General features: G+C 37.0%; 2 protein-coding genes and 3 long non-coding RNA genes across 5 annotated transcripts; 2 read left to right on the top strand and 3 right to left on the bottom strand.

Annotated features, from left to right (window-relative positions):
* The first annotated feature begins 13,589 nt into the window (after positions 1–13,589).
* On the top strand, positions 13,590–16,810 carry LOC146735015 (uncharacterized). Its single transcript, XR_014931306.1, has 3 exons — positions 13,590–13,672; positions 13,820–14,007; positions 16,543–16,810. It is a non-coding gene; the product is annotated as an uncharacterized LOC146735015 (long non-coding RNA).
* An 8,412-nt stretch (positions 16,811–25,222) lies between these two features.
* Positions 25,223–26,128, bottom strand: LOC144357736 (uncharacterized). The gene has a single exon (XM_078011782.2). It carries the CDS (start codon positions 26,126–26,128, stop codon positions 25,223–25,225), a length of 906 nt encoding a protein of 301 aa, XP_077867908.2.
* An 837-nt stretch (positions 26,129–26,965) lies between these two features.
* Positions 26,966–34,092, bottom strand: LOC146735014 (uncharacterized). Its single transcript, XR_014931349.1, has 2 exons — positions 34,038–34,092; positions 26,966–27,005 (listed from the first exon to the last, which is right to left on the bottom strand). It is a non-coding gene; the product is annotated as an uncharacterized LOC146735014 (long non-coding RNA).
* A 2,319-nt stretch (positions 34,093–36,411) lies between these two features.
* LOC144349278 (arrestin domain-containing protein 3-like) lies at positions 36,412–59,386 on the top strand. The gene is made up of 8 exons (XM_085506727.1): positions 36,412–36,538; positions 37,012–37,102; positions 41,136–41,258; positions 44,205–44,437; positions 55,883–56,065; positions 56,849–57,049; positions 57,468–57,648; positions 59,099–59,386. Exons 2-8 carry the CDS (start codon positions 37,033–37,035, stop codon positions 59,167–59,169), a joined length of 1,062 nt encoding a protein of 353 aa, XP_085362853.1. The 5' UTR covers positions 36,412–36,538; positions 37,012–37,032; the 3' UTR covers positions 59,170–59,386.
* Positions 42,583–43,420, bottom strand: LOC144348098 (uncharacterized). The gene is made up of 2 exons (XR_013419778.1): positions 43,217–43,420; positions 42,583–42,767 (listed from the first exon to the last, which is right to left on the bottom strand). It is a non-coding gene; the product is annotated as an uncharacterized LOC144348098 (long non-coding RNA).
* Positions 59,387–63,576: the final 4,190 nt, after the last annotated feature.

Genomic DNA, 63,576 nt, shown 5'->3' with positions numbered 1-63,576 from the left:
AGGAAGGTAAATTTAGACTCAACCCACCCAATTGCAGTCGCTATGTTTATATAACTGTATGAATATCTCATCGGCTTTACGTAATCCATTGTGTCCCTCCCTCAGTGGAATTGATAACACGACGCCATGACAGTTTTCACGCAAGGTTGGGACTTCGTGGACGAAGTCTTTTTCGTCCGTTTTCCTCGAATTGTAAATATTTTTATTTTATTTTTTTACCTGACGATTTAACATCAGCAAATTACGGTGTATGGTGTATTTCTATGAGTTTCTGTTACACACATGAAGCAAATGATTCGTTTTAAAACCTTTTTTTACAAAATGGCGATTATCTCAGTTTCATTTTTTACTCATAATTTCAACTTTAAAACTATTTAACTTCCAGACGGTTCATTTGTTTTCAATGAAATTTTCAGGGGCATTATTCAGGTCTATCCTAAGTAATTGGCTTCGTATGGTTTCCCTGTCTTCACTGGAACAGAAACAATAGAGCTGCCAATTAGCGGCTCTGTTAACTGTGAACGATTTATAAAATGTGAATGTTTCAAAGAGCACTGTGTAAAACCTTTTTAGTTGAAACACTAATAAATAAGCCATTATGTTCTTAGTAAACAGAAGTTTTAAATAAGTGTTTTTAAATTAAAATCAGAGTATGCATTCAAAAGTTAAATAGTTTTAAGTGCACTTTCATCTAAAATGCATGATTTTAACCCAAAATCAACACCACTTAATATGGTATCATAGTACATTATTGTAAACCATAAAACTCAAAAGTTTAAATAAAACTCAAATGATATATAACTTGATGGATAAAAGTTATATTTTACTTGTGTAATTACCATAATTAGAGCCAATTAAAAATATAGTCTCCCAACCTGCATCTCTACCTTAACGTCACAGTATCATAGCATATCGTATTGCATTGCATTGTATTGTATTATATGTTGGTATCAACTTCATTATTATATAGAGAATATTAGTGTGAGTTGATGAGATTACGGCTGGCTGTGTTGGCGTTATTGCAAGAAGGCCGTGCAAAACAAAGCAGAATGTTAACATTTCTATTCATTTCAAGCAAGTACTGTACAATTTTGCTTTGTGTACTTCGTTGTCAAGACAGTACTTCCAGTCCGCATTATTTCATTTATTGATAATGGGCTACCGTTATTATTACGCCAATTACCTTCTCATGAGTATACATTTGAGTATTGAACGATTGATCAATACGAAGCAGAAAACCATAATCTTGTTGTTTGTAATATGTTGACGGAGTATATTGGTGAACATAAAATGGTATACCTACATTTTTAGTACACTTGTGAAACATGACAAACCCACTAAACAACCATACAAGAGGTTCCATATGCCAGCAATATGCGTAATTGTGAAGCATAAAAAAACGCTTAGATGAAACACTACCATTTGGCTGCAACATGGCAGCCAATATCTATGTATGTTTCCTCCTGAAATTGATGTTGCCATGACAAAGCGTACGGTAGATAATTATATGTAAATTGATGATTCATACGCAAACATGAAATCAGCAGTGAACTAGTTTTCATGTATTACGTGGTTCTATTTAGTTTAGTCAGATCCTATTAGTAACTCGTCCAATAGCGAAACATTGTTTTCTGATCATAGCAAGACACTCATTGTGCATTATACCACATCACCCGAAGACCCACATTCCTGTGAATTTTCATTTGTCGAATGAACTGTTTGTCAAATACAGAATACCTATTTTTGAGTACAATTTTCTTTTCAATGATTTTCACATGATTGCTTATATTGATTTTTTGACATCTTGTTTTCTGAAGAGATTTTAGGTTTGCAAATGTATATCAGACTGTGCCAAAAACTCTCTCCATGAGTTGGTTTGAAATACAGTCTAGTATTCCCATGGGATTTGGGAGATACATTACCAAGGATATTATTACAAGATAAATGAATTGCTTCATTGAACACATACAACAATGCACATTTCCACTGAGATCAGTGAGTTTTGAATTTGTATCACCTGCGATCAGTCAGGTAGAAACAGTCGAAATATGTTATCAGATTTTCTCAATTTTGTCATACAGGACATCTGTTGTTCATACTCAGGGAAGACTTTATACTTTTATACTGATGAATAAGGTTTGATAAAGTTTGGAATAGAATTAGTAAAGTTATTTTGCACACAATGACAATTATTAACGACGACGACAACAACGACGACGATGACAACAACGCCGGACAGAAATGTTTCCCTTAAAATTACCTTTCCCTCCCATCTTTGATGTTACGGGCAAGGTAAAAAAATGACTTGTGGTTTTCGCAAATAACAGCAAAATAAAAACTCTTCAAATTAACAAAACTGTACATAATGAATATTTCATACAAAGCGACAACGAGTCTTTTATAGATTCAACAAAAAATATGCTGGGATAAACTATCAATAACAAGTCACTGTTAATGACACAGTCGCCGTCCAAAATTTTGTGATCTGACATATCAATTTGATGCTGATGAAGCCATTGATATTAGATTGAAACCATTAATAGGAGATGGATTTGTAAAAAAATATGATTTAGTGCTTTTACACGAGAATTGGACATTGGGCAGTCATATTGGATCAAATTACAAAAATAATGTTCATGTTGATGTATTTATTGGTATACTGTCTTTGTACAAAATTTAAACAGAAATGTTCATTGCATTCATAGAAAAGTAGGCATTGCTATCATGAAAAACAAAATGGCCACCAGTCATTTATATTAGATTGAATCACAGAAAAAATTAGACATGCAGCTATAGCCCAATATGTACGATCATCATACCTACTTTGATCCAAATTGGCCTAGTCATCTCCGAGAAACAGCTCCGGACATGTAAAAATGACGATTTATAGTGCTTTTACATAAAAATGGGGCGTCAGCCAGCCATATTGAATTGCATCACAAAATTAATGTTGGTACAAATGTATCCCTTGGTATACTATCTTTGTACAAAATCTGAAGAGAAACGTTCATTGCATTCAAGAGAAAGTAGCATGGGTACCATGAAAAAACATAAATGGCCGCCAGTCGGCCATATTTGTTCGAAATTGCCTAGTCATCTCTGAGAAACAGCTCCGGACATGTGAAAATGACGATTTAATACTTTTGCGTGAAATGTGGGCGTCAGTCAGCCATATTGAATCGAATCACAAAAATAATGATGGTGTATTTGTATCTCGTGGTATACTATCTTTGTACAAAATTTAAACAGAAACGTTCATGGCATTCAAGAGAAAGTAGCATGGCTGCCATGGAAAACAAAATGGCCGCCAGTCGGCCTTATTTGTTTGAGTCACGGAAAAAGTATGACGTGCACCTATAACCAAATATGTATGATCATCATACCAACTTTGATTCAATTCGGCCCAGTCATCTCCGAGAAACTGCTGCGGACACGTTTAGGTATCAGAAATAGCAAATTTTACATCCAAAATGGCCGCAAGTCGGCCACTTTTGCTCCGATCATGAGGTAACTTGACGCGCATATGTAAGACATTATGTATTGTCTTCATGTAAAGTTTGAATGAAATCCAAAAATGTGTGTTCGAGATATAGCTCCGGACGTACGTACGTATGGATGGACGAACGGGGAACTAAAAAACTTTCCACATACATTCTGTGGGATGCCCTGAAAACATACATCGTCTCATCAGCATGTGAAAATGGTATTTTCTCCACCCCCTTCAACATTCCAACCAGTAACAAGTGGGAATGTTCAAATATTTACATTTAATACAATAGTTCAAGTACATACATATATACCTCCATTATACAGTATGTTGGTCCCGCGTAGTCATTATCTCGGTATATATCGGGCGTGTCAGTAAATAGTAAACCCGGTTGTTGCATCAGACTCATTATCAGTAGACCCGAGTATAAATCCTGTGTTAGGCTGAACAAAAAGGATCAACCCCCTACCCTGGGTGAGTGTGCCACAGACTAAATGGGAATACCAATTCCACTGACGGAGATTCATTCACTAACAGATGTGAGGGGAACCTTTCTTAAGGTCTGCAGGTGGTTTGTGTTTGACCGGACCTGGTTGACGCTAAGAAAGACCATTGAATTGCCCCTTGATAGAGAAATAGCCGCACAGCTCTGTCATGTATTCCAAAATGTGAATATAACCAAAAATGCTTTATATGTCAGCACACTTGCAATTTGAAACTGTAGTAAACACGGTTGGCCGAATCGTCCGAATCACACGGTCCCGTGTCCTCGACCTATAGTCCTCTACACGATACCGTGCGGGATCGCATAGGCTAATTGCGTATCTTAAGCAGTGAGATCTGATTGGGCGCGCCTCGAAACAAGACGCCCAATCAGTTTGGACGTACCAAATTATAAAACAAAATTACATTTCCCGTTTTTGTCGCTTTGGAGACATCCTTCCCACACAAAACTGCGTCGATTGCCTGTACCTGAGGCTTGAGGGCACTAACAACGACAACTTTCGCAATTTTATCATCACAAATATCACGATTCATGGGCGCTGCCATTTTGTTCAAAATGAAATGCCAAAGAGGGATTTGTAACACGCAAACTGATTGGACTATGATTAGTCGCAACTGACTACTGGGGGCGCTGTTAGAATACGCATATTTGATGGTCGTTCTGCCAAGGTCTGTTTAGAGGCTTGGCCGAATTAACTTAGACCTTGGCTAGCGAAGATGGAGTGGCCTTGACAATCACGCTGCACAAGATCGCAAGGCTGGCCAAAGGCAATGGGACGAATTGACTGTGAATCCTGCTAATAGAAACAGATATTTGCTACTTGCGACTTACGATTTGTGACTCTATCATAAGGATTAAAAACAAAATACTTGTTGATATATGATTTATATTCGATAAAAGTCAAACTAAATCTTACCGTTAGGATATTTAATTGGCGGCAACATGTAAAGATCATAATGTCCTTCTTTTCTATATTTCCTCCCTATAGTTGGCATGTCTTTCAATCTTTTAGCATCTTCTGGTGTAAGCTCTGCAAAGGCCCGAGTCTTAGAATATAATGTAACGTCCAACTCCTTGCCAGGTGGTAGCAGATGTTTGAATGAGGTGAAGGCACCTGTAGTTAACAGCACTTTCCTAGCACGCATGATGTGGCCTTTGTCTGAATCAACGTCATCACATTGCCGACAGTTGATTGGTTACATTCGGTCACATTATTAATGATGTCGTCAATAATGTCACATCCTTGCTGTCGAGCAGCAGTTTGCTGTGATAATACCTGTTTCCTTCCACTGACATATCCAGCGAGTTTTACCTCAAGTATGGCCTCGTCGTGTGGGCGTATTGACAAATAATCATACCGCTCATCAAGTTTACTTTTGTCCAGAATGTCTAATTTCTTTTCAAATCTCTCTGCCATGTCTTTCATAACTGAAGTGTAGTGATGTTTATCTTTCACATTAATCGTCATATAGCCAACATCTGTGAAAAAGCATGTACCTGCAATAAACAATCAAATCAAACATGGTTTGCCTACAAAACTATGTAATTGTTGCTAAACATTAAACTGTGACTTGTTTCAAAATGTATCATGCATAGTGTGTCTACTAATAAAACAATATTATATTCAAAGTACAAACTAACTTCAACCTGTTTCCTGCATTAAATTAACATAAAATATTATACTTAAATATCAAAATATCTTTAAATAATTAGATATGTTGTACGTAATATTTTCCCATATTCAGTATATTGTTATATATTGCTAAATATATAGGCTAAATGTTGTTGACGTGGCTGTCTTTAATATGATATTATCATTGCCAGATACATCATGACATACGAAACAAAATAAATAGCAAGACATACCGGTTTGTTGTTGAATTCCCTCATATCGTTCATATTGATTCGACATTGTTTTTACTAAACGTCCTTCATCATAATGAGAAGAAAAGATTGTGCGTTCGTGGTTTTGCCGCGAGATTCTAAAATGAAATGAATCATTTCAATTCAACGTGCGTCTATTGCTATAATTGATATAACATGATTGGCCCATTTCCACCAATCAGACAGCAGGATGCAAATGTCAACGTAATTTGAAATGTCAACGTCGTCATTTAGAACGGGAATTTGTAGCAAGGAACTGCATAAAACTTTTGTAGCAAAAGTCTCACTGTAAAATCAGAATCTGCAATGTAAATAAAGATGATAAAAGTACTCCTGTGTATAGTAAATGCAATATTATGTGATGTTTACTAAACAGAAAACATACAATCATTTCATGAATAGTGTGATATATGATGAATTGGTATATGGTGAATTATCATGTGTATCAAATGAATCGATACCATACATCATATGTCGGATGATAGATATATGTAATTCGATACCCTATGTGGTGGATATCATGATATAGTAAAGGTATATCATGATATGGTGAATCGATATACATGTAATAACTCAAAATCTTGTATGGGTTGAATGTCATTCATTACCTTGTCTTTTTAACATTGCTACATCAGTGGTTAAATGTGTGACAATGAAAGCGGCAATGCATATATCAGAATATGATGATTGTACCTCATGATATGGTGAAGGAATATAATACAGTAACAGCGAATGGATAAATGACATCAAAGTATGGTGATGGGATTGATTTCATGACATGGTGAACAAATATCACGATATGATGACAATAAACCACGGAACAGATTAAGAGATAACATAATGATACTTCACGAATAAACGAGGAAGCCTGCATTAGAAATAATGGCCTTCCAACCCTAAGCTGTTGACTTCAATTGGTGAAATTGAGAACTGAATAATAGATTGGTTTTACCCAGTAATGAATTGGTTGGTTAATAGGAATGAATGATAAACCAATGACGTGAATAGAAATCATGTGCCTGAATTGCTAAACCACTATTGGGAAAGGATATAATGTATTAGTAAATTAGAATACCAATATGTGAAAAGATATGATATTGTGAAGGCAGACATCAAATTAAAACCTTTGATCTCCCATTTGTGCTCAGTACATAGGTTTATAAAAACAACTCTACAACTTACCTGAGGTTCTTTGGGTCCAATTAAGCATATTTTAGCAGATGGTGATATAATAGTTGCATGTCTAGCTGCAGCAGAACCGATAAGACCAGCTCCAACAATACACAAGTCATATACCACACTAACCATGACTGTGAATCAGAACTCATTGAAAATTGGAAAATACAATTGAATAACACTTCTGTACCTTATTATTGAAACCATTGCACATTCAAGACTAATGTGTATTTTTTGACAAATTCAAATTTATATATATATATAAAAAACAGTTTAATATATTATGCGTCATTTGCATATTTATGAGTAATTGGTTTAATTGAGGGCACTCTCCTTATAACAATACACTCGTTTAACAATGTTTTATTTCACCCATGTGTCCGTCATATGTAATTATATTTAAAGTGATAATTAACGACAAGAGGATGATTTTTATTACACAACACGATTTCCAATTTCATGATAATAAACAATGTATATTACCCGCATATATTGTATAATACAGCAAAATCGAACATTTATGGACTTAATTTGACGATCACAAATCACCTGTTTGTTACCTACGACCAAGAAGCCGCAAGAAATGACATGAATGAAACAATAAAAAGATAGACAAGGAAGGGTAAGTAGCCTATATACAATTTTGAAGATTGAACACATTACATTACACACACATTACTTAAAAATAATCAAAATAAAACCATAACATTTGTGACAATTTTAAAAATAAATATATAAACAAAAATTGCAATTTAAATTTGTAATGCAAGACATTCAATATACAAACATGGTCCTACTTTATCTCTAATTGTTACCTAAACAAACTGAACGCCACATACCTGGTCCAGTTGCACAGACCAGGTGGGACACTACTGGCAATATTTTCTATGCTGCTTTCAACTAACTCACCATTATCCACTTAATAGTATATACATGTACTATCATAGTATGTAATATTATACCATATGGTAATGGGCAAACAGCTTTTTTTTACAACAGTAATGTTAAACATGTAAAATCAAATGTCATTATTAATTTAGTTCCGCAAGTTGTGAAATTATGTAAACTTCATATCTTATTAATTGTTTTTCTGTGAAATGTCAATAATACATATGTTCTGTTTTAGTTTTTTACAACGAATCAACTCGGAGAAAAGATACGTATTCACAAAAACATGGACACGTTAAACCAAAGTAAGCCGGTAGAAGGCGTTGTATTCTTCAAAGGTCACCTGACATAACAGATCTTTGTTTGCGCCGATTTTCATACAAAATCATGGTCGGGAATGCTTTTTTGTGAATTCCGATCATAATAGCACATTTCAAACAACAAAATACTCCCATCCCCTCAAAACAATTGGATCATATCACGTTGTTGTCCTGTGCCGTCTACATATCTGGCTATATAGATTAAATAAGCATATATACTGGTGTTTGTGCTGCATGCTAAATCATAATTCGTAGATTACTTATTATGCAGTATTAGCTGACAGTGAGATTATCTACCCGCAATTTTTGTTCCGTTGTACTTTGTTAGAGACTACTATTAATACATCAGGAGCGTTACATCATTTATTATGCCAGGTGACCACTGAAGAATTCGGCGCCCTCTACAATTTGTTTTCAAAAGTTTACGTTTTTCATCAACACGCATCAATTTCTTTCTGCTCCGATTTGACGTGTTGCGGCAGAACATCGGCAATAAGAGAAACATTTAAAAGTATCAAACCCTGTGCAATCACTATACCACTTTCAAGTACACCAACCCCTATTTTTATTCATGTATTTTATTCATACTATCCTATTTATTCATTTGTGTGATGTTATTTTAATGGCCCTGTGAAAAAAACAGTCACTACTATATTGTAGATTGGCTTGCCAGCTAATAATAAACAAATATCAACATCTATCCACGTATTTCTGATGTCACAGCAGTGTGCTGTTGCAGAGGATGCTTTTATGTGAACCAGTGTTGCATTAAAAAACTTTGCACACGAAATCCGATTAACATATTTTATGGTATATATGGACATATGACCTCTTAAAAATGCATAATTATCATGGCACTATTGCAGATATCGAGATCCAACCAGATCTGCCATGTCTGGTGGGTTTGTAGTGCCGCATTATTTTCACTTGTATGGCCCAAAACAAAGACGAATTTTCTTTACTTTCTTTACAATCTAAATGCTGTTGTAACCCGCTTCCTGGCTATGATACATCTGCTACAATACATACATTATTATAAACAGGGTGGAATTATAGCAATTGTGGACTTCCAATCCAGCTGGCTGCTTTATATATTCGTAGTTACTACCCCGGGAGTTACTAATGACGACCCTGTTTTGACACAAAATTTAACAAGTACGCTATAATTATGGACGTACTGTTGGTACGTGCATGGTCAGCCTAGAGAACTGGAATAAATAAATATGATTGGAAGTACTTGGTATATCTTCTGTTGGTCCACAAAGTAAAGGGGACTCCACAGGATCTACAACACAAATGAATAGCATAGAATAACAAATGGGTAATTTGCATGAATACTATAATCACATTCTGGCCTACTTGCCCATACTTGGATGAAAGACAATGAATATTGAATACACAAACTGCTATAATTATAGACAATGGATAAATAGAGGTCACTGATACAGCTTACAAATATTAGTCAATGTAGTTGTGTCTTAATTTTTGATAAAAAACGTGTAAGGCCAGACTGTTTTTATATTTTTGTTTCTCAAGGTTTATAAGGCAGGAGGAGGAGGGCGGGGAAAAAATTTTTTTTTTTTTATTAGATTTGTGTGATTCTCAAAGAATTTGAGAGAAAAAAATGAAATAAAATCTTATTCCATGTATAACCCTGTTTCTTTTCTGCGCGAGACTTCGGTACTTTGATCATCATACTCCCACGAAAATGCAACTTGGATTTGTTATGCGACGGGCGGTAAAAAAAGGAAGATAAAAATAATATTTTTTTAGCAATTTTTTGCGGGTGCGAGAAATTACGCTGAAATAAAATTTTATTTTTATTTCATTTTCGGCTCTTGTTCATTCGGCGGGTTCGCGAAACAAGGGATAATAAAAGTCTGGCCTAAATACTATGTAGCAATAAGTGTAACTCACTGTTATGGCAGACAGCCACTCCTTCCTGTATGTCTGCAAATATCTGTTCAGCTAAAATAAAGAAAATTGGTGTCTAGTTCAGTCAGTGCCTCAGGTATGATTGACCAACTTGAACCACTGTTACACTAAAACATATACAGTTAACCACTTGAATAGTGCATACTACAGCCAATTATACTTGACAGTGCATGCTGAACTGACAGTGTGAGCATGTTAATTGCTCAAAGACAATGGCAGTCTGATTGTTCCAATCACACACCCCTGCACAAAGCAAGCATTCACACTGCTGCAACTACAGTCTATTACTCTGTGACATAACTGTAAATAGTATCATTACCAAACATACACACAGGCTTATATTTATATAAAATGATATCACCGTAAATATCATATATAATTGCATAGTGTTACAGCACATTTCAAATATTTAATAACGCACAAAAGCACTAGCTAACCATTCCATCATTAGGTGAAAAAACTTGTATTTTCCACATGTGATATGATAGAGAGAATACATAGATCTGCATATCATGTGCCTCTCCATATTGTAATTTTATAGTAAGCTCACAGAGTAGTGGTGTACATAATTACACTATCGTTTTTAATAACATATTATTATATACATACATACAATTAAATTATTATTTTACCTTCTGAGATGAAACCAGGTACATTTTCCACTGGTTCACAAAGTAAGGGGGACTCTACAGGATCTGCAGCACATATGCATCATTTGCATGAATACTACTGTAAAATACTTGATTTTCACTGGAATTAATTTTCGCTGATAAGGCTTTTTGAGTGTTTTGTATGGAATTTACTTTTCACTGTTTTTTGATGAGTTGAATGTGAAATATAGGAAAAACGGTCTATTTGCTGGATTTTATTTTTACTGAATCAGCCCTTCAGCGAAAATAAATTTTACAGTATAATCACATTCTGGCCTACTTGCCCATATTTGGATGAAAGGCAATGAATATTGAATACACAAACCGCTATAATTATAAATAATGGATAAATGTAACAATCTGCTCATCCGTCAACACAGATCCCTGACACAACTAACTAATATAAGTCAGGGATTACAAAATTTGTAATACATTTTTATTTACCTTATTTGCTCTCCAATAAAAGTGCATGTAAACAATTGCTTATATTGTTTACTGAATCATTAAAATATTACTTGTTTTAACCATACACACAATTACATAAGCACAAACGATACTGAGAGAGCTATTACGATACACTATTATCTAAAGTAGTTGCAAATGAAACTCACTGGACAGACTGCCACCTGCTACATGTACTTCAACATCATTGTTTGCAATTTGCTCAGCTATAAAGAAAAAACATTTATGAAAAATTTATTAAACATTTTCTAATGCCATAATTAAGCATATTTTTGGCATGGAATATTTCAGAATGAATGTATAGATATATCAAACCCCACACATATTTATAGTTATTTTATATTAAGCTCACAGAGAAGTACAACCTAAGAAGGTCGCGTGAGTTGCACCTTCCGCAGTATTCCAAACCCAACACGTGCCTGACAGAACGATGTAGTTTTTTCGGTACCAATCAAATTGCAGGAACATCAGATAGTGACAGCCACATTCATGGCTTAGTTTATTTGTTTGTTGACATAATGTGTGATAAGGTGCTGGCAAATTCCCACCCAATGTTTATCATCTTGTTAAAAACAGTCTGACTTTGATTGACGGTGTTACCATGACCACCAAAATGAATATTCATTGAAACTTATAATTGCAGTATTGATTTTGCCGACACAACATACACTGTCAGGCATAAGTGGGGTCACTCACGTCTATCAGGTTAAGAGAAATAGTATATAATTTTTTTTTAATAGAAAAATTATCACTATCATCAGACGTACATTACTTGGGGTTTGCAACTACATGATACCAATATCCCGTTACAATCTCGCTCTCGCATAAGCGTTCCAACTCAGAAAAATGCGAATGCGCATGCCCGAGGTAACTCGGATACTAGGATGTCCAGGTGGATCAAAACAGAAAACCAAAAATATAGATAGTTGTGTGAAAATAAATTATCATGGTTATAAGCATAGTGGTCATTTCTTAGAGCAGTGGCAACATCCCTGGACGTGCTCAGCAATGAACAAGCTTGTCATGTAGTAGTAGTAGTAGTAGTAGTGATTTTTAATAAGCAGTTTGACAAGGACAAGTAACGTAAATGAAAGCAATAAAACGTACAACGTTAAGCTTTGGAACCCTGCAAGTAGGCCAGTCTCACTGGTTCTCACCACAAGGAGTTACGATCCCCCCTACCAGTCCCAAAACAGAAATAAAACACACAACAAAGTTTAAAAACTACGTGATAATACTACCAGTTGATTTATTCGTGATGAAAAGTGGACATGATTTAAAATGACAGTAGGCGGGTTCAGTGTGTGAAAAAACAATACTTTATTTGAGATTTGACAGTCACCCGTGACACGACGTGGCGGAGCGTACTCAGGCCACCCAACGTAGCTAACTGGAAGCTTGGTGTTTATAGAAACCGACCAAAACTTGAAGTGAAAATCAACGTGATATACATAAAGTATGTCACCCCACGAAGCCGACTTAAAGCCGGTTACACCAGCACCTATGGGTCTTCTCAACTGTGACGACCTTACCCGTGAAAACAATACCAATACAACAGACTGGTCCAGGAATATTAACTTGTAGCAGACTACAAGCGTACTTCTAAGCAAACAGCAAGCTCGTCATTGTGCACAGTACATAGCGCATCGCATATAGCCCACTTATTGATAAAAACCTGTAATTTATTACTTATTTTGAAAAAGTCAAATTCGGCTTTTAACCTTGAAATGAAGCGCTGCTTAAAGATTTCAAGTGGTTCGATCACGCCGTTATCTTGGCGTTTGTTGCGCCTACTGATGTGGATCGAAATTTTAGCAGTACAGGCAATATAATTAAATAAGTTACGTGCTTGACGAGATACGAATAAACCAGATCTACCAGGAGGCAATAAAATAAACCACCACACAGGTATGTCAGCATCGGATACAACAAGATTTTTTATTATTGTTTTGATACAGTTGTACAGAGGAACAATAACAGGACAATCAAGAAATATGTGACGTAAGGAGTCGTTGTCCCCGCAAAGTGGGCACGTGTTCGATTGCGAAAAATTGGCATGAACCAGAAATCTGCCAGTAGTGTATGCTCCATGTATAATGCGCCACTGTAAGTCCCCTTCTAACTTAGTAACCGGGGAAGCATAGCAAGCTTTGAAGTTTGGTTTATCTTCGTCCGAGAGATTCAAGATTTCCCGCCACACTGTGTCACATTTATCCGGATGCCGTTTATTATGAAGCAATGTAATCATGTATTTATACACTGTCCCTTTTTCTAGTTTATATAGGGGCAAGTTTATTTCATTAGAATGATGAAGTTGGTAGTAGTCATTCCAGGGTTGGGGTGATTTAATCTCGTTACTATTCAGGTAAGTGTTGATTGTTACTTTCCATTTCTCAGGAATACTTTGATGTAATGATTTTAAATGGAGATGTAGTGTGCGTTCCGATCGGATATTAAGTTTGTTGTATATCTCCGTACTCGAAGACCATGCTTTACTCTGTTTATCGACTAGGTCATGTATCTTGGTGATCCCGGCCGCCGGGAGAAATTTCATCAAAAAAGTCTCATTAAAGGTAGGAAGACAAAGTAAAGGATTATTAAAAAGTGGTTCATTGAGGAGACTGACCGGATTAGTATCATTGATTTTACGCCTTTTTGCAAGCGAATTCCAGCAGTGTAACAGCCCAGCGTAAACTCCAGGTAAGTTTGGAAGTGGTAATGTTATATTAGTTGCAAGCAGACGCTTGGTGAGCATCAAATTGCCTACTTTACTGAAATAGTAATCTGTGAATTTGAAACTGGGATGATCATAATCACTATACAAATATCTTTGAATATATTGAACACGATTAGCATTAATACGAGATTGTAGGTGAATCAAATTGTGTCCTCCGTTCTCAAGTGGCAGATAGAGCGTCTCAGCAGTTATCCAGTGACGACCTTGCCACAAGAACTCAATAAATATTGACTGGATATAACTTATCGTTTCAGAGGGAGGAGCAAGACTGATGAGCCGGTGTAAAAGTTGTGATGAAACAAGTTGATTTACGACGAGAACACGCCCTCTATAGGACATTCCTGCGGCGAATTTAGACCAGAAGGCGATTTTGCCTTCAACTTTTTGTACTAGTTCTGGCCAGTTTTTGTCCTCGTATGATTTCGTATTACCCAGATATACGCCAAGCAATTTTAGTCCCACATTATTCCATTTAATACCTAGTGGCGACTCGTTACGATTGCGCCACCCGCCAGCCCAAAGCCCTTTGGATTTTTCGTAATTTATTCTTGCATTAGATGCTTGTTCATAGACACGAAGCCAGTATGCAAGCTTATTGAAGTCTTGATCACGTGTCATAAGGAATTCAACATCATCAGCGTAGGCGGTTAATTTGCATCGGTAGCCGTTACTTTCAGGTATTTGAAGGCCAAGAATACCATCGTCATTTCGAATTTTGTCTAGAAGGGGTTCAATCGCTAAGACATAAAGTTGAGATGACAATGAACAGCCTTGTCTAATCCCTCTGGAAAACATAACAGGAGACGTGAGCGCACCATTTACACGAACAAGTGACTGAGCATTACCATACATAAGTTTGATATACGCAATAAACCGTGAACCAAAGCCAAAGGCTGACAGAGCACACGAGAGGTACGAGTGATGTACTCTATCGAAAGCCTTTTCCTGGTCCAGAGCTACGATGCCAAGTGGGATATTAGATGTATTAGCGTAGTCAATGGAATCCCGTAGGAGGTTTATGTTATCGTGAATACGTCGATTAGGTATACTACAACTTTGGTCGGGATGAACAATAGTGCCCATAACCGTGCGGAGACGCAGTGCAAGCGTTTTAGTGAATAGTTTATAGTCGCTACCGAGCAGACTAACAGGGCGCCAATTTTTGAGCTTGGTGTTATCACCCTTTTTGGGGAGGAGAGTTACGACTGCACGCGAGAACGAGAGTGGTAACACGCCGTCATCAATAGATGTTATAATGACCGCATGCAGATCTCTGCCTATAACATGCCAAAACGTTTGATAGAATTCGTTTGGCAGGCCATCCAACCCCGGCGTGCGACCCCGTGGTAGCAGCTTAAGTGTTTTATTCAATTCATCGAAAGTAATTTCACTATCGAGGTCCTCGCGGTCTTCTGCAGCGACTTGGGGTAACCCTGCAAGAATGATATTTTGTGCATTGGTGTCAATTGGATCCAGGCTATACAGATTTTGGTAAAAAGATCGAGTAAGCCTTTGAATTTCACTCGAGTTTTCAGTAATGGTGCCATCGTGTCGTGAAAGATGAACAATGGCTTTCTTTTTCCCATTTTGTTTTTCTAAACTTGAAAAGAAAGAATTACAAATATCAGTTTCATTAAGAAACTTATGGCGCGCGCGAGTTGCGGCACCTTTGGCTGCGTGATTTACTAAGCGCGCAAGTAATTCTTTTTTCTCAGTATACTGCCTAGGAAGTGGTGTGTTGTGTTTTAATTTTTTCTCGAGTGATCGTATTTCAGATTCCAGATCATTAGTGCATAGTTTGTAGTTGTTATGTTTATGATAACAATACTGTTGTGTCAAAAGTTTAACTTTATGTTTCCCAACATCCCACCAAATCTGGATTTTATCAAATCTATCACGTTCCTTTTGCCAACTCAACCAAAAATCGGAAATTAAACCAACATAATCTTCGTCTTCTAAAACACTGGTATTCAAGCACCAAAGTGGATTGCGGCGATCGGAGTTATTATGTGATATATTAATAAAAACCAAAGAATGGTCAGAGAGTGCAAGAGATGAATTATGAATTTCAACGGTTTTAACTTTATTACATAGATGTTTATTGATATAAAATCTATCTAAGCGAACCAGTGTATTACCACGGCCCCAGGAATACTGTTTTGTATCACCATGGTAATGACGCCAACTGTCAACAAGTTTAAACCGTCGCATGATAGTGCTCAGTAAGTTTGAAGTCCGCATATCTGGCTCTGAACCTCCATTGCGATCAACGTCGGGCGCAGTGGTACAATTGAAGTCACCTCCAATAATAATAGGATCATCACTTAATGTGTTTAGATGGCGTTTTAACATCTGGAACGATTCAAGCCTCTCAGGACCGTTAGTAGGCGCATACACATTAATGATATGGATAGGTGTATTATTAACCCGAGCATGAACATGTATTAGACGACCTGGTTGCACATCATGTTTAGCAATAATGTCTACTTTCGTTTTAGGTTTGAAAAGGATAGCAACTCCTGCACTGTTAGACGTGCCATGAGAAAAAACGCCATCACCTCGCCAAATGAGCCTCCAAGTATTCTCGTCTTGGGGGAGTGAATGTGTCTCTTGGAGCAGGTAAAAATCACAAGGATGATTACGTTTCAAAAATTCAAACGTTTTATATCTCTTAAACGAATCTCGACAACCATTAACATTCAATGTACTGCATGTGATTGATGACTCCATTGTAAAATTATGAATAATAAAACATTTACAAACTGACTACAGTACGACCAGTTGCTTTAATATATGCTTTTATTTTATTGACAAGTTTTTGTATGCGTGCTTTTTGCGACGTGTTTAGTGCCTGCGTTCGTCGATAATTCATGAGTTTATTGGCCAAACTTTTGAGATTAGGGTGAAAATCGATACAGTTTTCAATAAACTTTTTTGAGTGCATAGTTGATGTTAGAAATTCCTTGATAGACTCATTTGAAAATACTGTCTCAGAATCAGCGGTGACCGAGACATCCGACATATCTGACATCTCGGATGCAACAGAGGTTGTATCATCATTGTCACAGGTGTCTTCATTTGCTCGTATTTCGTCAACTGGCGTTAAAGGGACAGCAAACATGTCTTGTGACGAATCATCAAATCTGGACTGACCTGATAATGAGAGCGAAACAGTCGACAAGGGTGAAAAAGAAGGAGACGTTGTCAGAGGAGGACTACTATCCATAGCAGTCTCAGAACAAGCCTTACCTGGCGACGAAGACACATTATCTACGGCGTCAGGGGTAATGATGGGCTCTTTAGTTATAGTAGTAGTAGTAGTAGTAGTGATTTTTAATAAGCAGTTTGACAAGGACAAGTAACGTAAATGAAGTAGTAGTCCAGAGTTTTAAATCCGGCTTGGTCCCCGAAGACGAGGGTGGCCGGATTCACCTTAAACTAGTGGCAATCTGTGACTGCCATTTAAGGTTTTTTTGGAGCATGAGATAATTGGCCGGATGCCCTTCCTGACACCAATCCACTGTTTCGGCAGTGGGCCTAGCCTTTGAGGGAAACACCCATCATGCAAGGCATGTGTAGAGGTATATCATGACAATTATATATGGGGCATTGTTTATTCATTTGATAAATATTTCCTTGCCCGGATCTGTTCACAAAAACACTATAAAGAAGATTCTCAAACACTTACTAATACAATAGGATATTATAATTAACATACAACTGGTCAGATATTATTAACATTAACTATAACAGGTTACATATATCTGATGACATAACTCTATTCTGAATGTTATATGATTCAGCATGGCTGTCCACTTCTTCTTGTGGTAAGAAGAAAGTATGTTCATGTTTCGGTGGCCCATATGATTTACCAGAGGAATGCTTTCTAACCAGTTGAAAATCTGCATCCATTGAGTATACCACATTACCATCTGTTCCCTTCTACAAAAATTATTGTATATGCACACTTAATAATAGTATATAGAATACAATTTCAGTACGGAAAAGTACAAAAATTAATGGAAGTCAACTAATAACTTACATCTGACAACATAATTTACCTGTCTGTAAATGGTTGTACAAACGTGTTCGGAAGTATCACAAATGCATTCAAAATTCTTTGTTATTTGTAAAAGTATGTCACGTTTATATCATAATCTAACATTTTCCTTTTTTACCTAACACGCAAGAATGCTATCAGCATGCACAGAGCAAAACATTCTTCATTTTTATCTTTGGCTGTTATATCACATTAAATGATGCGAACGGGGATGTATAACAATAACTTAAGAATATCATGAGAATACATGTCGGTTGGCATAATTATTGCAGTACATGTATTCTCGAAATCCAACATAAGAAATAATATGCAAAATCAATCAATGCTACCATTCAATATAATTTATATAAGAAATATATGCCACAGCAATAAACTATTGCAAGCAAGTGACGAAATACCAACATGAATACTGTAAATACATTAATTATTCACTGGACTTTAATTTCACTATTTTTATATGCTAAATTAAATCTACGTGAACATGTAAGATAGCAATGAAGCTCATTGTTTCCTTCATATATTCGTGAAATTAAAACACAGTGAATATGTTTAAAACACCAAAACACTGAAATAAATGTTAGTGAAAATAATTGGTTTTATAGTAACAGCATATTAAACATGCATGGATACTCACTTCAGGACAAGCTGGACATGTTGTTCCATTATCAAAATCCTCATATACAGTACATAAATTCTGAATCATATACACATGGAATCGATACTCAGCTGCTGCTTCTTGAATGAGTATTTTATATACATCTTTCAACTATAATTAATTTTTGTTTACACATTTAATATTTTTCACGTGTTTGCCATATTTAACAACTGAACAAAATCAACTGATAGCGAGCACATTCACAAACAAAAAAGAAATGAAAATTGGTAGTATTGAATCATAATCCTTAAACATAGCGAGCTATTACAACTTTTCCAATTTAGAATAAAGATTTAATTGTAAATGGATGGAAGCAGTGCATGAGCTGTTTTCAACATGGCAAATTTCATACAGAAAATACTGGCTAAAAATGAGGTTAACAATTCTGACTGAAAATTGACAAGAACAATGAAGTTATTTTTATTGTTATTGAGAAACAAATCAACTGAAACATAAAAAAAAATAATGGCTGCCAAATGGCCATCAGTTACCCACCACAATTGATGCCAAAAACAAGTTTTAATGAAATCAGGATAAAGAAACAGTAAATAATATTTTAAAATGTTGTTTCAAGGTAGTTTGAAAGCCAAAATTGGGCACAAGTTGAATAAAGAGAAAAATATGCACGAGTATATGTTGAGTCCTTGTATTAACCCTAAATACAATTGGCTAAGGCATGTCCAAAAATTGACACACTGATGGACAAAACCCCAAAAAACAAGTAACCATTTTCTCATTGACTGAATAGAGCATACCTCACAAAATGTTTCATAGATATTGTTATATTTATTCTTCAGCATTTCAGTGAATCCTTTAACAGAAACCTGACACTCCAACTGAAGCAACCGTAACCACTCCATTAGCTCAATTTGAAAGGCTACCTGTGGCTGGGTTGGTGATCCCGGCCACAGACCAAAGGAACGAAGCTGGACAGCTTCACTTTCACATTTACAAAATGCAACATCAGCTTGATGCTGCCTTCCTGCAAAAAACATACAAAACAAATTGAATCAAATTGTAATTAGTCATTTAATTCAGTTTCAAATCTATGCATTCTGGTTTGTTGATAGTAAAAGCCAAATTCTTATGACAAATTTGTTAAACATGCACATATGCACCTTGTACAATACCATTGCTAAAACAAATTTTTCAGAGTTTGTCCAAGTCACTGTCAATCATTTGAAACTTTTCTAATAGAATGTGCCACATACACAGCCTAGACATACTCAAACAAATCTGCTGTGATTACATGTATATTGTATTGTATAGATAACAGTAATACATGTAAATTAATATATTATATAGGTAACACACACAATGTCAATAGAATAAAAAAATGCAACTACAAACCGGTTTTGTCAATAACCAGCATAGGTTTACTGTAACTTCTATGGCACTCACTACATTGAGTAATAGGAGTAATTACAGTGGGAACAATATAAGGTTCAAACATGCAGCCCTGTTGAATGGACGAAAATGATCAATTGAAATTACATGTACTAGAAAACAAAAACAGTCCAAAGAACACATGCCCATACAAAATATTAACAGTGACTAATCAGGAATAGAATACAACTTTGATAGTTACATAAAAAAATTACACTCGCCTAGATATAAATTTTTAATTCTGACAATACAATACCAAATTTATAGTGATTACTTGAGCAGGGGTAAAGATTTCCTTCAAAATCTAGTCAAATTGGAGGGCTAAGAAAAACAAAACAAGTGTAAACCTTTTCTTGTCAATTGTCCTCATACTAACACTTTGACAGTCAGTTTGCATCCTGAATTTAATTAGCCACGTCTCCACCTCTGCACATAGCAGGGATTTGTTTAAACAAGGGAACAGGAGCGCAACGCCCTTATGACCAGGCACCCCCTTACCTTAGGGAAGCAGATCCTCTGGCAACCATAAAATTCTGATTGACCAGGGATCACATGTGGCCAGAGTATTCAACTGTGACCTGTCTGATAGCAATTTTGGCTCCAAGGAAGCCATAGACTGCTGCATTTTAAGTTAGAATTATCAAAAACTCTACACCCTGGTAGGGAGAACCCTATCTCCCCCACTTGGTGGTACCGCTGAATTGCAGTGCTCCCTCTTGCAGTGGACTTTCTAGAAAACCCCCTGCATAGCGCTTCGCAAATGCTGTTAACAAACAATTGCTGAGCCTAAAACACCCACAAGATTTTGCGAAGTAGCAAAAATCATAACATGGCCTTGTATGTATTATTTTGATGCGATTTTCAATTTTTACATAGTATTTCATAAATACTATCAATCAAAATTTTCATTTCTTAGCCATGGTTTATTGGTAATATATAAAGTTAGCATTGCTAACAAGGAGTATGCTGGTCAATCACAATGATATACTGGTGTAGCTCTGAAAGTTTGTACAGAAACAAATTTTCTATTCACCTTCCAATGCTCACAGTGATGCAGCTGCACATATTTATGAACAGAATTACAGCATTCTTCACAATAATACGCATTCATACTGCAATCTTGACAGCGGATAATTTCTTTTATGTCAGTTTTACAACACACTATACAGGTGAGAGTGGAAGGACAGTATGTCTCTATAGTCTTAATTCTTAGTTTCTCTCTGATGTTCTTCCATGAATCAACTAAGCGTTGTTTAGATGATTCATATCGCCTCCGTTTGGCAACATTTGAGACTGCAATTAAAAAACAAAAATAAACATGTATTAAAATAAAAGGGACTATATATTGCATTAAACCTTGTGTTAGCGACTATGTTTACAGAGAATGAAAAAAGGGATTCATTCTCAAATCTCAGATAAATTACTAATAACCTAACCCTTATAAATACATGCAACTCGACTTATGTGAACATAGGTTCCTTGTGAAAAAGCCAGAAATTCAAAAAGCAAATTCCTTGGCATGAGAAATTATCACATCTTTGATACAAATCACTGCCCTCTTTTTTTCAGATAGACTGGGTAGGAGGCTGTTTTCTTCAGAAGAATCACACATGAGATGTTACATGAATGTGATGCGTCGGATTTAACACACACAACAGATTCAACTAAGTTATGCAGCCATCTTTTATTTATTGACTCACGTCGTCTTACAATATGCAAATGAGATGTGACCCAGAGGTCAAGATACGTTTAGTCAATACACTACAATCCCTCTTTTTCCCGGAACACTATATCACTCACTTAAACGAAAATGTCCTGGAGGTTGATATAGTTCCTAGCACCTAATGTCTCTTGATATAATTGCATGTTAACTCGTATAACAACAGTTTACAAACTCAAAATCTGTCATTGTTTCCAAATAACTACTAACTCTAATATAACAATAAACTTAAACTATTCTAGTAGGTCAGGGTGGACTACCAAAACCTACGTACAGCTGGGAGGATTATTCTGCCTCGTTTTCCATGCTGTTACCCTATCTATGTATCTCATTAAACAATTCAATAGTTCAATAACACAAATAGTCCTTTAAATACTTGGGTGCCTGAATTGTACGTTTTGCTCTATCTGGTGGTTCAGGTAAGGTTGCATAATTTTCACATTCAGAAGTTACATCACATGAATTATCAGCCTGTGTATCGCTTTGTTGAATTTCAGCTTTATCACTATCAGTCGGCTCAACATACTTTTTCACATGTGACGTGTTACGTTTGTATTTTACACCTGTTGGAGACTGGATAGTCACTTGGCTACCAATTTTATCTATCACTTTGTATGGCATTTCCTCATACGGTGTGGATAATTTGTTTCTTTGCCTCTGGTGTAGTAATACTTTGTCTCCTGGCTGGATGCTACTTTCTCTTACATTTCTATGCGCATCCAGATAATCTTTTGATTTCTGTTTTAGTTCAGTGTCTCTATCTCTTATCATTCTGTCATTTTCTCTCAACCTGTTTTCTCCTGTTTCTGGAAGCTTTGTTCTTAACTTTCTTTTGAACATTGCTTCGGCTGGGGACATTCCTGTTGTAGTGTGCGGTGTAGACTGATATGCTAGAAGGAACTTATTTAACTCCTTGTGCAGATTGCGTTTCTGAAGCTGTGCTATCTTCAACACTTTCAATAGAGATCTATTCTGTCTTTCTACCTCTCCATTTGCCTGAGACCATAAGGGGGTTGTATGTTTATGTCTTATGCCACACTCTTCTAAGTAGTTTTCAAACTCCTCTGAAATGAACTGAGGACCGTTGTCCGATTTCAAACCAATTGGATACCCATGTGAAGAAAAGTGAGCGTCGATACATTCGATTATCTTCTCTGATGTTACAGTCTTCATGAAATCCACCTCAAAATATCTACTGTAATAATCAACAATAACAAGTATGTATTCACCATTTGGCAGTGGCCCCAATAAATCTAATGCCACTTCTTGGCAAGGACCTGTAGGTAGTTGGGTAGGTATAATTGGTTCACTAACAGATGACTGTGTCACCAACTGACATTCATGGCAAGACTTGCTTCTTAGCTCTGCATCTTGATCAATGCGTGGCCACCAAACTTTTGTGCGCAAGCGTTGCTTCGTCTTTACGATTCCTTGGTGCCCCTCATGTCCCAAGTCTATAACTCGCTTCCTCACTCTTAGGAATGACTAATCGAGTGTCTCTGAGTACCAGTTTTCCTAACACAGTAAGCTCATTTCTAACTGACTTGTAAGCAGCAGAGCAATTATTCCAATTTCCCAATGCTATGCATTCTCTAAGCTCAGTAATTTCCTCATCCTGTTCAGATGCCCGTTCTATTAATCTTATTGGTATCGCATGTGGTGCCGCATATTCTGCTACATAATGAATGTGTTCCCCCGTGCCATCACTATGTTCACTCTTATTATTGTCAACTAGTCTAGACAGTGCATCTGCGATGTTCTTTGACCCAGGTATGTATTCCACAGTAAAGTTGTAGGGCTGTAAACGTAGAACCCAACGTTCAATTCGCGTAGATGGCTTTGACTTATGTGAATATATCACCTTTAACGGCTGGTGGTCTGTTAACAGTTTAAATTCAATATCACACAAGTATAAATTGAATCTCTCACAAGCCCAAACTATGGCAAGGGCCTCCCTTTCTGTTTGAGAGTACCTCCTTTCTACATCTGACAGACTTCTACTGGCATAACACACAACTCTATTTTCACCGTTCTGTTTCTGTATCAAGATTGCGCCCAGTCCTACTGGACTAGCATCTGTAATCACTGTAGTTTCAGCATTCTGATCAAAGAAGGCTAAAGTCCGTGCATTAGCTAACTCATCTTTCAAGCGGTCAAATGATTGTTGTTGTTCAGTTTGCCATTCAAATTTGGTTCCTTTGCGTGTTAATTTGCGGAGTGGCTAGGCTACTGTGGCTAAGTTTGGTATATATCGGGCAGAGAAATTTACCAATCCCAGAAAACTTCTCACTTCTGTTGAATTCTCTGGTGCACGAGCATTTAAGAATTCTTCTACTTTTTCTGTAATTGGACGGATACCATGTCTAGTCAGCATACTTCCCATGAATTCCAACTGAGACATTCGAAATACGCATTTCTCCGCATTCAGTGTCAGACCCTTTTCTTCAAAGCATTTCAGAACTTCAGTTAATCTGATCATGGGTTTCATTGTCAGGAGCATGTATCACCACATCGTCAGATATATTTACGGCTCCATCACATCCAGTCAATACTTGTTGTATGATGTGTTGGTACAGTTCTGGGGCAGAACTAATGCCAAACATCAGCCGTTTATATCGGAACAAACCGTTATGTGTAGCAAATGTTGTGATACTTCTAGACGATTCCTCCAACTCGATCTGATGAAAACCCCACTTGAGGTCTAACTTTGTAAAGACCGTGCTTTGGTTCATGCTTTCTAATATTTCATCTACGGTAGGTATCGGATGTCTTTCTCTGACTACTGCCTGATTTTCCTGACGCATATCTACACATAGTCTGACATCTCCAGATAGTTTTGGTACTACTACAACTGGGCTGACCCATGGTGTGGGCCCATTTACTTTCTCTATCACACCTAATTTAATCAATTCAGTCAGCTTGTCTTCTATTTTGCTTCTGAGGCTGAATGGTGTTCTCCGTGGTTTCTGTGCCACTGGTGGTATGTCTGGATCAATGTGGATCTTCGCCTGGTAATCTTTCAATTTTCCTAACCGATTAAAGCACTTAGGAAATTTATCACGCACATTTTGTGTGTCAATCATGTTTGCCTGCAGTCCAAGCTTCAACACTCCGAGCTCTTGTGCTGTTTTTCGTCCCAACAGTGAACGACCTTTGCCTTTAAACACGATAAATTCAGCATTTGTCATATTATCGGCAACTTGAGCAGTGGCTTGGAATTTCCCAAGGACTTCCAATGGCTTATCTGCTCCATAAGAATACAGCGACTGTGTTGACCTCTCAGCTTGACAGACAATTCCTTTTTGTTTCAAGGCAGACCATGTTGTTTCACAAATCACATTACATGTTGCTCCAGAATCAATGAGCATGTCTGAAATAACTAATCACACCAGTGTCATTTGAGTTATTTTCTGGATGAACAGCAAACACATAGTCACCATTTGTCTGTGCACAATACAATTTCTCTTTGTCTGAGTTTCCCTGTGTACTAACTTTCTCTGCGCTACCTTTGGTATGTTTCTTAGTCTTGCATACTACTGCAAAATGTCCTGTTAGATGACATTTGTTACAGCTCGCAGATCTTGCTGGGCATTCCCTATCCCTGGCGAAATGTCTCTCTTTACCACAACGATAACATTTCTTTTTCTCTTTACCTGGCTTCTTTTGTGACCTTTGACCTTTAGTGTCTTGGTTGACTTCACGTTTAAATTCACCTTCCATAGTCTTTAATTGAACATCAACTACTTCTAAGGCCCGTGCTGTATCTTGCACCACTTTTAGGGTTAGGGATTTTCCCTTTTCTAGGAGCATACGGCGCAACAATGACGACTTGCACTTATCTATAACTTGATCTCTGATTTTTTCATCAGTATCTGTGAACTCACAATTTTGTGCTTGGCGTTGCAGTCTTGAAATAAACTGATCTATAGTTTCACCCTCCTCTTGTTTCATTTGACGAAACACATGTCTCTCATATATTGCATTTAGCTGAGGTATGAAATACGCGTAATTACCTGCATCGTCTTGTTGTCCTTCAGGCAAGTTTCCAGGTCCGGGATCAACAAGTGTCTCAAATAAGTCCTGTACGTCCATGCCAGCACAGTGTAACAGCAAGGCTCTCTTTTGGTTGTCATCTTTGACACCCTTTCCGACGATATAGAACTCGAACGCTTTCTTCCACCTTTTCCATCTAGTCGATACGCTAGTGGGGTCACTTTTGCAATCAAACGGTGGAATGCTACCAATATCAATATTTGAAGCCATCTCAAATTAAACTTGTGACTTCGATCCCATCCTCGTCGCCAATTGAACGATCGCGGCCGATGTTTAAATGCCGGATGCGTCGGATTTAACACACACAACAGATTGAAGTTATCCAGCTATCTTTTATTTATTGACTCACGTCGTCTTACAATATGCAAATGAGATGTGACCAAGAGGTCAAGATACGTTTAGTCAATACACTACACCTAATACACATAAACAGTATTAGTATTATTTGAAGCAAATGAAACACAAATCCAGTGTCAGATGTCTATTTACCAATCAAACGAAGCTTTCAAAGCTACATCTATAAATTTTCAAAAAATTAACCATCTACACTTTGATCTCTATCCTCAGACAAGTTCATGAGACAAGCTTCCCTCAATTTAAAATTTTGACACTTTTTGTTCATAACAAGTATTGAATTGAATATTAGATTGGTGAGTAAATGCAACTGAAGTTATTGATTAAAAAAACAAATTGAACAAAAAAATAATTTCAGATTACGGATACAAATGTACTATAAACGCATAATTTAAAGTAGTATCCATTTTTAAAGGAGCAGGGGGTCAGTGTGATGAATGCAAATTACAATTTGATCTTGTTGTGTCTTAACATTCCTGCTCAATTACTACACTTGAATCATAGGCAGTAATATGCATTAATGTGAATCTGTTAACTTACCAAAATAGCCATCATAAATGCCACTGGTTGAAGGCAAATCACAAACAACTGGTGTGTGAGATCTTTTCCCTATTAAAGGTTTTCCAGTGGGCATTTTTTTCTTTGTAGTGTATTTTCTACCAGCAATAAATGTGGTTATCTTTATTTCAGTACTTTTCTTTTTTCTTCGAAAGAAAGATTGACAACGTATCTTCTGCAAAAAAAATGGGTTAACTTTTTAAAGTTTACGATACGGCTATTTATCAAAATAAGATGAAAGTAACTGTTTTGATGTCTTTAAAAATCGCGGAAAAATTGAGCACTCTGTGCCGCCATCTTGTTTACTTCAATCTAAGTCACCCCCCCCCTTTGTCACCCAGCATGTATTGGTCGCAACTCGTACCTCAGTGGTCTGAGGTCGCAACGAGCATTATCACACACCTAGTATAATGTTCTTCCTCGTTACGTCCTCATATACAAGATACCAAGATACATTATAAGAACCTTGAAAACTGGATAGGGCTTTTGCCGCCCTGTCCATGGTACAGAATATTATGTCGCCATAGACGGCGATCTTGGGTTGTTTTCGAATTTAGAGATACCGCATCCCTGAAAGACTTAGTAACATCTTGCAGACTTCCGTTGTTACCACTTTATTTCCGTTGCTAACAAAGGCGAATTACTTTTCGATCAATGCACGTTATTGTTTTAAAATTTGTTCCAGACGAGATCAACAAAGCAATTAGCATCGCGGACTAGTGTCACAGAGAAATGGCAAGCATTGTCATAGTGTTATAGCGCCAGCTACAGTTTATACTTGTAATTTATATGTATTCGTTTTTGGTACATGCGCAATAAAGACACTTCTCCAACCGGACACCATCTTGTCTGTGTTATTTATAGTTTACATGGTGTCAGAAGTCTCTGATTACTGCGAATATGGAAGGCCTCCGTCCACCTAAACCAGTCTTAAATTAGAAGGTAACGTTGCTGAGAACTGGAGAAAGTGGCAGCAGCAATTCGAATGGTATCGAACGGCCACAGATCTCAAGTCAAAGGGCGAGGACCTACAGTGCGCCTTGCTGCAGTTTATGCAGCTCTCTTGGTCGTGGTATACGTTGCGGGGCGACCAGAGAGCTGCAGTTCCCTTCCCTAAAGAAATGCACAGATTTTTAAATATGCCAGTTATGTATCATTAAAATTGTGATTGTAATAAAATTACCTCGACTTGCAGGAAAAAATAGACAAATATGTTCTCACAAATATATCTGTTACTGATTACAGCAAGCTTTAAGCAAATTTGCCCGTGTAAATGAGACTATTTCACGTTAAAACTGTGCCGAAGTGAAACCTCCGATTGAACGCCGCCATTTTGAAGCCGACTTCTATCACGTGACTTGGCTCTTTTAGTGACGAGTGTAATCACGTGACTACAGCAGACGGCCATCGGCGCCTGTCTGGGACAGCGCTTCATGTGACAAAACAACGGCAGACGGCTTTTTATAATTTTAATTTCATTTCACCATTAAGTGACTCATCTTTTTTTGAAAAAATCAAATAAAGTACATGTATTATTAAAAATATTTTTTTCAAGCAGTTTTATTTATATATTGTGAAAAATCTAAAAATAATCTTGTAACTTGCCAAAGAGTGTTACAAGTGACAGGAGCAGACAGCAGACAGCATGGAATCTTTTGACCAGAATCTGAAAGATATTTTTAAATTTGACCTAAAAGCTCAACAAATAGAAGGTACTACTTGTATTTTAAATAATATACACACATCGGCCATATTACCAACAGGGTATGGCAAAAGTATGATGTATATTTTACCACCAATGCTCCTCAATATTATGCGGAAAGAGACAACAAGCCAACGGGGTAATGGGTTTCAGCTTTAGAACATTCACTAATGCATTGTCAACAGTTTTAAGGTTTTAAGTCTAGATGCAATGGATTGCCTGCGATACCCTTTAACTTTCTTCTGGAACTCATCTCCACAATGAATGCAAGAACCTGCCATTCTCAATTTTCAGTTAAAATGTCAACTGCGCATGTTTCGTCATTGTCATGTGATCAGGTCGCATGACAGAGGTCATCTTGAAATCCATCGTTCAATCGATTAAATTACGTTAGGTCTAATTATACACAGAAATATATACTTTTCAAGAAGAAATAGTCCTTCACTTTCGGTCAGTAGATACCTAAGATGTTTGTGTTTGCAAGGATAACTTTTATTCGTTTTAAATTTCATTGAAATCGTTCGATAACATCAAACATAGCGTGCGCCCCGGGATCCCGGGGCGGCGAACTGTGCGGTTCTCAATGGACGCGATCTGCAGCTCTATGGCCGCAACGTAATATCAAAATAGCTTAAGCGGCCAATAAGAGCTGCTAAACTGCAGCAACAGTGCGCCACGCTACTCCACTGTATTGGCGAGGAAGCCGTGGAAATTTACCAAACCTTCACGTTCACACAAGCAGAAAAAGATAAATATGATCCGCTGGTAAGCAAATTTGAAGCATTCTGTTATCCCCAGAAGAATGTGACATTCGAACGCCATGTGTTTAATTCAAGAACACAGCTAGAAGGTGAAACTTTCGACAATTTCTTGACTGATCTACGGAATAAAGTGAAAACATGTGAATATGGGCCACTGTCTAACTCGTTGATCAAAGACCGTATAGTACAAGGTATTAGGTCAAATCAGATAAGAGAGAGACTGTTGAGAGAAAGAAACCTGGATTTAGACAAAGCTATTGATATTTGCCGTGCATCAGAGCTATCAAAGTCGCATCTTGAGACAATGATAAATACAGGCGCCAGTGCTAGTGCTGTAAATGTGAATCGGGTCAACAGTCACCGTGCAGTCAGGCCCAAGAAATCGACAGGGTCTAAACATACATCAAATTCTGATCAGCATAATGACTGTGGAAATTGTGGGATGCAACACCCAGCAAAACAATGTCTAGCGTATGGAAAAAAATGTCACGGATGTGGAAAAATGAATCATTATCAACGTGTTTGCCGATCATCAAACCGCAAACAATGCAGTAGTACGACCAAACGTGAAAAGCAAGTACACACAGTAGAACAAGATGACGAATATGATGAAATACAACAACTTGAGCAACTCTTTATTGGAACAATACAGTCCGAACCAATGAATGTAGGAGACTCACAGTGGAATGTTACATTACCAATTGGTCCCAAACATGACAAAATCTCTTTTAAAATAGATTCGGGAGCCCAAGCAAATGTGATACCATACTACATGTTTCGTAAAATACGTAAAACTCCTCCACTGTCTAAGGCCAACATCAAGTTATCAACATATAATGGATCAGAAATCAAAGTCTGTGGAAAATGTATGCTGCAAGTTATGTATAAATCACATGACTACCAAGTAGAATTCATAGTGGCCAATGTGAAAACAGAAGCTATTATAGGTGCAAAATCTAGCGTAGATTTAGGCCTACTGAAGCGTATTTACAACATAAATGACGACATACAACCTAGGTGTAAAACAAAGCCCACTAGTGAATCACAATCAATTCTTGATGAATATAAAGATCTATTTCATGGGATTGGATGTCTCAAAACACCAGATCATCATATTAACTTGAGAGAAAATGCAGTACCAATCATATATCCTCCTAGAAAAATGCCAGAATCACTGAAACCGCATCTCAAGGATGAGTTGTTCAGATTACAACAACAGGACATCATTGGTGGTGTGGATGAACCCACTGACTGGGTAAATCCAATCGTGTGTGTGGAAAAATCAGATGGCAGTATACGGATATGCCTAGATCCTAAAGAACTTAATCAAGCAATAAAACGTGAACACTACGAATTACCAACAGCAGATGAAATCAGTGCAAAGTTAGCAGGTGCACAATATTTCTCTGTGTTGGATGCCTCTAGTTCATTTTGGCAAATAAAACTGGACATAGAAAGTTCCAAGCTTACTACATTCAACACCTGTTTTGGTCGTTATAGATTCAACAGATTACCATTTGGGATCTCAAGTGCCTCAGAAGTCTTCCAGAAAATTTTAGCACAAAATTTAGAAGGTCTAGAAGGTTGCTGCAACTCAGTAGATGATATCTTAGTATATGCAAAAACAAAGGAAGAACACAATAAAAGACTTCGGAAAGTTCTTGATCGTCTTCGTAAAATTGGATTACGTCTAAAACGAACGAAATGTGTCGTTGGTGCAACAGAAGTAGTGTATGTGGGTCTACTGCTAACACAACAAGGCGTCAAACCCAACCCAGCGAAGGTGGAGGCGATTATCAAAATGCCACACCCACAAGACAAACATTCGCTAATGAGATTCATGGGCATGATACAGTATTTTGGCAAATTTATACCAAACCTGTCTCAAATAAGCGCGCCACTACGTGAACTACTACAGAAAGACACGAGTTGGCATTGGGATGAACCGCAAAAGAAAGCAACAGAAATTCTCAAGACAAAATTAACAGAAACACCAGTGCTTAGTTATTATGATCCACACAAGGAGTTAACTGTTACAGCTGATGCGTCCAAAGACGGAATCGGAGCAGCATTAATTCAAGAAAATCACCCGATTGCTTTTGCTTCAAGGGCATTGACCCCATGTGAACAAAACTATGCGCAAATAGAAAAGGAAACTTTGGCGGCCACTTTTGCATGTGAAAAATTTCATATGTACGTGTATGGGAGAGATTTCAGATTGGAATCAGACCACAAACCATTAGAAACAATTGCTAAGAAACCACTTTTCAAAGCGCCACCACGCATACAACGCTTTCTACTTCGTCTACAAAAGTACAGATATACACTAGTGCATGTGCCAGGGAAACAGCTCATTGTTGCCGATGCGCTATCCCGAGCTAATCTTCCAAGCCAAGAGGAAAGTGACATGGAAAAGGAAGTGAACTGCCAAGTACACTTACTCACAAGCTCACTTGCAGTATCTGAAGCAAAATTAAAAGAACTTCAGACTGCAACAAAACAAGACACTGAACTACAGAAACTCAAGGATGTAATTAGGAACGGATTTCCATCACATAGACGAAACCTTGATAGTTTGCTAGGACCATACTGGCAAGATCAAGACGAATACCACGAGTCAGAGGGACTGATATTCAAAGGAAACCGCATCGTCATACCACGATCTCGCAGATCTGAAATGATAGATATTGTTCATCAGGGACACTTAGGTATCGAAATGTGCAAACGTCGAGCGAAAAGTTTGTTATTTTGGCCAGGCATGCTGTCTGATCTTACCGACAAGATAACAAAATGTGGTGTTTGTCAAAAATACTCACGAAAACAACAGAAAGAGCCGTTGAAACCCCAAGAAACACCAACTAGACCATGGCAACATACAGCCAGTGATTTGTTCTATTTCCATTGCAAAGACTATTTGTTAATAGTAGATGCATACTCAGGCTTTTTCGAAGTCGACATGTTAGAAGACACAAGCTCAGAAACCGTCATAAAACACATTAAACGATCATTTGCCCGTCATGGTATCCCGGAAACACTCCTAACAGACAACGGTCCACAATTTACAAGTCGTAAATTCAAGGATTTTAGTAGAAAGTGGACATTTACCCATAAAACGTCAAGTCCCAACTACCCAAGATCAAACGGTCTTGCTGAAAGAACCGTTCAAACAGTTAAGAATTTGTTAAAGAAAGCTAAGGAGGCTGGTCAGGACCCCTATCTTGCTTTATTAACATACCGCGACACACCTCGTGAGAGTGATTTAGAGTCACCAGCACAACTACTCCTAGGTCGCCGGTTGAGATCACAACTACCTATACTCGCTGAGAAATTACAACCAAAACACCCAAATAGCGATATAGTGCACAAGAAACTACTAGATCGCAAAAACATTATGAAGAAAATGCATGACCGTCATTCCAGGCAGTTGCCATACCAACCATTGAAACCAGGTGACCAAGTTCGTGTCCAAAATGACAAAATCTGGACACCGGGAGAGGTAGTAGCAGCAGCAGAACAACCCAGATCATACCAGATCCTAACACCCAATGGAAAAGTACTCAGGAGAAACAGAAGTCACATTAAGAAAATTCCAGACAGTAGTGAGAAAACCAGCAGTGAACAATTACCACCAGTTCCCATAGAAGAAAATATTGAACCCAATCGAAACACTACAAATGTTCAGGAGCACAGTCCTAGAGAAATTGCAAAACCGGCAATTATAACTAAGTCTGGTAGAATTGTGAAACCAAACAGAAAATATCACGATTTTGTAAAATAGAAGTTGACTTAGTCATAACAGGGCAGAATAATCCCTTTCTGAGTCACGTGGAGTCATAAGGCAGTCTACCCTTATCTCCAAGTCATGTTTAAACATATTACGTGTTACTAGTTTATTATTAAGTTGATAGATTTAAGATGTTTCCAAAATTATAAATTTCGAGTTCAAGTTTAAATATAAAGAATTCCAAAACTATATGAAAACTTTATATGACACATCAAACAACAAGACTCTTAAACTGTCAGTCACTTTTTATTTATCTTCAAACAAAAGGGGATGTCATAGTGTTATAGCGCCAGCTACAGTTTATACTTGTAATTTATATGTATTCGTTTTTGGTACATGCGCAATAAAGACATTTCTCCAACCGGACACCATCTTGTCTGTGTTATTTATAGTTTACAAGCATCACGGGCGAGTGTCCAGGCATTATGGTGCAGTGGTGCTTCAGCCCATGATGCCACCAGTGAAAAATCCTGTACTATCTCACACTGTAGACAGTAATAAACTAATAGTAACTACTAACTACCCTTTGCATCACTACCACTGGAGGCGCCTGTACAAGTGCTTTTTAGAAAAGAAATTTTTACAATGATTAATAATGTTGTGGTCTGAAGTGAACGTGATTCTCACCACCACCAACATTTCGTTGTTTAACTGTTCATTGTATGACATCCGTATGCCCGTCGGTCAAGAATATGGAGTCAAAAATAAAACACACACACACACACAAACACTGAAACAGATCCGTCTACAGCAAAAAGCTTGTGACACACATTGATTAATGGCAGGGGCCCTGACCAGGAGAATATACATAATATAGTTATAATGGGAACGGTAGGTCATGATGGAAGTACCTCGAAGTATTTTACTTAATTCGTCAATACATGAAGTGGTGTTTGAGACGGGGCATTATTCACACGAGTAATTTAGCTAACAATGATAACAGTAACACTGGTAACTTACCTCCATGCTTTGTCAACTAAAAAACTCCCAGCGAGAAGTCAATCACGTGACAAAGAAGAAACCATTGTTCATGTAGGGGTGGACATCTTACAACATTGCATTCAGAGGAATTCACACTACACGAATAATCATAATAATATGATTCGAGAATGCAAAAACATGCAAAAGATCGAGCAAAGAATCACACAGTGACCTAAATAAAGGCTCACTGTGCACGCGAATCGTAATTGCGTTATATCAATCGCTGTCTTACGGAAACGATTGACATAACGCGATAGGTGTTGATAGGAGTGATTTCATACGATCGATTCGCATGATTTGAAAAATTCAATAATGGTAGTTTAGACTATTCAGGGTGTCAATGAAATAACACTAAATTCTATTATAAGAATGTATGTATTTACGAAAACTTTGGCATATAATAGATTCAGCTACAAATAATACAGTTAGCGAAACGTGGGATCTGTGTACACGCGAATCATAATGGCGTGGTGTCAATCGCTGTCTTTCGGAAACGATTGACATAACGCGATAGGTGTTGATAGGAGTGATTTCATACGATTAAATCGCATGATTTGAAAAATTCAATAATGATAATTTTCGGCTATTTATGGTGTCAATGAAATACGAGTAAACTCGTTTAGTAAAGTTTATGTATGTACGAAAACTTATACGTACAAGAGGTCTGCTAGAATAATAAAATGTCCTAAATGCGGATTCTTTGTGCACGCGAATCGTAGTGGCGTTATGTCAATCGCTGTCTTACGGAAACGATTGACATAACGCGATAGGTGTTGATAGGAGTGATTTCATACGATCGATTCGCATGATTTTAAAATACAAAATAATGGTCATTCTACGCTTATCAATTCACCAACGAAACGCAAAAACGTTTGATTATCAAAGTATATATAATTGCAATGACAGGATCGGGTGGGTCTATGGTGAGAAAACCTCATGTAGTCTCAGTCTCGCCCTCACACGAGCCCCCAGCATGCACTACACGTAATCAGACGTAATTAAATAACAAGCTGACTGTTTAATACAAATATACTATTCCTTTACATATAGCCATTTATCATAACTTTATCACATTGGGGAACTCTTTGTATAATACATATTATGTAATTTTTTTTATTGTGTGTGTGTGTGTGTGTGTGTGTGTGTGTGTGTGTGTGTGTGTGTGTGTGTGTGTGTGTGTGTGTGTGTGTGTGTGTGTGTGTGTGTGTGTGTGTGTGTGTGTGTGTGTGTGTGTGTGTGTGTGTGTGTGTGTGTGTGTGTGTGTGTGTGTGTGTGTTCATCATGCTAAGTGTCCTAGTTAAGTAATAGGTAACCCAATCGCTGACCTAGATAAGTAGTGGATAGCTATTTCACTGACCTTGTTGAGTACTGTTGATTTATGAATGTGCTAAGGACTAGCGTTGTGTATAGGGAACTATGATGGCTTAATTTTCGTGTTATTAAAACAATTCTCAGGTACCAGAGATCTGGGAGTTCGCCACCTTTTCGATCGAACCAAGACACACACAGGTAGAATACGTGTCAACTTCTAAGTCTTAGTCGCTCGCCAAGAACGCACCAAGACAGAATGCCTCGGGGAAAAGTCCCCAAGACTCTCTCAAGGCTGACCCAAGACTGCGTGCCTCGTGGTGTTCTCCAAAGACTAACTAAGACAAGCTTTATTTACTTCTCGAACAAACCTTAGCCATTTACATGGGAGTTTAAGAGCTTAAGGCGTAGCCTCCAACCTTTCAACTCGCATACAGCCAATCACTCGAAGTATTTAACACGTCATATCTTTTGATTAATTGTTCACTATATTGGAAGACCTCTCATATAAAGACTTTTTACTGTTATTTTTCTTTTGCTGTTATACTTTTATTTGTTGTTGTTGTATTTTCTGTATCTTTTAATCTTTATTGTATGTTAGTCCAGATCTCAATGGAGATAGATTAACAATAAAATTATTATTATTATAAAATAGCGTCAGAACACTCGTGAGGTGTCAGGGTTATCATGTGTGGTAAAACAGTCCGTTTTAATTAGTTCCAATCACTGATCATATTTTCATTCGGTATTTTGAACACAAGCTAAAATGATATGTCGTAGAATGAAATAAAAGGGGTATGAAAACTACCGAGTGTGGACGTGCGAGAAAAGAATAGACCCTTAACAGAGTGCAATGTTGTGAATAATGCAACTATAGAGGGTTAACCAACGATGAGTTGTAGAATAAATAGCTGTTTTATTTTTCGTCCAGTGTTTCCGGATGTAACACCTGGGAAAGAGTTACACCAGAATTCTCTAGAACATCCGGGTCGTCATACTGCTGTAATACAATCGTCATACACGGAAGTAATTTCTTCACAACAATACAGAAATCATGGGGAAATTGAAAGCGTTTTGCGTGGTATTTGACGGAAATCGCGAAGTGTACAATCCTGGCGATGTTATGTCCGGATTGGTTGTTGTTGATCTTGCAAAACCATTGACATGCCGAGGTACGTATGGTACGGTTGTTGTCAATTCAGTTGTTATTTTATAGCAGAAAATGTTCATTATAATACAAGATGCGTTAAATGTCACAGCTTCCATTTGAAACTTTTGTTCAAAAACCTTTAAAACCCCTTCAAACGAAACCATTACGACCCAGTGATAAGAGTTGTGGCCACAACTCAGCCGACTGATCCCAAAGCTCTGCCACCAATTAGTTTTTAAGGTATAAATATAGCAGTGCGGACGGGTAATGCAGAGAAACATCGGTCGTGTGCACAAGAATAGAGCATTCAACAGAGTGTACAATGTGGTGAATAATGGATTTATAGCGGAATTACCAAAGTTGAATTTTTTAAGGAACGAAAAATTGTAGCATGATAGTTGTTTTGACCCAGTGTTCTAGAATTCAATTGTGTGAGCTCCGGTCATTGACGTGCGTCCTCGACTTTAATGTATTCATAATATTGTGCACATACAGCTTAGTCCAATCACCTATCAAATGGTGAAATTGACGTCTTTGCCCATCGTACTAGTGGGTCACTCGAATGCAAGAAACTCTCAGAAACCCGGTATGTATATTTTTGGCATTTATTGCGTTTCAATACGAGTTTAATACAGGTCTGTGACATTTGACCAGAATTTGAATTACCATTGCCTGAGCTGACCTAGATGTGCAGTCTACCGACAAGGACAAGAATGCATTACTATATATGTAGATTTATAAATGCTTAAATGATATTCACATAATGACAGTTCCATTTTATCATGTAGGGGTGAATTTCAAATTATATAGTGATACAGTTCAACTGTAATCAACTAACTTACTAGGTTCGTCGTTTTTAAAGCGTAAGTAATAGTAACCTTTTACTGTGAAGCCATAAAAGAGAGTAGTGAAGTTACTTCTATGCTTCGATGGGTAATAACTTTTAAGAACTAAAAGTAAACGGAGACCTCGCTTATTTTAAACTAAGCCAATATTTATTGTTTCTGCTTACAGTTAACCAAGGGGAACATGATTTTATTGCATTTAGAGGACAATAATCTACACAAACTTACAGAAGAAAATACGACTACAACCCGCAAACATATCTCCAAACGTCCCATTGGCGATATTCTGTGCTATTATGTGAATATTTCATTTGATTTGATAAGATATGTAATGAAAATGTGAATAACGAACCAATAGCAACATTGAATGAGCGACCCGCGCTTGTGACTACCGAATTTAACTTCTTTTTTTCTGGCTATCAATAACGCTCTTTGTGGAGAATCTGGATTTATATAAATATATATGCATTCAAAACGATTGATACGTTGTTCCTGAAAAGAAACATTAGTTAGTTTTGTCACTCAATAAGTCTTGTAACTTTGAAACTAAAACCCCGATTTGCGCGCTGATTGGTTTAAACAATATATTATGAACATATTATAATTTATATTGTGTGTTTACAGACAAATTTCTTTGTGTGAAATAAACACTCTTTATTTACTCGAGTTCAGATTTACCGGTAGTCGAAACGGGTAAAAATAGATTGGAAGAAACATTTTATTTGAACCACTGAATATTGGTGCCTACTAATGTGAACTGGTGTACCCAACTTTCAGAAATTGTGATTGGAAACACGGAAATGCTTTTTTAGTCACATTTCCGGAGGTTTCTAGCTATGAAACATTTTTCTTGTAGAATCATCATGGACATATTGTCACGAGGTTGATTTAAATATTTGGATAAATTATACAAATGTCTAAATGTCGGGTTCCAAATATCACTCGTGTTGCGGGGTTCTTTTACCCGTACCAAATGAATTGTTTATACCTCTAAATGTATAGAGTGGTTGTGACCAGTTCAGCAATATGTTTGGGAATACGAACATACCAACACAGCATACTAGAGAAGACAAACTAATCAGGAACAAGTAAAGGAATTTAATTAATCATTACAAATAACATTAATCGCTCCCTAAACAAGGGAAATAAATATATACGGTTCGCTCGGGGTTATGAGCACCAGCGCATATGATGGAAAAATGCCCCAGAGCTCACAAACACGGGCGGGTAACTTATAATAAATGATAGATTAATGATAAATAGACTTCATGGTGTAACTACACAACTTTCAAACAAAATACGGCATTCCCCGTTTCAATTGTTGTCTTAATTAACCGGTTTGTGCACGTAAAATAGAATAGTCATAAAAGATAAGAATGCATTTCACAAAAACACAATAATTAAACACTTGACAGCTAGTGCCCTATATTAATGGAAAGTGTGGGTGTGGGGTGCATGCGACTCACAGTTATGTCCGTACGACTTATAGTTATGTCCGTGATGGAAGTCGGCGCTCGTTGTACGGAAAACGAAGTGAAGTCACAAAGTGTACGCGTCGAGACCATTCGCTCGCAGAAACCCAGCGCTGGTTAGTCTTCAGGGAATATTCGAACAGCCGTGCGTCACCACAACTTCAAGAATCTGGAACCAACTTTGTCAAAGGTCCTCCTCCGCCGTGATGTTTGAAGAAGCAACCTCAATGACGTGGCATTCACGCACTATATAGTCGTACACCTGGGATTAACATCACAATACGCTGGAACTTAACGGCGGAACCATTCGATGCACAGGGATAATTGACACCACCCAATTACGCAATGTAGTGTCACGTTCCACACATTCGCAGTAAACTACTGGAAGTCAATTCAAAACGATTGCTGTGTATAATAGAATGCATTTAGCATTTCTCCGGTTCAGACTGCCACCTCGGTAGCTTTACAGTTATTTCCGACGATCCCTGAAACAGGGTTTCAAAGTCACTGTGACGTGATTTCCATCACGTGCAGGTCACGAGTCTTGACTGTACGTAAAGTTAACAATCTTTCTGAACAGGGGAGGTTGAAATAATCGCGACATAAATGTACCGTATGTAAATAATAAAAATCTATCTCAGCTGTCATATCCTACCTCGCTGTCATATAGTGGATCTTATCCTTAACTGACCACAGTGAATGTATTTTAATACAGACCTTGTGACACATATGCACGCCACTAATAAGAAGAATACCACGTCATTTTCCTTTATTCTATGTTTTTTCTTTATATCACCTCAAACCTTGGAAATAGAAGTGTGCATGGAATCATGAGAAGAAACGGTGCGCATTGCCGTGTGATAACTGTCACAAACGTGATTGACAGGTCATACATGTTTACAACTCTGGAAAGAAAATTGGAATCTACCAGGTGTGCTTGTGATTTCCATATCGGAGGATATTTACGATCTAATGAGTTGCCTACGTGGGACAGCTACTGGCAAGACCACATTCTAATTGGCTCATATGGACACCCAGGCGGTGTCCCTAAATCTGGGCCATGTATGTCTATAAATAGCTATAGACTAGATTGATGACAGCTGTGGTCCATCATTTCTACTGTGTACCCTATGTGTTGCGGCTGCGATATTGTGAGACAGTGATACAGGCTTCAATCATCATTCTGTGAGACTTGTATAAACTGCTCTGCGATATCTTGTATTCAGCGGTGCCCTCCAGAATAACAGCGTTTCTCTGCAAGCAAGACTCGTGTATTTTCTTGTCGTTGTGTTGCAGAAGCCATTGACTGTCCTCCATTTCTACACCCTGGAACTGCGAGTTATCACCAATGCACACTTCACAAGGCAATCTCCCATTTTAGTGAATTTATTCATTGTGTTAATATTCTGTGCTTTGTTTCTTGTAATTATTTTGAGAGATATTAAAGCCAGGAGATTTAACCTTATTTTTTGGTGTATGTATATTTCATTTCCAGTACTTGTCTACCCCAGTGAAAGAACCCCCTGTCCAGTGTGAGTTATGTAGGTGCCCTCTCATTAGCAATAAGCAGGCCTTACACTGTGACAGTGACCTTTTCGCTATGATAAATAATTTAAAAAAAATCTTCTAGCAGAACCACCAGTTATATAGCTCTGAAAGTTGGCACACAACATTTAAATACAGAGTACATTGCGGCAGCGAGGGTGGAATTTCGTGCTCTAATTTCCTGCAAACAAACAATGTATTTTACGCGTATGTATTTACGTGTGTATGTATGTATTTTTCACTATGTTGGTGAAATGTGTTATAAATATGGAAAGATGTATATGCAAATTCATGTAGTTGGAAACTTATCCTGAACTATTTGGTTCACTGTAGAGTGAATCAAACATGTTTTGAAAAAAAAAGGCTTAAGAAAAAGGATAAAATCTGAACGATGATAATAGGGACTCCAGCCTCACTGGCCTGGAACACTTAAAATCAGAAAGATAACAATGGAGCTCTAACGATATAAGCCTATATAAGACCCCTAAACATTATTTTTAATGATATATCAATAGATTTTCACAATCATCATTATTTATTGAGGCAATATTGATAACCCCTTTTTAAAATGGTGTTTTATTTTTTTCGAATATTTTAAAATAATTAGTATTTATATGTACGATTACATTAGCTCTTTGAAATTTAATAAAATGGAGGTGTATAACAGAAATAATCGAGATCTGCCCCGAATATATAAGTTATAATGAAAATATAGCATGTCTTCTTGAATTGTAATGTATATTCTAACCTATTATAGGTGTACGCGCAACGATTACAGGTGTTGCTTCTGTTTATTGGAAGGAAGGGAGCAGCAATAATACTGTTTGGTACACTGCTGACCAAGTAGATTTGAACAAAATTATCACATTGTGGGGTAAAGGTCAGTATGATTCTAGTTATTGTACATTGAAATTTCATGATGAGTATATCAGCTGATACCTGTTGATTGATTCAAATTTGTAATAAATATTTCTTTATTTTTAATAATTCGCTTGACAATTATTTCTGACAGAATATTGAACATATATGCAAAATTATTCAAAGTCAATTTGCGCTCTTCTACAGTGCTAGTATTAGCGCTTTTTGATCTGAATGCTATGTCACAGATGCCAAATCTAGTTGAGGCCATATATAAACTGGTAGTGGCCAGGTACACCATGAGCCTAAATAAAACATCTCTGTGAATAGATTCTTTTATATGAAACAATATCATTGATATAACTATGCATTTAATAATTATGATAACACCAGAGTGTCTCTAAAATACGCAGCACGATATACCACGACAAAGAAAGGTATATTGCAACATCTATCGCAGTCGAACGCCAGCAAGAAAGGAAAACACCGCGAAAAATATATTAACAATGATGAATAATATAACTTACAATATTGTACTATTTATAATATCCCAAACACTTGTACTTATAAATACACTATCCTATATGTAACAATAAATAAGAATAAATAATTGAATATATAACAATAAATATTAAGCGTTAGATTAGTTCATGTTTGTTGACCTTGCATCTATGCCGCTGACGACAACGTCGTAATATCGATGCAGTTTTGTACTTAGAATGTATGATAGCATTGACGAATTATTAGGCGTCGTGAATAACTGTACGTGTTTGACGTTGCACCTTGAAAACTTGCAATACGGTTTCTTGTACGTCTTAAATAATGATTTGACGTTGAACCTTGAAGACTTGCAATACGGTTTCTTGTACGTCTTGGATAATGGTTTGTCGTTGAACCTTGGAGACTTGTAATACAGTTCCTTGTACGTCTTGAACAATGGTTTGACGTTGAACTGGCAGACTTGCAATACGGTTTTTTGTAAGTCTTGAATAATGGTTTGACATTGAACTGGCAGACTTGCAATACAGTTTCTTGTCCGTCTTGAATAATGGTTTGACGTTGAACCTAGAAGACTTGTAATACGGTTTCTTGTACGCCTTGAATAACTTATTTTAATTTTATTACTTTTGTTATTAATGCCTTTTTATATTACGATTTTTTTTAAATTCCGCCCTACATACATCTGATCCGACGCCTAAGTAATTCCCGTTCAAATCTCGCGTAAGTAACAGCCAATCACAGCTTCCCTTTTATAAAGGCTGTCGGTTGCTTACTTTTCAGTGTAGCGATACTCTACGGGCAATCTTTCTGTACATTATATTTTGCCCACTTGAATAAACCATTAATAGAAAATTGCTAGTATATTTTTATTTACAAAAGAAATTCCATAGCATTTTACAAGTTTTGTCATTACATTGAATATTTTTTTCACGTCCAACAAATGCTTACACTTCCAGATACATCTTGGCCAGCCAAGGTTCGTTTATTCAGTCATCGCTTCAATTTTACATCAAACACTGAGCATAATTATCTAGAATTGAAGCAAAAAAATAAGTAAATCGTAATGATTAGAATACTGTAAACAGCTACAGTAAACAATGCAAACTGATTTTAAATTGTATAACGGTCACCGGCCCGACTCTTGTGTTCCAAATATAAATGTTTTATTCCAGTCCAAATCAGCTCAATTACTTTAATAAAGACTTATTGTATAATGTACAAAATGTTGATACATTTTGATGAATATTTACAGCTACGGCTTCAATACCGTAGACGATTTTGGCCCGGTCATCAACAAAACATCACCCGTCTTCAGGGCAAGGGACTGGAAAAAGACACTGGTGTTCGGTCGAACCGGTGGAAACAAAATCGTCACTCCTAGAATAACTACGCAAAATAACGATCTAAACTCGAACCATTCGAGCCACAATATAAACATAAAAAAATGACTTTCGTTGTATTTGACAATGATAAACTTACCGAAAAGCCGCTAACGTCGGTATAATCCGTCATTTTATTTGAGTGTGTTTGCCACCTGACTCTGCTCGGTGACGTCATCATGTGCGCTACAGAAGGACTTCTGTGATTCGTTGACTAAAATGGTCGATAGTGGGTCTCGTTGAAATCTCGTTACATAGGCATCGGGTCAGGTGTATGTAGCGCGGAATTAAAAAAAATCACAAAATCAACATCAAAGTAAAATAATAAAATAAAAAGTCATTAATAACAAAAATAATAAAAAATAAAACTAAAATAAGTTTATAGCCAATATAATTAAAGCCCATACACTACATCAGATTTTAATCAGATTGGGTTTGACGTTGAACCTTGAAGACTTGCAATATGGTTTCCTGTACATCTTGGATAAAGGTTTGACGTTGAACCTGGAAGACTTGCAATATGGTTTCTTAGACGTCTTGAATAATGGTTTGACGTTGACTACCAGACCCTGAAGGGAACTTGACTGCTTGCTTGCTTTCTCAGGTGTGGAGTGCAGTCCAAACTATGTGGTTTCGCCAGGTGTCCCCAATTTCCTTTGTGTTGTGCCAATACAATGGGTTGGGAGATTCCACTCGGGTTGTAGGGAATGGCCAAATGCTAGAAATGTCCGTGTACCCCTTCCAATCTAATAATAACTATTTCAGCTACATTTGTAGGCAATTGGCAGTATTTATAATACATATTTATACAATAAAATATCTAATAAAACCATGAATGATTAAAACAAAATAACATTTTGTCATAGAGATGAACTCAGTGACCTCCCTGGCATCGAAAGACCTTGTGACAAGCTATATGAACTAAGTACCGACTTTGAATTGAATTGACTTATCAGGAGTATTTTTGATGCGTTCCAATTATCTCCAGAATTATCTTGATCTGCACAACCATCAAAGTTTACGTCTGTGCTTGTATGGAACCTTATCTCGTGCATGTACAACGACGAGTTTTTTTCACCTTTTTATAGAGCCAGGGAACCGTCAAGGAGATAATCCCACACTACCTGCTGGAGTTCATCAGATGCCTTTTAGACTACAACTGCCAAACAGGCTACCAAGCTCATTTGAAGGCGTCTATGGTTATGTGAGATATAAAATAAAATGTAACATTGATAGACCATGGATGTTTGACCTTACTACGAAGAGACCATTCAAAGTGACAGGATTTCCAGTGGATCTTAATGAAATACCAAATGCTATGGTAGGAAATATTGATATTCATAATAACTTGATTTACACGTGGATATTTCCTTCCACAGAAAAAAAGAACAAAAACGGCGAAGACGCTGTGTGCTGTTTCACACGTCTGTCTACATGTTATCAACACCTCTGACATATGTAACTTTTTCCTTTTCAGTCTTGAAAAGCAAACATTGATTATGCTAATGAAATTAACGTATTTTTAGGTATAATTGCACTTGATACATCGTAATAGTTCTCATACATACCTCATGACAATTTTATTAATATTATTTTAATAATTTTATTAATATACAAAATATACAATTTTATTAATATACAAAAATACCAACGTGCTTCCGATTCCAAGATCATCTTCATGATCTATTACTAATATATTTTGCATGTTTTGCGTCGAATCTTGATCATATTCAGCTATAGATTCTATTACATTTTTGTCAAAAGGATTTCTTTCTTCACTAAAGGTATCTTCATGTAAGATTTGGCTTAAGTTCTCCCAAATTGTCCAGGTACTTTTTACATTTCCTGGTCAAGCACAGCGGTTGAATAAGTCCTCTTTTTAGGACCAATGAGAACTGATCAATATAATATACTTGATTTTGCACCTGATTTACCTATATATCTATGCCTTTGTTAACATTGGTTTTCAATTTGTTTTGCTTGATCATCTCTTGAACATATTTTTTTATTCTTTAGGTATTTATGTCATAATTTTTGGCCTTCATCATCAGAATGATTATCATTTTCGTTAACCCACTGCCTATGTTTTTTGTTGTAGTTTTAATTTCTACAACAAACCATTGTTTTAAGGTAGCGAGAAGGGAAATTTTCACTTTTTTCTTGATTTTTCAAAAATTTATAAAACGTTCACTTTAGACCTTGATACATCATCCCAGGTTTACAAAAGATCGAAATTGCGAAATAACGTCGCTCAAATCAGTGTTTTAAAACGCTAGCAGAAAAGACTACAACTGCTGTTTCGTGGATATTTGCATATTGTTTATCTTTGAAAGGGTTTAAACGATAACATCTTATCTGTATACTCTATTGTTGACGATTCTGATATAACGGGTTATAAGCTTCCAGTCGCAAACAATGCGTGTTTATCTAACGTTCATTGTCAGCATTATTGTCAGTCGAGACATCGTCTTAGAAACATGGTCATACAGTACCCATTTCGCCCAACCTTCCGCTTTTACATCGACCGCTTAACGCCTAATTTCCGACCGTGCGGTAGTGTCCGACCGGAAACCGACCGCATTTTAATCGCGTTTTTTTTTGGGGGGGGGGGTCGCTCGCTCATTGAAAACACCGACCGCTCGTCCAAACACTGATCACTGGCGCAGGAGTGGTCGAAATGGTGGTGTTGATAGTAAAGTGTGAACATACAACTAACTAGTATTAAGTATTATTAAATTCTGAACGGCACTTCAAATCTAATAGTTGTATGACACCATGGCGGTAGAAAGGTCTCTTTTCTACCTCCATGATGACACTTGTATCGTGAAAGCAACTGAACTGGGACCTCTTGTTACGTGTTTTGGATGCTTGTTCGAAATGTAACATGTTATTTTAATGAGACAGTTATGTGAAAAAAACATAGGTAACTCATTTTGACAGAGCAGAGAAACGAGCAAATGTTAATGATTAATTCCAAAAATAACGATACCGAATCCACGTCGGTCCATGTCTGGTAAAATTTGACATTCGTTTTTTAAAATTAAGTCACGATCATTGAATGACTTCAGTCTAAACCGTATACGTATACGTAAAATTGTTCCCACAAAAATATTTTCGACTAAAAACGGCCACATGCCCTAAAAAAATCGAACAGGGCTTGACATGTATGAATAATTTATTGGGCTTAAAAATTTAGTTATAGCCATAAATATTTGGTGGCCTGTCGATGAACAATTTCGAAACTCAAGATTCACACGGCTGCGAAAGTAGAACATTCCGGAGGCGGTGAAACGGAAGAGCCAAACTTAACGCATAAAAATAGAACGCGTATTTTGACCTCTGTGTGGTCAACGAATGACTGGATACGAAAACGTTTGCGGTCGTTGCCAAAGAATCGCCTGGCGATGCTCTTGGCCCCCTCCGGAATGTTCTACTTTCGCAGCCTAATCGCAGGTTTTTCGAAAAACGTCGAATTAGTAGAAATGTTCCTATTTTGGGCGGATTATTGATAGAAAATAATGTCTTTATTACAAAAATGCTGAAAAACCGTGAGTTTTTGCTTTAGTTATTTTTTATCGGCAAAAAACTGCGAACTCGGCAAATTTGGTTGCACAACTTCCCTCTATCCACAGTGGAGGGACTGTGCTCTATCATATACACCCAGCGACACCGATGCCAGCTGACTGTGGGATAAACCAACGGGGATCGACATTCCAAACAAATTATTGGGACACGGTCGTCAGACATTCCACACAATCGAAATTATCAACGAAAGACGAGGTTTTATTTTAGACTTAGAAATATATTCTTTCAGTTAGCCCATGCATGGAACTGCCATTTAGCTTCATGGTCGTTCAGCTTGTCTTCGCCTCGGAGGAAAACAACAATAATAATACAAAACACATTGCGAAGACTCAATAATCAGGAAAGAAAACCCAGACAACCATGTCGTACTTGTGTTGAAATACATTTTGTATTTCACGTCAGAATATTGTTTAAAATAAAATATTCAGTCCAAGCCAAATCGAGGTCAAAGGGTCAGGTTGCGTGCATATAATTATAGATAGTTAAAACAAAACGTATTTAAATTTTGTCAGCTGTTCAACATCTATAAAAACCATAAAGACAATTATAAGACAATGTGAACCTCGGAAATTTTTCTGTTAGTCCGATTTTTAAATGTGTGCGAGCGAGTGGTGAAATTTCGGGGTTTGCGCGGTCGAAAGTAAAGCGGAAATTGTCCGGTCAAATTCAACAAGCGGTCAAAAAAGCGAGAAAAAAGGTGATTGGAAAGCGGGAGCGGGCGGGAGGTAGTGCGAAATGAGTACTGTAATTTTGCGCAACTTTCTTTTAAATCGTTTTATTTTTCAAGTCAATATTCTATTTTACTAATACCATGTTTTCTAAAGAAAGAAAGCGTTGACAGATGAGGCAAAGAAAAATCTGCCACTCAGTGTCGCACTCTGACACAGCAATTTTTTTTTTCAAACATCGGCCATTTTGTTTCACCATGAAAACCGTTTTATTAGATCACTTATCAGAGACTCTTGAAGGATTAGCTTGTAAACTGTCAGCGTGTACGGTGGGACAGTAATGTTTGTCAGAGGATTATCCCTCGTTGTTCGTTTGCATAACAATGGAAACCCGAACGTTCCTGGAGTGGGGACTCAAATGCCAGCAGTTTTCTTCATTTTTCACGTTCGAGCTTGAAATTATTCATTATCTGACACTCTTTATGAGCTCTATGATATCAGTGGTTAATTTGTTTGGCCATTTTTAGTGTATATTTATAATAATGCAGTAAATCTACAGTGTTTTATTAACCAAAACTGTTTTTCGCGTTTTTCTCGAAATGAAGTTTCGATTGAGTACAACTCATTGGGACCGCCGCCAAATCAAGTGCGTTCGGACTAGGACATTCAAACTCGCAGTTATCGTTCAAAAGATAATGATGGTGCGAAATACGTCTGGGTTTTTAAAGAAAATGCGTTGTCACAGAATAATAGTCTGTTAAAGGTGACAAGTATGAAATAATTTGAGGACAAACAAACAAACCAGCATATAAATCGGAATAATAGGTCTTTTGATTATCGGAGACGCATTTCAATGGACTTGATTACGGACAATGCATGACGTAAATTTCACCAGGAAATTCCGCAGTGTGCTCTCGCAATCGAGGACTTAGTCATTTTTACAAGATTCGCCATTTTTGATGTCACGTGATAATTATGTAAACAATGACTGTCCAGTTTGTGCGAACTTGTACCTTTATACTTAGTCTTTTGAAATATATAAGCTAAATTACTCTTCTGAACAAGACAACAGACAGAGAATGTTTTATTCGAAAACGTCACAAAACCCTTCTCGCTACCTTAAAGCTTTTTTAATTGTCTCCCACCTATGATATGATGACATACATATGTAACATTGTCTAATCACTGGTTCCATATTTTATCACATGCAGTTTGTTTATCTTCTGTTAACTGAGCTAATTTAACAAAATAATTAAAACAATTACATTTTTTGGCTAGATCTTTTTTAAATATAATCCAATTTATTTCTTTGTTTATATTCCATTTTCGGTGGCCATTACAGTAATACTTCATGGTTGCAGACCAGAGAAAGAGACAAGCACACACGCAGCAATCACCAATACAGACTCCCTTTATTGTCAATGTACAGGCTTTATATAAAGAGAGTTACATAACTAACCAGATGGTCAAATACAGGGCAGTTGTAATTATGTATACACATCTATTAAAGCTCATTGACATGCAAATTATTAATTTTCCCTCCTTAATTTTGACAAGTAAACAAGAAAATCAGTCAATATCAAAAGTTAATTAAATACAATTCTATAAATTCTGTTTTTAAATATACACATTTTTTGTAATTTTTTTATTCGTTTTAATTATCTTTATGTACAAATATATAATCTGTTTTCACAAAAATAGAGTATAGTAAATATTGTTAGTAATAATGGAAATCTGGATTAATATTCGTTTTTCTAATTCTAGTAGATCTCCGAATTGGGTTTTGGTCAGTATCTGGCAATTGCACTTGGTGCTGAACTCTCGGTTCAAAATTCTGCGCAGGGCTTTCAAAAATAGAGAGGTCTAGATCTATATCATTTTCAGATTTGTATACAATTTCTCCACTCCCTGAACCATTGAAAGCTTTAAAGAATGATTTGTCACGAGTAACACTTTTTCCTTGTTTATTCTCTGCCGTTATCATACTTCTTTTCGATTTAACAACATTAAACAAGTCATTTCTATATCTTGGTACAAATTTTATACGCTTTGTATTTTTTATCAATACTCTCTCCCCCTCCACAAACTGTCTACTTTTAATTCTGCCAGGACTATCATGGTAGAGTTTATTTCTAGTCATACTCTGGTTATGTCTATCTTTAACCGTACAATCAGCAGCCAAGAGATTGCATCTTTGTTCTCATTTTATGGCCGAATAAAAGTTCGGCGGGACTTTTGTCGGTTGATGGATGTGGAGTTGCACGATAATTCATTAAAAATTTGCGAATTTCTAGTTTCCATTTTTTTCTTTCAATTAAGGAGCACCTGATTACCTTTCCCAAATTTTTCACGAAGTTTCCTGCTAGTCCGTTCGCACGGGCAAATTCTGGTGTTATTTTCTGGAGATGGAAACCTGAATCTTTCGAATAAAATTGAAATTCATTTGAATTATATGAGGGACCGACGTGACGTGAGACCAAACAGTATGTAATTGTGATGGTTTCAATGGTTCTTTTGTGTTCATATCAATGTTAACCTGACAGGCATAACAATCTGATATAGTTTTGTCAACCGAAGAATCCATTGTATGAAACCATGCCTTTTCTCTCATCAATACCTTGGTTTTAGAAGTAACCACATGGCCCTCGTGAGCAATAGAAATGATTTGACTTTGAATTGGTTCGGGTATCACGATCCCTGGCCCTCTCAGTAGCACACCGCTCGCAAAGCACAATTCGTCCTGAATTAGTTTAAATATTTTCACGAATTCTCTTCTAACATTTTGTGGTACATTATGACAAACAATTGGCCCGCAAGCATTGAATAACAAACATCAAAGTTTTGTCATTTTGGGTCGCAATTTGAATTTCTTTCATCGTTACAGCACAAGGCAACGCATGTTTACGAATGAAAGAAACGTGTTCATCCGTTTTGTCCCACTATGATGGTTAAGAGAACGGGGGTGTCGCAATATATAATCGCTTGGATTATTTATTCCAGAACGATGGATTAGTTTAAATCTAAATCTTTGGGCCTTGGTCACCCATCTTTCTATTCGACTTGACATTTTATGCAATTCCCTTCGAGCAAATATCCTAATTAATGGTTTATGATCAGTCTCAATGGTGAGTTCGGGTGAACCATCGAGGTATAATCGGTGATGTTTCATTCCCCAAACGATTGCCAAGCCTTCTCGTTCAATCTGACTGTATCGGCTTTCCGTTTCGGAACAGCTGATTAATGTATCTCCCTGTCGCAAAATCGCACCGAGGCCGACCCAAGCGTTATATCTGAACAAATTGCTTTTTTAATGGCCATAAACGAGTCTTCTTGCCTTTTACCCCAACAAATGGAACCCCAATTTTCACGAGTGATCTAATTGGTTCGGACAACGTACTAAACTGCGGCACCATCATGGATGGGAGACCCAACATTCCCAGAAACGATCTGACCTCCGAAACATTTTCTGGTCGTTTTAGCTCACGAATACATTTTATACGATTATCGTCACAACGCATGTCGTTTTTGTCGAACACAAAGCCAAAAAATACTATCTCTGGGACTGAAAACTTGCATTTAGGTAAACCCAACATTAGTCCATTATTGGACAATCTAGACAAACAATTATTAAGAGCCCTATCATGCAATTCCTGGTTTTCACAATAAATAATAATATCATCGGAAATACTTTGAACCCCTGTCAAGCCTTGTAAAACCATAGACATTTCATTTTGACAAATTTCTGCTGCTGCGTTTATGCCGAAAGGGAGGCGTTTATATCGTCTTAAACCCACATGTGTACTAATTGTAGTGATATTCCTGGACTCTTCGTCCAATTCAAATTGTAAATAGTGTTTATTAGCATCAAGTTTGCTGAATACAGTAGATCCATTCAGTTTTGTTTGGAGTTCTTGGACAGTGGGTGTCACATGCCTTTCACGTTGTATTGCCAAATTAGGAGCCCTGTAGTCTCCACATACCCGTACATTATCAGTATCGGGTTTTGAAACGACAACAATGGGACTTACCCATGACGTTGAACCATCCACTTTTTCCAAAATATCCGCTTTTCCAAAGAACGCAGTTCTCTTTCAACTTTCTTTCGTAAATTATATGGAATGCGTCTATGATTTTGACTTACAGGCTTGACATTTGTGTCCACATGTAATTTAATTCTCTTAGCAGAATATTTTCCCATCCCAGTGAAAACATTTGTATATTTCTGTACAATTGCTTGCACCGAGACCGGGACACCTGGAATATTCAATGTAGATTCAATATTATGAAATACAGATGTGCGAGAACAACCTTGATATAATGATACAGTATTAGAGTGGCTAGGATTGATTTGTATAAATCCAAGTTGACTTGCGGAAGGGTATCGTAAAATAGACGAGTCCCCAGTATCAACGACCATGAATTTCAGATTTTCAAATCGCCCACCCAAGTCAACATTAACGTTAACAGTACCTAGCACATCTACTTTCTCTTGGTTTCCATATGTAAATACATTTTTGTTGGTTGGCACAAGGGTTACAGTGTCACTTATAATTCCGAAATCATTTTTGTTTAAAACATTACAAGATGCACCGGAGTCCAACATAAATTCAAGGAAATTATCATTCACATTCAACTTGATAAATGGTAGCCTCCCACCGTATTTATCATGAACATTAAACAAATAATCATCATCACTAGAATTATCTGATACATTTTGATCATGTGGATAATTACGCCCACAGTAGAAACATCGACGATCCGAACTTGTAGACCTTGCGTCGAAACGGCGATTCTTTTGGTTGGGCCAGTTATGCTGTACACGGCAAACAGTGGCTTGATCTTGAGACACGGTATTCACGGAGTCATGTCGTACATTTTCAATGCCATGTGCTTCACGTTCAAAAATGTCAAGGGTTCTGGCTAACGTTATTATTTTATCAAGGGCTATATCTTCCTGAAGGGCGCGTCGGCAAATTCTGTTACTCTTCCCACCCTGAATAATTTGATGATTGATTTCAGCTTCCTTCGCTGTCACGTCTTCAATCCCACAGTTATTGACAAGTTTGCGTAGACGTGTAACAAACTGATCAATTGTTTCGTGGGCATATTGAAATGTTCGCCGAAATTGAAAAATCTCATACTCAGTATTTTTCTTAGGGTGGAAACAGTCCTCTAGTCCTCATATTCTGGTTCTGTTGGCATAGTCAGTGTTTCCGAGACTTCAAACAAGTCTTCTCCTCCCCTGTCTAATAGCATAGCCTTTTTTTGTACTGGGTCTTCAATTTTCCACACGACACAGCTATTTTCAAATCGAAAGACCCATCTTTTCAATCGTGATGCAAGGGAGCTAGGCTCACCGTAGTCATCAAAGGGAGATCTTTGAGCGAGCATGAAACTGCCTTGCATTGCCATAATGAAATTCAGATGGTCTATTCAGTGTAAAATTAAGGAGACAAGTATGACTTTTTATGCACGGCCTTTCTATTGCAAAATGTCTCACCGTGTGGTCTTTTCTGGTTCATAGCATGACTATTACAGTAATTCTGTGCACAATAGGTTCACATATACTCGTCGTCAATGTTATACTTCATGGTTGCAGACCAGAGAAAGAGACAAGCACACACGCAGCAATCACCAATACAGACTAACTTTATTGTCAATGTACAGGCTTTATATAAAGATAGTTACATAACTAACCAGATGGTCAAATACACATCTATTAAAGCTCATTGACATGCAAATTACTACAATTACCGGTAACATTTTCTATTCTAAGGTCAGGAATATTAAGAACATTATACATAAGGTTGTGGTCACTGTCAATATCGGAAAACTTGTCTTCGTCTACAAAAACATCATCTTCTTGTGAGTGAAATAAGTTGTCATCAATCCTATGGAAATTATTTTAATTTGAAAAAATAATTCCCCCACCCACTTTTTTAAACTGAGTTTACGGTTTTCACCATACCAGCTGTTTTGCAGGAATGTTTCTGTACCCCCAAAAATGTCTATACTAGGCTTGTTTATGGATGAATCTCTTGCTGTTTTGATTTCAACCCTCTAAAATTCAAATATCCTATGCATAACTTGTTGACACCAATCATTGATTTTTCTTTTTGCGACTGGCTTTATGGGATGTCTTACGGCGTGTATGAACTGGTAATTTCCATTCCATGACAGCACACATTTTGGGTATGTCCTGGTTCCCAACAGTTGTCTGCCCTTCTTTTGTGCTCTCACTTCGTGTGACTTGTATGCATTCATGTTTTGCTAGGACCTGGTATCTCAAATTGCATTCTTGTTGAAAATGGGTGCATACGTTGAAAGGTTCATTAACCTCCTTGTACCTTCAAAGTTATGATGCACTTTGTCAAAATATAAAGATCTGTCATTGTTATTCCCATCATAAAGATGTGGTCATTGTCAATGAATGCACAGCCAGAATCCTCAGCTAATGACTTTAGATGTAGGTTCACAATACCAACATCCACATTTCTGTGATCTCCTCGTGGACATATACTATATATGGACACACTAGCTGCAGGTGCGGATATCTTTATTAGTTTGACAGTTGCATGGTATTCGTTTACAAAGGCTTCTGGTGATATATTTGCCTTTGTCATTTTTATCACAATGGATGATAATATTATTATAATCCTTTACTACTTTACTTGTATAATATATTTCACGTCTGATATCTGGGATCACTACTCTACTCAGTGAGATTACCTTTATATTGCTTAACAATGTGAAGGATAGAGTCACGTATTATAAGTACGTTGCTGGTGTGTGAATTAGTGGCCACCTTACAATTCATTTTGATATTTATTCCCACACCAGTAGCTTGTGATCCATGTTTACATTCTCTGTTACTCGAGTGTAAAAGTGGTTATTAATTTTTCTTTTGTTGTACATTGAACATGTTCTTTGAATTGAAGGGTTATGTTACAACTTCTTTTCTTTGAGATGATTTCGAGCCTGCTGTCTGGGCTATTTTATGGATGATGTTGATTTATTAGATACACTGATGTGCTTTTGTTGTTGTGCCCTATGTGCTTCCTGGCTAGTATATGTGGTGGAAGCTTTTACATGATCATATTTTGTTGTTTGTGTTGAATGATCTACCCAGTGTGTTGCTTTATCATGGTATCTTCTTTCCAAAAGAGTTTCTTCATATCTTTTACTGTTGTATTTATGTTTTGTTGGCTTTCCTTCAGAACAAATCTGTTACACATTTAAACACTGTAGCAATATTTTGTTCCTGAATCATATCAACTGTGGTTGAAGTATGGTTCGTTAGCATAACTTGATTTTCAGCACATATATCACTGAGGTTATTAATCTTGATTGTAACAGCATCTACCTTCTTGTGTACTTCATCTGTGCGTCGGTTAAACTGCATGTCTTGATGCTCATTGTTTGTAGTTATCAACTTTCCAATCTGGCTGCATATCAGACATCTTCGCCATCCGAGGTACGTTTGTTTCGGGTCACCCCTCCAAATTAACCCTTGGCAGATTGAACTACTACAATGTGTATTTAATATTCTTAACGACATGGAGGGGGGATGCGACACAAATAACCAACCAATCAGCTATCTTGTATACAAATACAGTAGAGTGGTGTTTTTAACAGGCGCCCGAGCAAACAGATCACGCAGTTTTTCAACAACAAAAAATTCCATATCACTTTATTGCTCGCTCTACTCGGGTACGATACATCCATCACCTTAAACTGAGTCAAATCTGAATCGTCTCTCGCAATGGTGTGCGTTGCCATGACACCCACTTTTTGAGCAGCTGTGGAAGGTACTGCTTTGGCAATGTCTCCCATATCATGATTCTACTAGGCTAATAGTGTCTCATCATGACGTCGGCCTGTGCTACAATGTCAGCTGCTTGTGCAGCTTCACTTTCCCCTGTGTTTAACCAACCCCTCGTGTCTGCTACAATTAGCTAACTTTAAGATGGATTAAGGGTCAAAAACGTTAGCCTGTGCTACGAAAACGTGCGCGAGAGGAAACCTCGAAACTATTGGTTCTCATGTGCAGAGTTAATGCATTAATATGACTCGATCACTCATCCTTACTACATCCTCGCTAAAATAGTCTCGGTTATGCCAATAACTGTATGCCTAAAGTAAAAGAAAATGTGTGTGAATATTAATACCTGCATTTGATGTATTATAAACAACTTCAAATGTTAACATTCTCGAATTGGTGAATATGTCACGCTGAATTTCTTCACTAAATTATTTTGAATCACATTTTACCGGCAAAAAGGCGTTGATTGATTGTTACACCACAGTATATACTCTAAACAAAGACGTGTATTTATCGTATATGCTACTTATGTTGATCGGTAAGACGTTACAGGAATCAATTTTCAAATCATAGCATGCACGGTCAGACGGATTTATTTAATTAACTTTCAGCAAATTTCCGGTTATTTCAAGATAATAATTAAAGAACATCTGTTGTTTAGACATTCTATTAATAACTCGTTCTTATATAGGTGCCTTTGTGTGCAGAATATGATAAAACTGTTTGCTGTATGTGTTTCGCATCAAGACCTATCGTTATGACTGCTCAAGTTGATCGTGCTGCATATACTCCCGGTGAACGGATTCTTGTCAGCATGATTCTCAATAATAACAGTTATCGAAGAATACGAGCCACAGAGGCAGCTTTGGTACAGGTAATTTCATATACAGCGCACAGCATGAAGTGTTGTACGTCTGTGAGTCAACCATTGAGGCAAGCCTAACATTGGAAGCCAATAACGTAATCAAAGAAGCTTAAAAATATCTCAATATTCAGTCAGTATGAAATAATATGATGTTATTACGAGGATACTTCAAAGTATGCACGAAGACAGTACAGCAGGGATGTCGACCGACACGCAGTGGTATCCTTGTAATAACCTTATTATTAACATGGTGTATTATGCAAGGATACATCATGGGAATGGCGAACTCTAAAAAGTTACAACAGAATCAGCGAACTTCTTTGTGTGGAGTCCGGTGAAACGCCAATGGCAGCCATGTTTTTTTTTTTTATTATTAGAGGACGCTTACGCGCGTAATCATTCCATTTCCTACCTTATATGGTAAAATACCTCAGAATTACGGCACGCTGTAACTTATTTCGTTATGGTGACAGATGTATAATAATAAAATATATTGTATGATATTTGATTAAATTAAATGATAATTAAATACGTATTTGTGTGTTGTCCTTAGATGTTTGCTGTTTTAATACCATTTTAACAATATTTTAATAACGATTTTGAACTGACACACGTTCTGACCGAAAACAAATCATTTTGTATGTAGCATGACTGATAGGAATAAGTTAATTGCTACATAATGAATATAAACAACCTGTCGCTTCACACTACTTTTGTCCATTTGTGATTATGGGTTATTCAATTATTTTGAAACCAAAAAATGTACATTTTAATTGTTGTTTTCTTACACAGCATGTTACTTTTACTGCCTATCGTGATGGCACTGGCAATGCACTTCATAGAAAGACCAGCAAGAAAATAGCTGTGTTTCGGGGACCTGGATGTTGTAAATACGACAAAACAGAGTGGAGAAACAAAGTATTGGAAATACCTCCTGCGCCACCAAGTGGACTGAAGGGAGTCCATTTTATTGACATCAAGTATATGGTTGAGGTAAGTGAGACATTTTCTTTTTAATATTGAAGGTAACATCTTGAGTGCAATTCATTGCAATTAGCATGTGTTCATTCTAAAAAATCCTGTTATAGATATTTTCAACCCATGGTCATGCAAATGATAAGCATATTAAATATCATATTTTGGCAGCATGACATAATATAAACAAGCAATTCTTGTTGCCACTAGAGAATAGCGTCATTTCATCCAACATTAACATTAACAAGAACACTACTGATAAATACACATAAAATTTCAACCAAAATTGCTTTAGAAAAATCTGTTTTAGTTTTAAGGATATTGTTTGAAATACATGTATTGTATATTCTGCTTGTCTCAATCGAATGAATATGACATGTTGATATAAGATTCTAAATCAGTGAAAGGTATACCATTTTATTTTTGTTTTCGTAAGTTTAAGGCTGTTGTGCCACTCGCACCGTTTGACCTGCAAGTGAAATTACCAATTACAATCGGTTCAGTACCTTTGCAACAAATTCACGCACAACCTGATCAAAGAGCCGCATCACATGGTTCAGGGTGCGAAACACCTGAGGTTTCAGCTCAACCAGATGATGTACCAGTTCCTAACATACGTAAGTAATAGTTTGACTGTAAAATGGTGTTCTATCCTCTAATCTGATTACTATCTCCTTCAATCTCCGAATATTGCATAAAGTACGGTAAATTTTGTAATTTTTGGTCCAATAACTATACAAATTACTAGTAATTCCATCTTTTCATATGCTACATATAGGCCATTCAGTTACTTAGAATATTTATTTTCTATCAACACTCCAATGCAAAAAAGTGGGGTGTAAGCACTAAGCAGTGTTGAACCACAGTCCCTCTATCTATAGAGGGGATGTGGCTGAACTCACTAAAGTATATGTCAGTCCAACTAATCTTTATATGTAGTGGATTCTTAGTGTTGCGGCGTGTAACGAGTGCGCCGACTCTGAGGTGAAGTGTATAATAAGTGTATGCAGCGTAGGCTCAAGGCGTCAGTTAGGTGGCATATATTAAGTCCAGTGTAGTTAGTTGCTATTGGGTATGATTTGTATCTTCCTAGTAGGCTATACCGCCGAGAGCTATACGGTTTGTTGGTGCCGACTCATTGTCGACTCCACCAACTAAATCGGAGGCTGTGTAACATTGCGCGATAAGCTAAAGTACAAAATGTCGGAAATGGTGAGGTGTACTTTAAATTCCTCTAGCAACCGTGCGTGTAGAGTATGTTTAGGTTGTTTGGTAAACCCCAAAAACCGGCCGTGCATTTTTTCACCCAGTTTTCCACAATGTGTTATGCCAACGTTGCAGGCTGTTTGCGGCATACTTCGTCAGCGAAGTGACACACATTTATGTTGACCATGTTTTAACATTGTAATGAAATTATCCACTCTTAAATGTTATCACGAGTAACCTGTAACCTGGTTTTGTACCTACTGTACAAATTACGCCAATATCTCAAGATATTGGTGGTTTTACGCAATAATTCTTGAAATACTATTGAGAAATATAATAATTTGAAAAATTCCTGACGTTTCAGAAGTTGACTAAAACGCTTATGTGATATACATTCGATTCGAATAATATATTTAGAACTGTTGTGGCGTTGACAATGGAATTGTTCAGGCAATAGTGAGATCGCATCATAAACTCTATTATGTTTCACTCATTTTTCCCGGCTTGTTAAACTTGTTTGAATGGACTTCACAATTAGTAATTATGTTTGCAATAGATCTCCGAAACCGTAAATATAGTAATAGTGTCAAAAATAACTATATTAATAATAACTAATAACGCCATAGAGCGAACTAACTGTAATCGTTGTTGGAGAAAGCAGTCTTGAATACACGCTCACAATTCGTATGTTTTAAAATGTATACATGGGATAAAAAGAATATTAAATCGAAGAGTAGTAAAATTTATTTTCTTGTCGTCGAAGGCTCGGAACAAGAGAAATGTACAACAGATGTTCTTTAAAAATCTGATATTGAGGGTCACTCATGAGGTATCATCTATATTATCTCTTTTGATTTACAGCGCCGCCAAGTTATGAACAAGTGTACAGTGGTTGTCAGTCGATAAAAGATTCCGAAGACAACATCATATAATGACTTCGTGTATGGGGAGTTTGACTTTGTCCCATGATATACTTATTACAGCTTGGATGTACAAGAACAAACAACTCGAAAATAAATTCCTTTTTTTATCTGCCTCCTTTTGAATCTATTGTACATCAAGTCTCTCTTTTTTATACTTTAACTTGTATAAACACAATATATGTGTCTCAATAATAAATTAATAAACTAGTATGTCTCTTACCTTTTAGTTATGTAGCAGTTTATGATTTTTCGGTTGAAATAATATGTTATGTTATGTCATCTCGGGTTCTGAAGGGAAGTCCCTGGTATTTCTGTACTGGGAACTTAATTTCTTGGAACAATATTCACCGGCGGATCGAATGTTAGAAAATTTCACAACTTCAGCTAGAAAAGGAACAGTTGTATAATTTCTAGTCTGAATAATTTTAGACCCAAAGTACTGTGGCTGGATTATTCAAGTTTTCCGCATGTGGGACAACAACTGGTGGATCAGGGGTCCCAAAAAGAATCAAATTTGAAGCCTTGAAATTCTGATCAATTTGTTGCACAATTCTTTGTTAGTACATGTGAACGACAGTAAAACATAAACACATTCAACTGCTTACCTGTATATTTGGTTTTGGTATAAGGTTGAAATTACGAGTGTGCACAGTTGTGGTGAATATAGACATACATACCCACGGAACAAACACTGAACAAACATCATCTGTGGAATATGTGGTGATGTGCTTGGACGTAAACTATAATCTGGGTTGCGCTGGGTCACTAAAAACTACTTCAAATCCAGGGAAATTATGACGAAGACACTGGTATACTGGATTGAGAGTCAGGGGTACAGATGCAGACGTGCTGTTCAGTAATCCCTGCTGATCAACAGGAACCACTGAAGCTCAATGCCTGAACTACTCCCGTTGTACCAGTGTTACCAGTAGCAGCTGATAACAATGCCGATACTCCCTGGACAAATAGGACCAGTATAAATTGTAGTGCAGCTGCTTTGACTGTGTGCCAGATACGAAGGTACGCAACATTGTACATTGCTGTCCATTGGAGAGTGGAGTGTTCCCTGCAGCGTCGATCAAGTCTAATTTTATTTGTGTACTGTACATGTATACCCCCCCCCCCCGCTGGTTCCAGTGACCAGCATTCCTGTTATTTGTTTATTAAAGTACAGGAAACCGTACATATTGTATTGTGTTGTGTTGATTTGTTATAATCGTTACTGGTATATTTCTTTCTCTGCACAGCCTCAGTTGTGGTGATATACCCTCACCAAACGATCCCCACCCCGTGACAGCGGACAAGCGGATAGGGAGGAGACTTATAAGATAAGCATGCTACCAGAGACAAAGATTATTAGACCGGGATTAAAGACAAGTTCCCCGCTCCTGAATACGGCGTAGCGCCAAAAAGCCCCCCCCCCTCCCACCGAATTTAACGTCACAGTATCATAGCATATCGTATTGCATTGTATTGTATTATATGTTGGTATCAACTTCATTATTATATAGAGAATATTAGTGTGAGTTAATGAGATTACGGCTGGCTGTGCTAGCGTCATTGCAAGTAGGCTGTGCAAAACAAGGCAGAATTTTAACATTTCTATTTATTTCAAGCAAGTACTGTACAATTTTGCTTTGTGTACTTCGTTGTCAAGACAGTACTTCCAGTCCGCATATTTCATTTATTGATAATGGGCTACCGTTATTTTTACGCCAATTACCTTCTCATGGGTATACATTTGAGTATTGAACGATTGTTCACACGAAGCAGAAAACCATAATTTTGCTGTTTGTAATATGTTGATGGAGTATATTGGTGAACATAAAATGGTATACCTACATTTTTAGTACACTTGTAAAACATGACAAACCCGCTAAACAACCATACAAGAGGTTCCATATGCCAGTAATATGCGTAATTGTGGAGCATAAAAAACGTATAGATGAAACACTACCATTTGGCTGCAGCATGGCAGCCAATAACTATGTATGTTTCCCTCTGTTGCCATGACAAAGCGTACGGTAGATAATTATATGCAAATTGATAATTCATACGCAAACAGGAAATCAGCAGTGAAAAGTTTTCATGTATTCTATTTAGGTTAGTCAGATCCTATTAGTAACTCGTCCAATAGCGAAACATTGTTTTCTGATCATAGTAAGACACTCATTGTGCATTATACCACATCACCCGAAGACCCAAATTCCTGTGAACTGTTTGTCAAATACAGAATACCTATTTTTTAGTACAATTTTCTTTTCAAAATGTGGATGCAACGTATTGCGTTTTATGTATTGTTTTTGATTTGGTAACTTTGGACTAAACAGATTTTCTATTAGCTTCAGATCTTGATCAAAGTTTAGCACCCAGTTCATAGGAGTGCTTATATTGATTTTCTGACATCTTGTTTTCTGAAGAGATTTTAGGTTTGCAAATGTGTATCAGACTGTGCAAAAACTCTCTCCATGAGTTGGTTTGAAATACAGTCTAGTATTCCCATGAGATTTGGGAGATACATTACCAAGGATATAATTACAAGATAAATGAATTGCTTCATTGAACACATACAACAATGCACATTTCCACTGAGATCAGTGACCTTTGAATGCGTATCACCTGTGATCAGTCAGGTAGAAACAGTCAAAATATTTTATCAGATTTTCTCAATTTTGTCATACAGCACATCTGTTGTTCATACTCAGGGAAGACTTTATACTTTTATACTGATGAATAAGGTTTGATAAAGTTTGAAATAGAATTAGTAAAGTTATTGTGCACACAATGACAATTATTAACGACGACGACAACAACGACGACGATGACAACGAAAACGCCGGACAGAAATGTTTCCCTTAAAATTACCTTTCCCTTCCATCTTTGATGTTACGGGCATGGTAAAAAAATGACTTGTGGTTTTCGTAAATAACATAGCAAAATAAAAACTCTTCAAATTAACAAAACTGTACATAATGAGTATTTCATACAAAGCGACAAAAAGTCTTTTATAGATTCAACAAAAAATATGCTGAGATAGACTATCAATAACAAGTCATTGTTAATGACACAGTCCCCGTCCAACATTTTGTGATTTAACATATCAATTTCATGCTGATGAAGTCATTGAGATTAGATTGAAACCATTAATAGGAGATGGATTTGTAAAAAAAAATATGATTTAGTGCTTTTACACGAGAATTGGACATTGGGCATTCATATTGAATCAAATTACAAAAATAATGTTCATGTTGATGTATTTAATGGTATACTGTCTTTGTACAAAATTTAAACAGAAATGTTCATTGCATTCCAGGAAAAGTAGGCATGGCTATCATGAAAAACAAAATGGCCACCAGTCAGTCACATTAGTCTGAATCACAGAAAAAATAGACATGCAACTATAACCCAATATGTACGATCATCATACCAACTTTGATCCAAATCGGCCCTGTAATCTGTGAGAAACAGCTCTGGACATGTAAAAATTACGATTAGCGCTTTTACACGAAAATTGGTCATATTGAATTGAATTACAAAAATCATGTTGGTGCGGATGTATCTCTTGGTATACTATCTTTGTACAAAATTTAAACATAAACGTTCATTGCATTCAAGATAAAGTAGCATGGGAATCATGAAAAACAAGATGGCTGCCAGTCGGCCATATTTGTTCGAATGACGAAAAAAATTACGTGCACCTACAACCCAATATGTATGATCATCATACCAACTTTGATTCAATTCGGTCCAGTCATCTCCGAGAAACTGCTGCAGACACGTTTATGTATCAGAAATAGCAAATTTTACATCCAATCACAAAGTAACGCGTATATGTAAGACATTATGTATTGTCTTCATGTAAAGTTTGAATGAAATCCAGAAATGGGTGTTCGAGATATAGCTCTGGACGTACGTACGTACGGGGAACTAAAAAAAACGTTACACATACATTCTGTGGGATGCCCTGAAAACAAACATCGTCTCATCAGCATGTGAAAATGGTGTTTTCACCACCCCCTTCACCATTCCAACCAGTAACAAGTGAGAATGTTCAAATGTTCAAGTAGTCATTATCTCGGGATATATCGGGCGTGTCAGTAAATAGTAAACCCGGTTGTTGCATCAGACTCATTATCAGTAGACCCAAGTCCAAATCCTGTGTTGAACAAAAAGGATCAACCCCTACCCTGGGTGAGTGTGCCACAGACTAAATGGGAAGGCCAATTCCACTGACCGAGATTCATTCACTAACAGATGGGAGGGGAACCTTTCTTAAGGTCTGCAGGTGGTTTGTGTTTGACCGGACCTGGTTGACGCTAAGAAAGATCATTGAATTGCCCCTTGATAGAGAAATAGCCGCACAGCTCTGTCATGTATTCCAAAATGTGAATATAACCAAAAATGCTTTATATGTCA

The sequence above is a fragment of the Saccoglossus kowalevskii genome, chromosome 13 (assembly GCF_978046115.1).
Source record: "Saccoglossus kowalevskii chromosome 13, keSacKowa6.1, whole genome shotgun sequence".
Lineage (NCBI taxonomy): Eukaryota > Metazoa > Hemichordata > Enteropneusta > Harrimaniidae > Saccoglossus > Saccoglossus kowalevskii.
Note: the sequence above shows the minus strand (reverse complement) of the source record. Positions and strands in the feature narration are given on the sequence as shown.

Bases quoted from the DNA above. Each gene is read 5' to 3' on its own strand.
- LOC144357736 (XM_078011782.2), bottom strand. From the start codon at position 26,128: ATGGCTTCAAATATTGATATTGGTAGCATTCCACCGTTTGATTGCAAA.
- LOC144349278 (XM_085506727.1), top strand. From the start codon at position 37,033: ATGGTGAAATTGACGTCTTTGCCCATCGTACTAGTGGGTCACTCGAAT. The intron at 37,103-41,135 runs GTATGTATATTT...AACCTATTATAG, and splicing joins AAGAAACTCTCAGAAACCCG to GTGTACGCGCAACGATTACA. The intron at 41,259-44,204 runs GTCAGTATGATT...ACCTTTTTATAG, and splicing joins TATCACATTGTGGGGTAAAG to AGCCAGGGAACCGTCAAGGA.